The sequence below is a fragment of the Pectinophora gossypiella genome, chromosome 17, assembly GCF_024362695.1.
Source record: "Pectinophora gossypiella chromosome 17, ilPecGoss1.1, whole genome shotgun sequence".
In the NCBI taxonomy this organism is placed as follows: domain Eukaryota; kingdom Metazoa; phylum Arthropoda; class Insecta; order Lepidoptera; family Gelechiidae; genus Pectinophora; species Pectinophora gossypiella.
Window position 1 is genome coordinate 2,785,997 of NC_065420.1, and position 72,089 is coordinate 2,858,085.

Below are 72,089 nucleotides of genomic sequence, written 5' to 3' on the forward strand. Positions count from 1 at the left end.
TGTCTACCTAAATAATAAAAATGTTTGGTATTGAACGTGTTCCTCTAGTTATTAAATAACTTGTAATGTATACCCTCATTGGTTTTTAAAAGATGTGTTGCTGTTGCAGTTTCTTGTCATTTCTTCTCCTCAGCCATAACACCTTGCGAAATGACGTAAATTCAAAAATGTTACATTGACCTTCAACAAGTTTATCCATGATATTTACGTTGAATAAATGATTCTGATTTCTGATTTCATAAAATCTATAAAATCGAATTTAGAGGTCTTGAGACCCCCGGATTCGAATCCAAAAAAATAGAATAGATACCATCAGTGACTCTTACACGAACATTGTTCATCTACCAACAGTCGGTATAAGTAAGACGCTTATTTACTTTTTTTTATTCCTTAGTAGGACCACTGCCACGTAACATACCTCATCAAAGTCAAATCAGAGCAGACGTCATGACATAAGTTACTATCACATCTCGACTTGGTTAGTTCACTGTTTAAGTATGGTTAGAAGAAAAATACTACATAATACACACACGTACAGTCATGAGCAATATCACATTTGACATTTAACACTTTCAAGGACAGAACGTCTAATGACGTTCCGATCCCAAGGTGTCATATCACCTATTATGAACCATCAATGACCCATGATCTCGGTCCGTGAAAGGGTTAAAGAGGCTTACGGTTTAATTTGTCAAAAAGTTAATGTGACATGGTTTCAAAGTGTATTACATATTAGTACTTGTGACCGTACGTACAGTTAAGAGTAATATCATACATTAGAACCCTGTCTCAATAACATATATGACATTTAGTAAGACTTTCAATTAAATGAAGGACTTTCAAATCAAATCAAACCTTCCAGACTCAAACTCAGACTCTCAGACTTCCAGACTTTTCTGGGTTCTTTTCAGACTTTCCAGGCTACGCTCCCCAAAAACATTATAAATGGCGCTGTTCAGATTTAACGTGATAATTGCCTATTTTCTCATTACTCGGGTACATAATTATTCAAAAATACAATGTAATGGCAGAAGCATATAGCCTATTGTGCTTATTTTATTCATATGTATATGTCCTGTGTGTCAATAATTCTTTATTGCATGTCTTGTGCAATAAAGAATTATTGATTGATTGAAGCTTATATACAAATATAATTGTTGCTTGATATTTGGATTAGATACGTATAGAATTATGTTGCTACCTATAACATATAACAAATACTTTATTGCACAAAAAGGAAAATACAAAACACAAAACAAAAGAGAATTAGGAAGAGTACAATAGGCGGCCTTATGGTTAAGTAGCAATCTCTTCCAGGCAACCTATTTTATTGCTTCTCTTTATTTTAATCAGAATAATAATGGGTGGAAGATGTAATTGTGCCTGGGTGTAATAACAAGGGTCATCTTGTTTATCCAAAAATCAAAAATAAAAGATGCATATATGTCTGTTATCCATGAAATTAAAAGGTTAAACGAAGGAAAAACTGTACAGCGCCATCTATATTGATTTTGAGGAACGTAGCCTGGATAGTCATTCGTTGCTGTTGAGTGATTAACCTTTTCACGGACAGAGGTCATGGGTCATCGATGGTTCATATTAGGTAATATGACACCTTGCAATCGGACCGTCATTAGCCGTTCTGTTCTTGAAAGTGTTAAGATAATAAATTACACACAAGAAATAGTACCCCGTTTCTGCTAACCGTACAACTACACGTTGCATTCGTTTTGTTACCGGCCCGTCTGTTGCATTGAGCTCTACATTTGTTGCATCAATGTGATACGTCTGTCTTCACACATCACTTGCCCAGTATTGTATCTACTTTTGAAAACATTTATAATACTTTTTATGTTTTCGTAATTGCGTTGGTTAATGGAACATGAAGTAAAGCAACTTTCGCAAAGGCCGGTCATAGGATGGGTGAAGTTTTCATCTCGAGCTCCTCCGTGCTTCGGAAGGCACGTTAAGCCGTTGGTCCCGGCTGCATTAGCAGTCGTTAATAACCATCAATCCGCACTGGGCCCGCGTGATGGTTTATAGGTTATAGGGAAGGCCCGTGCCCCAGCAGTGGGGACTTTAATGGGCTGATGATGATGATGAATGGAACATGCACGTGCCTTTGGAAATAGTTAGGGTTACCAGTGTGACTGAGAGAATTCGGCCCAATGAGGGACTTTCCAGGCTACGATCCTCAAAAACAATATAGTAGCGCTATATATTTTTTTCTTTTTTATGGAATAAGTAATAATACTACGTATAGAACGGCAACTCTCCGCTCCCCACCAGCATCTGAGCTAGGTTTACCTCACCCCCCTTGAACATAGTTTAGACTTGAGTCGTATGGTGTCTGACGTCACACACACAGATGCGCGTATATGATAATATCAATGTGTAGTGTCTGTGTAAAACTATGGTTGTTTGTATGTAGTGTCTGGGGTGTGGTGTAACTTTCTAATTTCATGGATAACATACATATATTATTCATATTTTACCTATCTTTGGTTTTGGGTATAAATGATGACACTTTTTATTACACCCAGGCACAATTACTCCTCCCAACAATTATTATTGTAATCAAAATAAAGGGAAGCAATATAGGCAGAAACATATTTTTATTGAAATAGAGGAACCCATCAAAAGATGAACTAAGTATCTACACATTACCGAGCTCTCTGTTCTTCTATCGTGTGGGTGGTGGATTACCAACCCCATCAACGCTGGTGTCAGGGTTATTACTGAGTCGCCATAGGCCCCTGACATAACTCATGTAACGATTACGTACCTACATCAGTAAGTAATAACCGGGACCAACGGCGTAATGTGTAGTTTTCTGTTAGACCAACGTGATAGGTGGTGAGCCGTATCGCCATCCATAATGGCCGAGCGAACTGTGTTAGTGAAAACTGCACTTAAGATAAATTAATAACTCATTAGTGCAAGTCCGGTGCGGTCACGAGCATTAATATGTATACACTTTGGTACCATGTCACATTAACTTTTTTGACAAATTGGACTGTAAGTCTCACTAAATGTCAAATATGTTAGTACGACAGAGTCCTAAAGTGGGTACATTATATTGCTCATGACTGTACTGGGGTTCGAATCGACGCTCCCAGTGAGAAGCAAGCCAGTGAACCTCAGAACCACAGAGACCGATTAAGCTAATAATATGAATTAAGTATTATACTGCTATTATTAAGTTGACTATTTCATTTGCATTTTTCTTTCCTTTGTTTTTGTTTGGAAATCCAGATCTTTAGATACACGATAGTTGCGTCTTGAAAACGGAGTGAATTATATTCTCTTTGCGTCTTAACACCAATGCCAAAACTAGTTTTCTGATGATTTGTGGCTCTGCTCACCGTAAAAGGAATTGCGACCGTGAGAGTTACTCTGGATTTACGTTTCTATTCCACAGATGAGGGAACCAAATCAATCCCTGTAGCTACTAGAGGCGGAAAGCGCCTACTTAGTAGTTATTAAAAAGAAACATTTATTAGGTAAGTTGTAAATTAAACTTACATGGAACAGATTAAAGAAAAGGTTAACGTCGTGTCTTATAGGAAAGTCAAGGAATTGGCCTTTGATAGACTGGAATGGAAAATGCTAAACCGACAAGAGCGTGGCTCTTAAATTGATGATGATTAAATTAAAATAGAGTTCCATAAGTACGCATCCTAAAAAAAAGTACGCAATACTTACCGTGGCTTATTTTTTCGAAACTTGAAAATCAATACCTCAGTTTTTGCTCGACAAAATCATTGACTTGTTTTGTATTATTTAAACTAAAAACTTTAAATACGACTTTTAAAGTCGTACTGACGGAAAGAAGGGCGTGACTTTTTGTATGTTTTTAAACAGACACTGGACCACTGCCTGTACATTTGTTAAGCCTAGAGTAAAAAACGCCATCCCGCCATTCCAGACGCCCCGGGTTCGAATCCCGGTAGGGACATATCACAAAAATCTCTTTGCGATCCCTAGTTTGGTTAGGACGTTACAAGCTGATCACCATAATATCCGAAAGTAAGATGATCCATGCTTCGGAAGGCACGTTTTGCCGTTAATATAACGTTATAACTACTTACTGATGATGCAAGTATGTTATATGAACTATATAATATTATGGGCCTTTGACGGCATAATAATTCCCCTGACACCAGGCTTGATGAGGTTGGTCATTCACCTCAATACCCAAACGACAGAAGAAGATTAACGCCATACATGAAATAATAAACAAACACTGCGTGATTGTGTATACCCGTGGCGCCTTTAGTAGCTGCCATGCGTTGTTTAAAAAAATAATCAAAAATATTTATTTTTCAAAATTTACTTACAAAGTTAGCGCATTTTTAACGTCAAAAAATTAAATTACATATTTATGTAACTAGCTGTAAAACTACAACCACATCATCGGAATCTGTAACGCTGAGGGAAAGACGTGGCCAGAAAACCTCCCAGCTCAGGGCCCTAGTCCTACTGTTTCATGTTTTCCTTTCTTTTCTTTTTTTTTTAAATCCAGTTTGTATTACATAATTTATCGACTTTAATAACTGACTTAAAAATTAATTCCGTGCTCTGTGGCTCAAGTGGTCAAGCGCATTGCATGTAACTGGTGTAGTTTTAAAATTATCTCAGGACAGGTAACCAATTGGTCTGCGCGTAGAGTTGAGAGGTTACATCAGATGCCTTTCATACTGACTGACTAACGCCGAGGTCACGATACACCTCATTCGACTTGTTAAAGATCTCTTTTTTATATGGAAATACGTAACTAATTAGGATTAAAAATACTTACGGAATGGATTGGTAACTATGTACGCATGTAATTGGCAAGCATACTTCTTCTATCGTGTGGGTTGTGAGGTGGAGTACTAACCTCATCAACCCTGGCGTCAGGGTTACTATTGAGCCGCCATAGGCCCCTGACATGGCTCATGTAGCGACTACTTACTTACATCAGCAAGTAGTAACCGGGACCAACGGCTTAACGCGCCTTCCGAACCACGAATCATCTTACTTTCGGACAAATGATCAGACTGTAATGTCCTAACCAACCTAAGGACCACAAAGTAATTTTTGTGATATTTCCCCACCGGGAATCGAACCCAAGACTTCCGGATCGTGAGCCCAACGCTCAACCACTGGACTACGGAGGTCGTTAAGCAAGCATATATACCAAGTCTTTCTGTCTGTAAAAGTTTCATACGAGTATGTTGCTGTATGTGTACCTAAATAAATAACGTACTAAGTAACGTAATAAGTCACGAGTACTAATAAGTATGTAAGTATACACTTTGAAACCATGTCTCATTAACTTTTCTGACAAATTAAACCGCAAGTCTCATTAAATGTCAAATACGATAGTGCGATAGGGTTCTAAAGTGTGTACATGATATTGCTCATGACTATGTACATGTAAAAGTTTTGTTTCTCTAAATATAGATCAAATGCTAGATTACAAAATTTCCGCCCTTTTTTAATCAGGAACTTTAAAACCAATCTTGGATTTTTTAGCGTTGTACCTAGAATTTGTCGTGAACATAATAACTTTTATAAGGAATCCAAAGTCGATTTGCTATCCTGTTCCTTACCTAAATTTAAAAAAATATTAAATAATTTTGTGAATGTTCGTTTGGCCGAGTGATCGTAACCATTTAAGTTTATTAAGTGTTGTTTTATTCTTTTTAAGATTTATTTCTCTGTTGTTTCTTTATTTTATGTAGATTGTCGTCCTTTGTAGCGTTAATAAAGTAGCATGTTGTGTTTGCCTATAATTGGACGAGCACTAGTCCAGTATTTGTAAATAGGTTAAGTTACATGTAAAAGTGTTTTTTGTCTGTTGGCAAACCTAATAAAATAAATAAATAGATACAGATCCATTCTTAAAATGCACTAACTTAACATAAGCTCACGTACATCCATCGTAAGATGAACTAAGTATCCGAGCTTTCTGTTAAAAAGTACAGTCATGAGTAATATCATATTTAGAACCCTGTGGAACTATCATTTGACATTTAATGAGACTTACTAATATATATGATATGATATGATCCGGTCACGAGTACTAATATATATATATATATATATGGTTCTTAGAACCGTGACCGTTCGTAAAGTAGCATGGAAAATGCGTCACCGACAAGAGCGTGGCTTTTAAATTGATGATGATGACCGTACTTACTCCTGTTGGATATCACAACATTTCCGGGAAGATACTGGGCACCCTTACGTCTGTTGACTTTTTCTATCAGGAGAGAATCATCAGCTCTTCCTATTTGCCTGCAGGCCTAACATGCGCAACGCTATAAAATTATCAATCTATTCAATTTTATCGAAATGGATGAGTTTGATTTTTTCCTTAACATGTGTGCCATGTGATTTTGTTCGTATTTTGACAAAACGACAAGACTTATTTAGGTACACATAAAACGACATAATTACCTATATCATCAGAATCGATAAAATGACCGTGAACACTGGTCAAGTTAGCTAAGAAAGCAAACCACGGAATATAAGAAAGGGGTTCCAAGGCCTGAACGCGCATTTTGTATGAGAATCGCTGTCCCTGGTTCAAACCCACTCTCTTTTACTTCTACTCCTGCAAAAAGATAACTACGATAGCTCTACTGCTTCTTAAATTCCATAGTACTTACGCTACGTATTTTAAATGATAGGCGGAAGTTTTATCAATACTTTTCGTAAAATACAAAAGTATTTTTTATAAATCGCCGAAATTTTTAATAACGTTTTTAACTTTCCTGCGAGAAGAAGGGATATCCTTGCATGATAGTCAATATTAGACTTATTGTCCTGCAAGTTATAATAGACAAAACGACCTTTTAATATATTTTCACGTAGCTCGGTGGGTCGTAAAGTTTGCGGACGAATGGAGTGCAAAGTTGAAGTATGAACTATTCGCCTATACTTGAAGGCCAGACGCGCACTACGAGTTTTTCGCCGCGCGGCATAAAAGAGCAGCGGCATAATGTCGCACTGTAATACTGCACCGCTGCGGTGGCTCTGCCGTCAAGTGCGCGCAATACAATTTAAAACTGTTTGGTACAGTATTACAGTGCGACAATGGTGCTAATTCCTGTAAATACCATCTAATTTTATTTTAGGTTATATCTGTCATTTTCTTATCCGCCGAAAAGGAAAGGGACGGGTAATCGACAAGCATAAAATTTATGGAACACACGTCAATTTTAAGCACAAATCTAAAACAACCGTCTAAAAATTCGCCCGGGTTATTCATTTATTTACGCATTCTTCCTAAAATTAAGAGCTGTCAATCATCCGTCCCTTTCCTTTTCGGCGGATAAGAAAATGACAGGTATAACTTAAAGTAAAATTAAGAGATGTCTGCAGGAATCGGGGCCATTATGCCGCTGTTTTTTTTTGCCGCGCGGCGAAATACTCGTAGTGTGCGCCTGGCCGAATGGCGCCCGTTTCCCGCTCACATGGCCATTCCAACCTTATTCTTGTATTCCGTGAAGCAAACCCACAATAAGTCACGTCAAAGAAAAGGAGTTCGTGCGTTAAAAGATACCTATCTTAAAATCACAGCTCACGCCGTGATTATTGTCAATGGTCATCTAACCTTAAGTCCACGGGTAGATTTTGACTAATTATATTTAGACTATTTTGTAAGCTAATGGAAAGGCGGGGCATTGAGAATTTGGCAACAGTTTTGTGACAATCTAGAGCGTTACAAAACCCCAGGGCAGTATGTGGACGACCTTCGTGGGCTTAATGTTGCTTGTATTCAAAATTGATATGAATGAATTTAGTTTAAAAACATAATGCAAACGATCTGTGGATTTGCGACACCCTCTCACAGGTCACTGCGGTTTGAATACTTCGATGAGAATGGAATTTTCGAAATAGTGTCTTCCGAAGGGCAAATGGGTGTTATGAGTTCGTCTTGCTTTGATCGTGAGATATTTACAAAAAAGAAAAAATATTTCATTATGAACTAGATGAAGAGAAACATTGACCTCGTATATAAAGAAATAGACTACCAACTATCAATCTCTGTAAAAATGCATCCGCGGCGCATCTTGTCACTAAGCGATGGGGTGTCAAGATCGAATTTAGTCGCAATAAGCGTAATGAAGACACTGCACTGTACATCCGATATTGTTCTTTATTTTAACAAACATAACATCTTGATTGGATCCCTCCACGAGCTTATACTTACTATATACGTATTTAAAACAAGGGTCGGACGCTGTTTTAGAAATAATCCTTAGCGACTGTGAGTCTATTGTTTATAGGATGTCAGCGAAGAGAAAGCAAAATAAAAAAATATGTGACGGTCCATATGACCCGACCAAACCGAGAATATTCGTTCTACACATAAGTATCTATGTTTAATACTATTACTCTACTATTTAATAAACTTGACCATATAATAAGGAATATTACTACGTACAGAACGGCAACTCTTCGCTCCCCGCCAGCGTCTGAGCTAGGTTTACCTCACCCCCCTTCGAACGACTTGAATCGTATGGTGTCAGACGTCACACAAACAAATGCACGTGTACGATAATGTCAATGTGTAGTGTCTGTGTAAAACGAGGTTGTTTGTATGAAGTGTCCGGAGTGTGACATAACTTATGTAGCAGAAGTGAAGTGAAGTGAGAGTGAAGTGAACTGTGTGTGAGTTGTTAGTGTGAGTGTGATATTGCGTATGTAAACAAAAAAAAAACATTTTCACGTAAAACGTATTTTTGAATACGTCAAGATGGAGAGACCATCGGTCATGTTCGATCTTTCGCAAATTATAAAATTAGGAGCAATCGAGTTTAAGGTTGGTATTTATAGAATGGATATCGGAATACACTTTTATCGTGTAACAAAAGTATTATAGGTAATAATGTATAAATATAGGATTTACGGAAGTTCACATATTGTGTAGAAATATGTACAAAAACACGAACTGTATTTCAATCTACTTAGCTTCCCGTATGCTAGATACAATGTAAATGTTAGATCATAAATCGACCGATACATATCTCTGCTAGCCATCTAGGAAGAGACGGACCGCTCTGCTAATATGCACATTATATATAAACAGTGACACAGCTTCGAATGGCTGCTCGAGACATTAGAACTTCGACTATCTTTTAAAAGTTCCAAAACATAAATATAACTAGCGTAACTAATCGACATAATACTTCCTTCTTAAAATGTGTATTTTGTTGTTAGCGATTAAGTATCTAATTCCAGAAATGTAGGAAGAATAATATTTCGTAACGCCGGTATTTTCAATTCATGGTATAAAAAGAAGTTTGTCGTAATGTACGTTCAAGCTAATCTCCAGAACCTCTGAATACAACATAGAAGTATTCCGAAATATTACTAAAGTATTTTATTTACGTACAAAAACTATAGTCTACAGAAAAACGAAACGATTTCTCAATAGCCGGATAGCGTTCCTAGAATAAAGTCTTCCAAATTTGAATTTCTTTATACATAATTACTTATGACATTCCATTGAAAAATTATCAGTTTATTGTAATATCAGTCCTAAAGTGCTGTAATATAAATAGCTGTTACACTGCTAAAGTATATCCATTCTAGTTGTTCAGAGTTATGTAAGCTACTAGAAATACAGTCACCATTGTATGTTGTGCTTGTATGTCTCTTCCGTTACCTACTTGTCTTAATTAGTGACTAAGACAATCCAAACTGACCCAGAAAATATTAATTGTTACCGTTTTTAGAGTAGTATTTAGATTGTGAAGTATTATAAAGCACTGAACTGCGAAGATCGGGATCGGATTAGGGGATCCTAACTTTACGACGTACGGAGCTCCGCCATAGCTTATTAAAAGGTCTTATGCATTATAACCTGCAGAGTGATAAATCTATCAACTATCATGTAAGGAGGGGATTTGATTTGATTTGAGATCCCGCCTTCACAGGAAAGCTAAACACCTATGGTCGGCTATTTACCAAAAAAATACTTTTGTATGCAGTATTTTACTAAAATTAATGATAAAGTTGCAGGCTATCATGTAAAATAGCTATGGAATTTGAGAAGCAGTAGAAATTTCGTAGTTATCTGTTTGCAGGAGTAGTAAAAGAGAGCGGGGTTGAAGGCGACAGCGGTTCTCATACAAAATGCGCGTTAGGGCCTTTCCAACTTCTTTTTTCTACTCCGTGGTTTGCATATGTCGTGGCCAGATCGTAAAATTGATCATTTCATTTGATGTGTTGGACCATTTCATGAAAAGGTCATATTTCATGAAATAGAATATCATTCGTTGGCCACATCATGATGTAGTTTGGCCAGATCAATGAACACAAAACGTTTAACGATATGAGCAACTAAATGCATGATTACTTCATGATATGGCCAAACGTTGGCAATCATATCGTAAAATTAGTAACATTATCCACCGATATTGGCGCTGGTGTCGATTATATTTAAAACTTGATTATCGAGCGCATCATGAAATGATCAATTATGATCTGGCCACGACACATATAACATGGCCCCTGTCTCATCTCACGCTATGTCACTCACGTTCATACCTTCTATAGAACAGAATAAACATTGCAGATCACTTATCACAACACTATACAATGTTGCAAGGTGATCGAGGGCCGTGGAGATGTTCTGTCGAAACTTATTGTGTAGGTGTGCAAACGACATCGTAGGACAGTCTTAGTTCTCTAAGATCGCCGATAAAACGATAAACGTGCCTAAATCATAAAATAACAAGCAACACGTCTTTATTTTATACACCCAGGCACAACACATCATCACTAGCCCATTAACGTCCCCACTGCTGGGGCACGGGCCTTCCCTATGGATGGATAGGAAGATCGGGCCTTAAACCACCACGCGGGCCCAGTGCGGATTGGTGGTTATTAACGACTGCTAATGCAGCCGGGACCAACGGCTTAACGTGCCTTCCGAAGCACGGAGGAGCTCGAGATGAAAACTTTTTTTTTGTGGTCACCAATCCTATGACCAGCCATTGCGAAAGTTGCTTAACTTCAACAATCGCAGATCGAGCGCGTTAACCGCTGCGCCACCGAGCTCCTGAAACATGGCACAACACATCTTCCACTCATTATTATTCTGATCAAAATAAAGAGAAACAATGTAGGTAGCAACACAGTTCTATACATATTCTTATCCAAATATCAAGTAAAAATATTTATATGCTTCTGCCATTACGTTATATTTTTGTATAATTATATACCCCAGTAATAAGAAAATAGGTAATTATGACGTTAAATCTGAACAGCGCCATCTACATTATTTTTAGGGAACGTAGCCTGGAAAATTCCTGGTACCCAGAGGTGTCTACAGAAACAAGCAAACGCATTTTCATATAGGTAGATATACTACTTATTCTGAATCCATCTCTGTATTTGTTTGATAGAAAATAAACATACCACTAACACTTTAAGCACCACATTCCGTTGATAAGGCTCCTCCTACGCGTGTTGCTCGAAATTCACGACTTTATACATACTTATAAATTAAGAATGCACTTTTTATTACTTCAAGTCATAGCAGTATTTACCTTTACGTTTTGGCAACATTACTCGGGTACATAATTATTCCAAAATACAAAATGGCTGAAGCGTATACAAAATAATTATTGCTTGATATTTGGATCAGATACGTGTGTTTCTTTATTTTGATCAAAATAATACATACAGAATTTGCCTTTCAACTGTTCTAAGACAGTAGTTAAACAAAAACTTTACAAAAAAGGTTATTATAAAGTTAGTGATTATTTAGAAGATATGAATGCATGGGATTAACAGTCTGAGAACTGATATTAGGCAGCTAAATTACTTACTTGTATACCGCAATTTTATTATGTTTATTTTTATTTTTTTAAAGAACGTCTAGGGCCCTGTGCCGAGGTTTTTCTTGCAGCTTCTTTTCCCCTGCTATACAGGTTGTGAGAAGCTGCAGTAGTTTTAGGCGGATGAGACGTTCATTATGTAAAAATTGACGATTCAAAGTGTAACTATGTTACCTACTGAATAAAGATATTTTTGAATTTGAATTTGAATAATGGGTAGAATAAGTGTTGTGCCTGGATGTAATAACAAGGGTCATCATTTATACCCAAAAAGGATAAAAGATGCATGTGTCTGTTACCCATGAAATTAGAATGTTAAACGAAGGGAAATCTGTACAGCGCCATCTGTATTCTTACTGGGGAATTTCACCTGGAAAGACCCTCATTAAGTAATAAAACGACAAAAATCCTGTAATAATAATATAAATCAATTTATAATTTGCTTTTTATTGAATTAAATTAATAAATACAGATTAAAAAAATACTGTTGCCTACTTCGAGAGATTATAAGACTCTTTTAGGCATGATTAAAGATGGCTCATATATTCAGCGATTAAAAAAATCTTGCAAATCCCTTTAAATCCTTCACTTTACGGTTCAGAGAAAATCACAGTTTGTTAATCAATTGCGTTTGCTCTGAAACCAGCTTAATATATAGATATCTAAAAGTTTTTTAAACAAAGACACAAAGATCCTATCATCATAAGTCACTCCTCTTGTTTCGATTGATGGGAAGTTAAAGACGCACGTGTCGAGTCTAATGACAAAATCTTCTTCGAAATTACGTGTTTCGAGCCACTTCTATGTAATATGTAATCTATTGTACTTAATACTTCATCTATAGTTGTTTCGCTCAGTGTGTAGTCTTCAACCACGTCGTGTTTATGTCTCAAATTCTCCAGTTTCCTGAACATTTCACTGTAGAGAAGTTCGCGGTTTGGGTCTCTAATGTGAAAGTAGAGCATGCTCTGAAAAGGTTTTAACCTTCAAACAATCTGACAATTATAAAAAAAAAAAAAAAAAAAAAATAGAGATGCGCCAAATATTCATTTAACCGAATACCGAACATTAAACCGCTTGAATATTATATTACCACCAATGGTCTCTGTGGTCCAGTGGTCGAGCGTTGGTCTCACGATCCGGAGGCCCGGGGTTCGAAGTCCGGTGGGGACATATCATAAAAATCACTTTGTTGTCCCTAGTTTGGTTACGACATTACAGGCTGATCACCTGATTGTCCGAAAGTAAGATGATCCGTGCTTCGGAAGGCACGATTAGCTGTTGGTCCCGGTTACTATTTACTGATGTAAGTGAGTAATCGTTACGTGAGCCATGTCAGGGGCCTTTGGCGGCTCAATCATAACCCTGACACCAAGGTTGATGAGGCTGGAATTCTGCCTCACAACCCACACGATAAGAGTACCTAAGATTATATTACCAAACCGAACGGAATATTCGTCCGAAGTATTCGGTCTCGAACTACGTCTTTGGTAAATCCAGAGTGCTTAGTTTTTCAGAAACTATCTGAGGAAGAAAGTAACAAAACTAACTAGTTCTATGTATTCATATGTCATGGTTTGTTTATTTTATTAAATCATAGGTTTGCGTTTGACCACAATCCAATGTGATGTGCTGTTCCCGATAGTAAAAAGGCGCAAAACTTATGTAAAATGCTGTATTACCTAAACCTTTAGACAGATATTATGACCAGAGTACAAAAAAAAACAATTTGAAAAAGAAAAGCAGCCAGTGTCCTTACTAAGAGTGCTTACTAAGAGTGCTTACTAAGAGTGCTTACTAAGAGTGCTTACTAAGAGTGCTTACAAAGGGAACATTCCCAGGAACGGCACATCACTAGTGAAGATGTACAAGCTACACCTATTAAATGCCTATGCACTCTAGTTTTTAAGATACCAACATTGTAATGTTTCCGCATTTATTATTTACGGACACCACAGACACAGAAAGACAGGTAAGTACATAACATTTATACAGAACAGAATCCACACAAAAAAACAAACAAACCAAAATCATAAGAAAATATATATGCGCAGCTTATTACAAATCAAAAAAAGTATCCTGAAGTATGTTACTTTTATTATAAATATTATAATTTTCTTTTATATACTTATATAAAAATCAATTGCTGTTCGATAGTCTCGCTAAAACTCGAGAACAGCTCAGCCGATTTGGCTGATTTTGGTTTTGAAATGTTTGTCGTAGCCCACGGAAAGATTAAATGAAATGAAAAGTGTGATATAAAGTTCACTGAGAGATCTATTTTAAAATAATTATATTCATATGCGACGCCGAAACCGAATAGGTAATTACCGAATAGCCGGTTTCAGTGCCGAATACTAAAACCCAAACAGAATATTCGGCGCATCTCTATTAAATAAACAAAATTGTTCAGAGACAGTAATATTATTACTACAGCGCTAACTTTGTTCAGCATTCACTACGTAACGAAATAAATTATGTACTTACTATATGCTCATCGATCAATATACTTGTTTCGAACATTTCTAAGAACTCTCTCTTTAATAAGGAGACTTTATAAGTAGGCATCAGGCCTTTACTGCCCATCGAACAAAGTCTTTCTAAGCTCTCTGTAATTATGAATAAAATATTAGTTTTCTACTACGTTTCTACTGTATTCGTTTCACATGGCTAACTACTGCGCTAGGTTACTTGACAACCTAGTCAAATGCGATACTTTTACAAAACGTCAAAACGAATGTTTTTTTTCGAGTTTGTATGTATGTATGGAAATACTGTCATGTGATGTCATCAATAAAAGCGGATTATGTGAACATTCCGGGAATTCCACTTACTAAGATCCTAATCCTAATAAACCTTCGGTCCCTCCATTCATATCAAAGATTTTATGCATTATTAATGCCATCTGCGGCAAATCGACAATAAGTAAAGTAAAAAAAAAACACAGACACTACACATTGACGTTATCGTACACGCGCATCTGTGTGTAACGTCTGACGTCCATACGATTGAAGACTAAAGTAAGACCGAGGGGGTGAGGTAAACATAGCTTAGCCGCTGCAGCCGGTGGGGAGCGGAGAGTTGCCGTTATGTACGTAGTATTATTATTATGCTTCGGCTTCCAACTCTACCACTGGGTGTAAGTCATGTCTTCAAATGCATATAGTCTCAAAAAAGCATACCAGTAATAGGACGATACGCCTCATCGACTTTTAGCTTCAGAGTGGCAGTGTACCCAGAGGTTAGCTCCCGTCTGATTTCCTCCACCGACCCTATTGCAACTATTTCGCCCTTATCAATAATCGCCAATCTGTCACATATGTAATCTATCTGCGTCCAATCCATGCTATAATTAAAAAAACGAATGGTATATATATTTCCTAAATAATTCGAAAGTTATAAAAATATTTACTTAAATAAATAAGTGTATTATGAAATGCAAAAAATAAAATCACGTCATAAACTTAGATAAAGCATATACAATACATACAAGGGCAAGCTAATCATTATTATGGCTAATGTCGAATATATTGTGCCAACGAAGGAATGAATTAGTTTGTGTAATTGACCAGATTTACTTGACCATCGAAAAGATAGATGCTTCCCTGATCGCCAAACTCCAGTAATGGAGAGGCACAACAAGAAGAAGGCTTCGTCTGTCGGTCAGATGCTCCGTAATTCGAGCCTGACCGTAATATCCACTGGGTGTCTCAAGGCGGGTACAGACTAAAGATGTGTATGACGAACTCATCGCTTAAATACGAGATTGGCTGGAATTCGTGCAGAATCGCAAAGAGTGAAAGAATCATGGGCTGGCCAGTCTCAAGCAGATAAGATAGATTACCTTTCTTCAGCAATGAGGCAGGCGGCACCTTGGTCACGCAGCAGTCGTATAGCTCTCACTATCAGGGGCCTCGTATGTGGGTCCACACTCCCACAGGGCTCGTCTAGCAGCACCGCGCTCGCTTCGCTTATCAGAGACTTAGCTACAGCCAGACGGTGCGAACAACCTGAACTGTATGAGCTGAACAGCTGATGCGCATGTGTGGTTAGACCTGAGGAAAGATAATTAATTATACCTTTGTGCATACATGCTTTAATGCTGGACTGGGAATAAATAAAAACATAGAACGTCTGCGTCTTATGTTTCTGGAGATATGGTATAAACTGACAGATGTGTAGTGTTCCCTCTAACATTAGGACAGATCGGGATGGACTGATCACATCATGCTTCTCATCGTTTTATTTATTTATTTTATTTTATTTCCATAATTCTTAAACAATATCTTTACAGGTATACCCAATGCGATATCGATACATAAATGCGATTAAATATTTTATAAAACAAAGTATGAACACACACACAACATAACATCTAGTACCCACTGAAATAATTTCCACCACGTATCCACTTTAGAACTTCATACATATGAGGTTGCAAGTTATCTTCTTGCTTGGAGCTCCACTCTCTAAGGGATTACTTGCATGAGAGTATGTAATCTGTACTTATGTATTTATGACAAACATCATAGAAGGAAAAATTTAAGGGGAGAGAGGAAGGGGTAAACTAAGAAACATTTATGAAACAAATAAAAGAGAAGGTGCAGGTCGTGTCGTATCAGGAGGTCAAGGATTTCGCGGGAAGAAGAGAGGAATGGCGATTACTCCACCGACAAGAGCGCAGCTTAAGAGACGCTTATGCTAAGAGAGGTTTCTTTTTTAATTCGTCCGAACTTTCGTCGAGATTGGACGTGTGTAATTTTTTAATGGAATATTTTGAAAATTCGTAATTATAAATTCGTGATTGGTGGATTTCTTAGAATTCAATTTCTTGTCTCTCTTGTGGACATCTTACGGGAGGTTACCGCCCACTGGGAGTGTCTAGAAAGGGACAAGTGTTAGAAAGAATTTCTTTTCTCAAAAAGTGTTTGTGTTTCGGAGTGGCCGGCAGCGCGAGGTTTCGAACCCGAACACACAGGTGTGACGCAGCGACGGCGTTGAGGCAGACTGCTACACCACTCGACCATATCAGTGTGTGGCGGCGCGGCGAAATAGGCGTTCACTACGTGCAACGGACGACGTCATATGCAGTATGGCAGCGCCGGGTTATTGTTCGGCATGCAATACGCAGTTTTCAAGAAGAAAGGAGTATATGCAATGTTGCCGTTGCAATTTACAATTCGATCTTATATGTGCCGGAATAAATGAGAATATTTTTTACAAGGTGATGAGTTTTGAGAAGAAAGCGGAATGGAAATGTCCTAAGTGCAGAGGTAAACAGCCACGGGATTATGGATGCGGATCCCTAGATACCCCTACCCGTCAAGTACTTAATCCGGCGATTATAGTGAATGAGTCACTTATTGACCTCGAAGATGAGGCAGTCAGCAATGTTACGCTGAGAAATAATCGTCGTCGTTTTGAAGAGAGGAGGGAGGAACAGGAGACAGAAGTACAGCATGAGCCAGAGGTACAGCAGGAGCCAGAAGGGGTGAATCCAGTAACGAAGGCTTGTATTTGCGGAGGATTGAATGGAGAGAATATAAAAAATATAATTAGACAGGAGATGAATTCGGTATTGCAATACTATCTGGAAACATTTCTTAAAGATAAGTTTAGCAAAATGGAGTCCAAAATAGACAGCTTAAAAGAGAACATTGTTTCATCGTGCCTCGAAAAAACGAATAGAAAATTGAGTGAAAAGGCGACTAAACCATTAGTTTCTACTGTTATGCCACCAGCTGATAAATTGAATAAGAACTGCCCAACAAAAAAAGGGCCAATTACTAAGATTACTAGGACACCGGAGCCTACTGTAACGACTACTAATAGGAAGGACAAAAGCCCCGCTCTTACATACGCCGAGAAGGTGTCCGTCGATAAACCCACAGCATCTATACAAAGCGCCCCCGGCCATCGGGAGAAGCAGGACGATGACTGGGTGACGGTTAAAAACAGGAAAAGACCGAAAGTAATGAAGGGCGGCAATGTGACTATTAACAGTCTAAAGGCAGTAGAGAACAAAAAATATCTGCATGTTTGGTCTCTTCATCCAGACACAACTGTTGAGGCAGTTCGGAGCCACGTGGCAAGCGTTGTGGGAGAAGGCCAAGATATTTTTAAAGTTGAGAAGATTACACCTAAAACAAAGAGGGAGTACTCATCATTTCGTATCGGAATTGCTGAAAGTTTATTTGAGAAGATAAATAATTCGGAAGTGTGGCCAGCTCATGCTCGCTTTAGCGAATGGCTGTGGTTTCGTACCTCACAAAAGGCCTCGGAACATAATTAACAACAACGTATCGGAGTTGAGTGTCTACTACCAGAACGTGAGAGGGCTTCGCACAAAGCTAAAGCAAGTGTATACGAATATATTGGAGGCCGATTATGATTTAATTGTTATGACTGAGAGTGGTCTTAACAAGTCAGTGCACGATGGGGAATTAATACCACAAGGATATACGATTATACGATGTGATCGAGACGATGGCCGCAAATTGGGAGGCGTCCTTGCTATTGCTAAGCCGGGTCTTGACATAGATGTGGTCCCCCTACCCACTGGGACTGATTTACATAGTAGACAATTTGAATTACTTTGTATAACTGTACACCGCTCGAACCATTTATTATTTTTGTGTTGCATTGGATATATCCCCCCTGGGGCAGATAATAGTGAGTACATGTATATGTTCCACTTACTGGAAACTTGCTGTGTTAAATATAAAAATATACTGTTACTTGCTGATTTGAACTTGTATTCGGCTCACATAGACACTCAATGCTACTATGAGTACTTCGTTACTTTTTGCGAATTCAGTCAATATAACTATGTAAATAATTGTAACAATAGGACTCTTGACGTTGTTCTTTCGACATTTAAAGAAGATAAAATTACTGTTACAGAGGAATCGGAATGCTTAAGCAAAAAAGATCCCCAGCATCCGGCTTTAAACATAACAGTCTGCTGTAACTTCAATAGTTCGCATAGGCCGTGTCAATTGAAGGGTGGGAAAATTGTACCTAGCTTATACCCGCGATGGAATTTTTACAAAGCCGATTTTGAGTCTTTGTACTCGGTTATCGCGAACACGAATTGGGACATGGTGTATGAAGCCACTGAGGTTGACAAAGCGTGCTCATTAGTTTATCGTATTTTTTATGAAATTCTAGATACGCATGTACCTCGGAAATTAAATTCGACACTTATTTCGGAATATAGCTATCCAGAGTGGTATACACGGGATATAGTAGAAATGTTAAAGAGTAAGGCAGAATGGCACAGGATTTACAAAATTACCCACTCGGACTTAGCGTATGATGAGTTTGCATATTATCGATCTGTCGTTAAAACTAAGATTAAGGAGGCGTTTAATTTGTATCAAAGTCGTAAGAATGCACAATTTACAGAAGATCCGAGGTCTTTTTGGGGCTTCATCTCAAATAAACGCTCGGATCGATTCAAACCGAAACTCATGAAGGACGGAACTACTTTACCTATTGAGCAACATGCCCAGGAATACGCCGATTATTTCCAGTCTATTTATGGGGAGATTCCCCCGCGACTGGATCCAGCCGCGGCAGCCCAAAATTCAACAGACAGGGGCACAAGGGTGCATATTGGGCAGCTCACCCTAGGTGAGGTCAAAACTGCTCTTAAGAAGCTAAAGCCTAAGCGTTCAGTAGGGCCAGACGGCATACCTCCCTTTATAGTTAAAGATGCATGGATGGTGCTGGCCAAACCATTGTGTCATCTATACAATCTGTGTTTATCAAGTGGTACATATCCTGAAGGCTGGAAACTGTCAAAAGTGACTCCAATACCTAAGGGCTCTGCCAAGTCAAACGTAAGCGGGTATCGTCCTGTCGCAGTTCTGTCTACGTTTGCGAAGGTCATGGAATCCATTCTTTGTGCAGCTATTTTTCCACAAATAAGTGCTCACCTTAGTGAAGCGCAGCATGGGTTTAGGCCTGGTCGTAGCACAGACTCCAACTTACAGGAGTTTCTAAACTACGCTATTGAAGAGCTGGATAGTGAAGCGGGAGCCCAAGTAGACGTGGCCTATCTAGACTTTATGAAAGCCTTCGATAGCGTGGACAATGACATCCTGTTGCAGAAGTTTGCGATGTATGGCTTTACCCCGCGATTGCTGAAATTTTTCTCAAATTATCTGAGTGGGCGTAAGCAATACGTGGAGTATAGTGGGTTCACTTCGGATCCCTATAATACATATACGGGAGTAAGCCAAGGAAGCAACCTGGGTCCATTAGAATTTATCATTATGATAAATGACCTGCCTGACGTAGTTGGTAATGCAAAATGCTTACTGTTTGCAGACGATTTAAAATTATATCTGGCAATAAGACAAAGAGAGGACGGTGAACGTTTGCAGGAGGACATTGGCAGGGTTGTTCAATGGAGTAATCATAATAAGTTACCCTTCAATGTGGAAAAGTGCGTCGTAATGTCTTGTACAAAAGCAAAAGTACCTGTAATACATAACTATGATATCGATGGTAAACTAATAGTGCGAGTGACATCGATCTGTGATTTAGGCATTAAAATGGCTCATGACCTTAGTTTTAAAGATCACATTGTAGATGTTTGCGCCAAGGCATTTCGTAACCTAGGATTTGTACTCCGAGAATCCAAAGACTTCGAAGGTACGGCTACAGTGCGTGCTTTATATAATGCGCTGGTCAGAAGCAGATTGGAAAGCGGTAGTATGAATTGGTCTCCCTATGAGGCTAAATATAAGTCAATGCTCGAAAAATTACAAAATAAATTTCTGAGGTACTTATATTTAAGGGAGTTTGGAGTATACCCGTACTTTCCTCTCATGTATCCTACATTATTTGTAATGGGTATGGTAGGTTACTATAAATTAGAGGTACGACGGGATGTTGCTCTGGGGAAGTACGTGTTTAAAGTCTTTCGAGGAAAACTCACTAATATCACCATGTTAGAATCATTAAAGATAGTGGTACCGAGCAGCAGACTTCGACGGGGCCCTAGAGCAGATTTGTTTAAGGTACCGGTAGCTAGGACTAACATGCTTAAGTTTAGTTCATTAACAAGGGCCATTGAAATACTAAATGAAATATCACATAATCTAGATTTGTTCACATGCTCATTGACTGAGTTCCAGAGAGTAGCGTTTGAACTACTATGTCGCAAGTAAGATTGTTGTGATTGATTGTTGTTGTTGTGATTGTTTTTTATGATAATTGTTCTTTCTTTATAATATCGCTATCATTATCGCATTAGGTTAAGTGAAACCTGTAATGATGATGTTTTTAGCTAATAGTAAATAAATAAATAAATAAATAAAAATAAAATTTTGGATGCCCTCCACCCATTAATGTACACAATCAATACACACAATTACACTCAGTTATTTGTGTTTCTCGTGTATGTTGTTTTTACTATGTGTTTTGTTTGATTGTAAGTTGTGTGTTACTCCGTGTTTTATATTATATATTTGTTATTTGTTTTGTATTTGTTACTGTGGTGTCCCTTTATAATAAACGTTTCTTTCTTTCTTTCTTTCTTTCTAATGTTCAGTGTTTGAGTATTGCTGAATTTTGTATCTCGTTTTGTATCTCGTTTTTGTGTTAGATAAAAAGTTTGTATTGTGGCGTGCGTCATAGAAATAAAACATTTCCTTTCTTCCTATCTTCCATAACAAGGACTTACCCATGTAGTTCAGGTTGCTCATAGCCATTTTGCTGGACATGCTTCTACTGTGCCCATGCAAGGCTGCGAGTATTTTCAAGTTCTTATACCCGGAGAGAAACTCGTCCATCCCATCTGCTGCACACGACGACACCCTTTTAATATACTGTAGAATGAAGGTATAGCAGTGCATCACGGACCAAGCATAGAGAGAATGGTGAAGGCGACAGTTCATTTTGTTCCTTAATTTCGCTAAAACTCGAGAACAGCTGAACCGATTTGGCTAATTGTAGTCTTGAAATACTGGTGAATGTCCAGGGAAGGTTTAAACAATGAGCAAATATGGAAAAGGGTGATACGAAGTTCAGAACACATAAATGAACCATGGTAGCCCATTCGGAAGAACGCTTTACTCTGTAAAGGAAAACATCGTAGGGAAACCCACAAATCCAGGAAATGTGCGCTTGGAGGTATGTGACCTAATCTGTAATTTGGCTGGTTCTGCCTTCGGGTTCAAAGGACGGACAGGCAGAAGTTACTCTTCTGTAACAAACCGAAACTGTCAAATCTTAAAAAATCTAAAGAATATCGAATTTGTTACAAAGGAAAATCCCTCTATGTATCCGTTTTTACGTGATGCAATCGGCATACCTAATAGTAGGGAGTTAGAAAGAGACAAAAACTAGCCTAAGTCACTCCCCAACCCTTCAACTGTATTCACTTAAAAAATAACGTCAATTCGTCGCTCCGTTTTGCCGTTAAGGCGGACTAACAAATAGACTCACACACACTTTCCCATTTATAATATTAGTATGGATATAATAATGGTCATTTCAGAGTTAGGTCGCAGGCTCAGGGAAAAAACGGGTGACTCTCGCTCCGGTTCGTTCTTGGAGCAAAAGTTGGCCATTGCTATTCAGCGCGGTAATGCGGCGAGCGTTATGGGCACCTTTGCACCCGGAACGGTCAGGGGCGGGTTATGTATGGACTAAGTTTTTTAAATAATTTTATTGATAAATTGTATATTTAGTATTAAGATTTGACTAATAATTAAATATATATATATATATATATATATAGATTTATTTATTACCTGCCGCCTTTGCTTCTTCAGATAGAAGCCATTGATACAACTGCGTCCTCGAGTGATCACGAGAAACCCTGATACCATTCCTAGTGTAGTGCTCTTGCCAGCTCCATTTCTACCAAATATACCTAGGCATTGCCCTGAAATCAACACAAAGAAATTAAGTTACATCACTTATCTCATCTGAGGTCCGGGTTCGGTTCCCGACGGGGAAATCATTATTTTCATATATATGTAGAAAGTGGTGTGGGGCAAACAATTACAGTTCTCATATGTATAGATATTTTTCTTTATATTAAGCTAAGGGCAAGTCGTTAAGCCGTTGGTTCTGGCTATTAGCCGTAAAAACACCTCCACCAACCCGCAGTGGAGCAGCGTGGTGAGTATGCTCCATACCCCCTCCGGTTGATTGAGGGGAGGCCTGTGCCCAGCAGTGGGACGTATATAGGCTGTTTATGATGTTGATATGATGAAGAACAAGTCGTGGAGGACTTACTAATAATATCAATATATAGGTAAGTAAGTACGTTTTGTTGTTGTGATTGTGAATGCCGTAAATTATGTACCTGTAGTTGGGTCAAATATATACGAAAATTAAGACTTGAATTTTATAACTTTTGTTGATATACCTATTTACTTAAATAAATAAAATAAATAAAAATTATAGATAAGATATATGTAAATTTTATAAAAGTAGTATAATATAATAGATAAGCAGACAGTCGCTTCTGTAAAAAACAGATCTGTCATTTGACAGATCTGTTTTTATAGGGTCCCGGGTAAGTGGACCCTGTAAGTAATTAAACGGGACCCTATAAGTAATTAACCATTAAACGGGATAATGATAGGGAGATGATGATACATACATACATAAACTCACCCCTATTTCCCACCGGGGTAAGCAGAGACTATAGAATTCTATTTGCTTCGATCTTGACACACTTCTCGTCCTTCCTCCAGATTCATCAATCGCTTCATACACACGCCAGTTCAGAGGAGATGATGATGATATAATATTTTTTTTTCTTTATTTTTTTTTTAAATTAAAAAAAAATAGATGAGATAAATAATAGATCTTACCTTTTTGGACGGCCAGACTTATACCTCGCACAGCATGTATTGGCTTCCCGAATCCTAAGCGAAAAACTCTATGCAGATCGTCAGCCAGTATCACTGTAGGGTCCCTCTGCCGCACTGAAATAATATTACATACATACATACATAAACTCCTATATCCCATCGGGGTAAGTGGAGAAAATGTAATAGCAAATAAACAAAAATTAAAAATTATAATAGGTTATATTGGTTCCTTACCTTCTCGTTGTAGAATATCATCTGTAACAAAAAAAATATTCATGTAGCATTCTAATTTTTTTTTGACGTGACTTATTGTAGATTTGCCGCAGATGGCATTAACTACTTGGCCGGACAAATGGGGAGGGCTGAAGGCTCTCACCCTATACAACGTTTAAGACAACAGGCCTGAGGGTGCCCAGTTGGGCGCGAACCTCGGCTCAGGGCGTCGTCTGAGAGGAAAAATATTTGAAAGAATTAATCGACCCTAGTGGGTCGATAGCGATAAGCGCTGAATGAGGGAATAAGCGCTGAATGAGGGAGGTAGCATTCCAAAGCCACCTCACCACATACATGCGAGCAAGATGGACTGATCGTGCGCGCTCCCTTTTCCCTTAACGTCTTAAATAGACTACTAGAGAGGGAGAGGGGTGAGGGGATCAAGCTCGCACTAAACTCGTATTGGTGTAGGGCGGAGTGTCCCTTCTATTAAACATTTTTATGACGAGACTCATTTATTAATTATTATAGATTTGTCGCATTATGGATTCTATATTATGAGCTATGCTCGGTATTTCTCTGCTGGATCGAATCAGAAATGAGGAGATCCGCAGGAGAACTAAAGTCATCGACATAGCTCGGAGAATTGCAAAGCTGAAGTGGCAATGGGCAGGACACATAGCGAGGAGAACCGATGGCCGCTGGGGCGGAAGGGTTCTGGAATGGCGACCACGTGTCGGACGACGCTCAGTGGGTAGGCCCGCTACAAGGTGGACCGACGATCTGGTGAAGGTCGCGGGAAGCCGTTGGATGCGGGCAGCGCGGGACCGATCGTCGTGGAGATCCTTGGGGGAGGCCTATGCCCAGCAGTGGGCGTCGTACGGCTGATGATGATGAACGTCACAACACTAGTCTATGCATTTTGACAGTTTTAACTCGTACGGTCACGAGTACTAATATGTATGCACTTTGAAACACGTCACATTAACTTTTTTGACAAATTAAACCGTAAGTCTCATTAAATGTCAAATATAATAGTTCGACAGGGTTGTAAAGTTGGTACATGATATTGCTCATGACTGTACCTACCGCGCATTAAAATTATTGTAAAACGTTATGGATACAGAGTGTTAGTGATACCGTATCGAATACACGGGGTGATATTGTGGAAATGAAGTACAACGCAATTACTTTGTAAAAAAACGGTTTCCAAAAGAGGAGCGTGTGCTCGCGCAGATGAATTTGAATAACTGACGTTTTGACAGCCGATGACGACCTCGCACGTCACTAGAAAACACCCCTCTCGTCGCAAACGCACGAAGCCGCGCAGGCTGCTCTTTTGAACGCCATTACTTTATTTATAAATAAAAAAAAACAATACAAAATGTTAAGCTACCCTCCACATGGGGAATGATTCAGCTAATTATTCTGATATCAAGTGGAATTTTCCGTCGCATTTTTTTTTAATTATTATTTTCAATCCCATACTTTTGCGATGGAAAATTCCACTTGATATTACCTAAATCAGAAACATCCCCCTCAGTATTCGGTACAGTGCCAATTACATACAACCTGTAACCACTAAGTAATTATATCATCTCGGCCTCCGTGGTCCAGTAGTTGAGCGTTGAGCTCACGATCCGGAGGTCCCGGGTTCAAATCCCCTTGGGGACACCTCACGAAAATCACTTTGTAATCCATAATTTGGTTACAGGAAATTACATGCTGATCACCTGTTTGTCCGAAAGAAAGATGATCCATGCTTCGGAAGGTACTACTTACTGATGTAAGTTTTGTAGTCGTTACATTAGCCATGTCAGGGGCCTTAGGCGGCTCAATAGTAATCCTGACACCAGGGTTGATGGGGTTGGTATTCCACCTCACAACCCACACGATAGAAGAAGCAGACTCAATTATTGTACGGAACTAGGCGTTACGTTTTGTACTAAGTACCTACTTACTGTGCTACTTAAACGAATAGGCAGTATGAATCCTTTGAAATGTGATACAAAAAATAAGACAAATAGTTAACAATCGATGATACTAACACTCTTTGAATTTATTTCTTACAAACTCTTCCTCCGCCTTTACCCTCGCATTAGTGCATCTCTTCGCTGGAGCTTTGTACATGTAATTGACTATACGAGACCATACATTCTGTATAATTCGTCGTTGTAATAACATTAGAATTATCTGCAATAAATTATTTAGTACCTAGCAGGTTAAAATGGTCACAATGGAATAATCCCTCTAAAAAGGAATAGTGCAATTTGACCTTTGCGAGCATATAAAAGTACCTAAGCGTGCCGCGTTTAATAGCAATACTGCTTCCTTAGACGAATTGCTACCTACCCTAGTCATAATACAAATTATGGTATCCCGTTTCATAAGACACACACAGACCATGATATAAAAAAAAATAAGAATTTAAAAAACCCCCGACCAGAAGAAATTACTCTAACAGCAGACCAGCTCAGTGGTTCCAGAAGACATTAGTGTTACAAATGTCAGATCCCACATAAGCTTGCAAGCAAACTGAGCGTGTAACATTCCTATCACACCTAACAAACGACCTGATGACCTTCAAGACCTAAACCGATTTCCACCAAACATAGCTAAGAACACTCTCGACTGATATACCTTTCAAAGAAAAAAAACACATTAAAATCGGATCATCCGTTTGGGAGCTTCGATGCCACAGACAGACACATACACACAGACACGTCAAACTTCCAGGCAACCAAGTATTTTTTTAAACTAGTAAAAAAAATATAGAAACGAAGGGTTAACTCACCCAATAAAATATACAATCTGCTATGAGCATTACGATAACAAACAACCCGACTGACCATATATTATCAGCTATAAAATAATAAGAATACGCGGTACCGTCCTTTGACTCTGAAATCACAAAATCAGGATTGAGAATATCAAGAGTGAAAAGGCACTTGCCTCGTGGTTCAAGCGAGCATCCAAAAATAGTGGTTAGCCACCAACTAATTTTATTTTAATTATATCTATCATTTTCTTATCCGCCGAAACGGAAAGGGACGGGTAATCGACAAGTATAAAATTTATAGAACACACGTAAATTTTAATTAATAATTTACAGGAATTTGTATAAAAAGCACACTGTAACATCACATAAAAACGTGATAAAATATCGGACTTATTACCTGGTTGATTGAGGGGAGGCACACACACGCGTGTGTGTGTGTGTGTGTGTGTGTGTGTGTGTGTGAGTGAGTGATTCAGACCAGTGGAATTTTCCGTCGCAAAATCCATATTTTTGTGATTTTTTAAATTAAGTATTTTAAATTTTATTTTTGCAATGGAAAATTCCACTTTATATTAACTCAAAATAATGAGCTGAATATTCCCCCTTAGTTTCGTTACGATGTCGCTTACACCCCGTACTTCCTGTCGAAAAATTCATGAAAACTTTAGCGTTTTTTTAAATTATTTTCATTTCCATACTTTTGCGACGGAAAATTCCACTTGGTAACTTCTCAGTATCATGGTCTGAACCATCCCTGTTTTCGTTACGATGTCACTAACACTCTATATAGGTTGTTTATTAATGTTATTTATGCACGAAATATACTTATTAAAAGAAATACTCACCACAACACTTAGTTTTAGTTAATATAAAGTCATCGGGGAAGTTAGGGCATAAATGAAAGTTTGCCCTACAAAAGGCGTTATTTCTTGCTACATAAGCCGCGTAATACATTCCATTAGCAAAACCGAAGATAGGGTTTAAATAGCCCAAAAACTGAACCGCATAAATGGCTATAGTAATGACGTTAGCATTGCTTAACTCGTGTAGTGTAGTAAGAAGTAGCGGTAAAACAAACCCTGAAAAAAAAACAAGTCATGTGTGTATTATGTCATCATACATATCGCTTTTTCATAGGGTGCGTCTACCTAACCTGGAGATTTGTTAGCACGGTATGTGTGGTGCTCCCTGGCCGGACATCATCAGATCTAGTGGGTTAATATGGCCACATCTAAGAAAGCAATATTGCTATTTGACATTTGTTTGCATTGCGCACTTACTTTTATATGCGCAAATGTCAAATTGCAACATTTCTTTCTTAGATGAATTGTTTTAAGTTTACGCGGTTAGACTCCTGGGGAGTCTCATATCCCCATTTAAACGCGGTAAGAACCCGTTATTATGTGTTTTAATTAGATGAATTGCTTTGATATGGCCATTTTAACCCCCCTATTATCTACACAATGGTGTTAATTCCTGCAGATGCCATCTAATTTTATTCTAAGTTATACCTGACATTTTTTATACGTTGAAAAAGAAAGGGACGGGTAATCGACAGGCATAAAATTGATAGAATACACGTTAATTTTAAGCAGAAATCTAAAACAACCGTTTAAAATTTTTACATCGGCCAATAACCCGACAGAATTTAGTAGACAACACGTCAAACGGATTGCATATTAGCGAGATGCCTATTTTATTCACACGGGTTATTTATTCATTTTAAAATTAACCTATTAACAACCATCCGTTCCTTTCTTTTTCAACGGATAAGATAATGACAGGTATAACTTAAAATAAAATTAAATGGAATCTATAGGAATTAGCACCAATATCTATTTATATGCATAAACGCGGTGATTCCTGTAGACACCATCTAATTTTATTTTAAGCTATACCTGTCATTTTCTTATCCTCCGAAAAGGAAAGATAAGTAATGTATTCTATTTCGGATTTTGAATTTTTAGTTTATGCGGTTTAAGTATAAAATAAAAATAAAAACAAATATTACCATAACCTATGGAATGCATGTATATATTCGTGATGACATGCTTTTCATTCATAGTGAAACTGATAACATACGAAAATATAAGGAACGTTGGTCCAAATATAATCATAAGTATGAAAATGAATACTGCAACAAATGAAAATAAATTATTATTGAACCATAGACCTAATTATAATATATATAACAAGTAAACAACTAATCTCTGTAAAAAAGTGTCCGCGGCGTAAAGACACTGAACAACCGATATTGCACTTTATTTAAACAGTCATAAACATCCTCATAATTTGACGAAACGAACTTATACTATCTACATAACTTAATGTATACGTATTTACAACACGGTTCCAACGCTATTTTAGAAAGAATTTTAGCGAATGTATTTGTTTATAGTAAGTTAGTGTGGCCAAGGGATCTAAGGGACATTACCAAAATAGAAGCACTGTACTTACTAAGGAAATCACTGTGGTCGAAAGTATTGTCAGTATCTAAAAGACTAGCTGACAATATGACCGAAGTGGGAACTATAGCTGTGTATAGACACATGTGAGGTATTAGTTTGCCCAGCCAAATTATATAGGGAGGCACACTTAAATGTAAGTGTGTGAATCTAACACCTTTGTAATACTCTTCTATGCATAGCAGGATGAATGGAGCGACAGGTACCACAGATACTAGAAAAAAATATACAGGGTGTTAGTGACATCGTAACGAAAACTTTGAGGGATGATTCAGACCATTATTATGCGGAATTTTCCGTCGCAAAAATATGGAACTGAATATAATTTACAAAATTAATAAAATTTTCATGAATTTTCCGACAAGAAATTCCACTTTATATCAACTCAGAATCATGGTCTGAATCATCCCCCTCAGTATTTGTTACGGTGTCACTAACACCCGTACGCACTTGTATGGCTACCTGTCAAAACCTATGTCCAAAGGAGCCACGGGGCTATGGATTAAAGAGGCATTCAGACGAATAAGAAGACATCAGTAGATAAAACCTGTGCGAATCAAATTCCACTTTCTTATAAAGTAAAGTAAGGCCAACCAGACGAGATAAAAAACGTAAACAAGCGGACCGTTACTGAGTTACATTGCGATAGCCAGGGATTATTATCTCTGTCCTTATCACTCGTACGCGCACTTATGGCATCAGTTGGTCAACGACAGCTGTCGTTGTGTGTTTTGTGGTACAGGAAAGCAGTCAGCACCGTCAACATTTGGTCCGCCATTTTATGAACAAAAGTTCCGTGACGCTCATGTGACGACTACTTACCTACTTAAGGGCATGCATAGTCGCAATATTAAATAAACTATACTTACGAAACACAACCCACATGGCCCAACCAAAGCAAAGGTATAAGTTTTTGAACCCTTGACTAGATTTAAATTGCAAGGGTTCGATAGACGTCGTAATATGATGGTCCTTACTCGCGTATGGCATATGCAAGGACATAAACATGTTGCTAAATATATTAACAGCGGTTGATGCTGTGTTTTTCTTATACAACGGATCGGATGTGTAATAAATATCCGTGCGATTGCCAGCCATCTTGTAGCCGAATTTGGTTTTCTGTTTAATTTTCTGGAAATCTGAAAAAGTATATCAGTATTTGAATTTAGAACTAAGTAAGAACTTTATTGTTTCTTTTTCTTTTTTGACATCACTTATTGTAGATTTTGGATAAAATTTAAAACAAGAAGCCTGGGGGGTGATATTTGAATATACCCTCGATACCCTCGTGGGCGATAGCGACAAGCGCTGAATGAAGAAACAATTAAATATTGCTTTTATTTTTTATTTTATTTTTGACGTGACTTATTGTAAATTTGCCGCAAATGGCATTAACTACTTGGCTGGAGTTTGTTTTTGATTCTCGCGTGAAGTATGAAAGAAATACCTTCGTGTAGGTTGTTAGAAGAAGCAAATTTGACGTGCGGGTAATGTGTTATTAAAGGATTGAAAACGTCAAGTCGCCTGTATCCAACTGGATGGTATAATACTGTCGCGTTGGGAATGTCATTAGATGTCAGCATTGTGGTCTTCGCCCGCACACCATACGTATTTGATGATAATGTTACTAATATGAACGCTATAAAAGGTACAAGGACTTGCTGAAAGAGAAAATAAAAGGGGGGTTAAAATGGCCACATCGAAGCAATTTTGCTTCCTGACTGAGGTTCTGAATTCTTTGCCTGCGAACTTGGGTTTTCTTATGGTAAGGAAAGGCTGTTACATTCTCAACCACATCGTCACTTACCATCAGGTGAGATTTTGGGTCTAATGCTTGCCCAAATGTACCAATTATGACAAACAAATTTGTGATAAACGAGATGATAAATTGGGTGTCTAAAAAGACCGAACAGAGTGGTTAAAATGGCCACATCGAAGTAATTCATCTAAGAAAGCAATATTGCAATTTGACATTTGCGCATATAAAAGTAAGTGCGCAATGCAAACAAAGAAACAAATCGTCTCAGCCCGTCGTCTGAGAAGAAGAATATTTGAAAGAATTAATCGAGTGGGTCGATAGCTAGTACAGACCTACAATTAATGCAGAAGCACTATGTCTCATGCAACTGTTACCATCTATCAACGCGTAATATCAATTAGTGAAATATCTACTCACCAACAATATGAACTGGTATTTATGAAACCATACGAAAGTAAAAACTCTTTTCATAAGCACAGTAAGTTGGTACATATGCAGTCTAAATCCTTTAATGAGGTCTTCCATTTGATCTGTAAATATTTCAAGCGAGTAGCAGTTACTTTGAGGAGTATAACTTTAATTAATACTCGTATAAGACACCAGTAGCGCTAAAATGCGCAACGTGATACAATTTTGTCACGGTCATTTTATCGATTCTAACGATTTAATTATGTCGTTTTGTCGATTAGTGCTAATATGTGAACTGAAATAAGTCATGTCGTTCTGTCAAAATACTGTGTTGTTCGAAATAAATAAACTTATCGATTTCGACAAAATGTATTGAATCACTTGTCGAAATCACTTTGTGAGACTGTCCTTTGTTTGGTAAGGACTTTTCAGGCTTGAATCACCTGATTGTCCGAAAAAGTAAGATGATTCCGTGCTTCGGAGGGTACGTTAAGCCGTTGGTCCCGGCTATTAGCCGTAAAAACACCTCCACCAACCCGCAGTGGAGCAGCGTGGTGGAGTATGCTCCATACCCCCTCCGGTTGATTGAGGGGAGGCCTGTGCCCAGCAGTGGGACGTATATAGGCTGTTTATGTATGTATGTATTGAATCAATCGATAATTTTATCACGTCGCGCATGTTAGCCCTGCCGAAAGTGTTTTCTTTAAAAAGTGCTTATGTACTGGACTGCAAGCATTAAAATCAAAGAACACGTTCAGCTGCTTATTCTTTAGTAATTGTTGGGTTGATCAGCTCTTATCATATAGTCAATCATACCCATCACAGCCTTTGGGGCACGGGATCGAGGCGAAGAAAGCATTCGCTACGTTTATTGGTAGAAACCCTCAATAAAATTCGTGGCACAGTTGGTATGTAGAGCCAGCTGGCCTTTATATCAAAAGTAGCTGCAAATCTTCTGAGTATCTGTGGCTGCCCATTAAGGATTACTGGCTTGAGTTTATGCATGTATTATGTTGAATTGATAAATGTTCAACTCTCCGAAAGAATTATTGACACAAAAACTTACACAGCAATTCGCCATCATAATAAAACAAGTCATCATCTTCTTCAATAAAACTAGAAATAAATTAATTTATTGCTTAAAAAAATATGTATTTAGTCGTGAGTCGTTGGAATGGTCCAAATGGTCTAAATACCACATGGGGTAGTTAGAGGTACATCCATCATCAAACTAAATATCCGCACCTCACCGAGCTTTCTGTTAGACAATGTGATATGTGGTGAGCCAATATGATGAATCAGAATAATGGGGGATCAGGAGACTATCTGACCACCACCATGTTGGGACTTGACCCTGATCACTTATGGCTCTTCCTCCTCAAAAATGGTTTGGAAACATAAGTCTTTATATTGTTATCCTGCCCTGCGTACCTAATTTGAAGATGTATAGAAAACTCCAAGGAAAAGCAGGGGGGTTAAAATGCCACATTGAAACAATTCATCTAAAAAGCAAAATTGCAATTTGACATTTGCGCATATAAAAGTAACTGCGCAATGTTAACAAATGCCGAAAAGCAATATTGTCGTCTTCGATGAATTGCTCCGATGTAGCCTTTTTAACCCCCCCTGCCTCTGGTTCAATTGAATAGACTGTTTTCGTATTATTCTAAGAGCCAGCGGTCTTCAGACCTTGGTTACTTTATAAAAGCAACAATCAGCCCTAAATGATTGTCATAATCTTATTATTTATAGTAGCGACTGTCAAAAAGTCCAATTTACAGTACCTCAAGAAAACTTGCTCCATAGATATCCCTACATCCATCATAGTAATTCCTAGTTCCCTCATCTTTGCTTCTAGAACATCAAACACCTTCGGAAACTGTTCTCGATCATTCGAAGGCAGGGCTAGCGATATTCGGGATTTCAGTGGGAGATGCCTGTCACTATTCAGAGTCACTTCCATGTTTGATAAGTTCTCATTAATGACTTGTTGGATTTCTTTTTTGTCTGCCGACCCTTCGGCTGTTCTTAACGACAGCTTGAAATCAGCACCTATGGATACATTATCTTTACTATATAATGATGAGAACTGGTGCTACGATTTAAAGATAACGCTAAGAGAGATATGAGCTCTTGGTATTGACCACGTGGCGTGGGAGAATTCGCTGATGATCGAGATTTGTAGAGAAAGCGTGTGATCGACGGGCATCATGCTCACGACAACACCTGATTCCAGACTGTGACGAGTAGGTGAATAAAACGACTTCAAGCCAGATATTCCACCTGCCGAAGGCTTCTCCTGCAGAATGTGCTTGAACAACCATGAAAAGTGTACAATTTCAAGACAACGATGTCATATAATAATATAGTCTAAAATAGGCATGCGAAGCCTATGATTACAGTAAGGAGAGGCTAACTCATTAGCGTCTGCATCAGTGTGGGTACACTTAATGGGAATCCATGCCTCAGAATGATGTACCCTTAACAGTACCTAGATTTTTCAAAGTGTAACTTTAACAGAGTAAGATTACATCACACTACCAATGGTGATGACCAACATCAAAATGACATGCGATAAATAAAACAGACAATAATGCAAAATAACAGAATTGCTGAGCATCGAAATCCAGGCGATAGTAGAAGATAAAGGATGAAATTACCAATAGCACTCTTCAAGAATGCAGGAGATCCGTGACACTTCAGACTTCCTTTGTTGATTATTGCTATTCTATCACCTATAGCATCTGCTTCCCGCATTACAGTGGTGGCCACAAGCAGTGTTTTATATTTACGAAGTGCCTGGAAATAAAAGAAACTGGCAAATCCAAAATTACTATTAACGTTGTCAACTTGGGCGAAGATCTGAGATCCGACAAAAATATATTGATTCAGCCACCTTACCTAATTCATAGAGATAAACATGTCGAAAGTCAAGATTACAACAAGAAGCGATGCAAATTTATTTTTCATCCACGTAAATTGTCATAAGTCACAAAACAGGTAGGCCTACTCAAGATAGGTATTGTAAGGTCCGTTCAGTGGCAGCCCTAGGTCTGAACGGTGCGACCGCACCGGGCGCCTAAATAGGGGAGGGCGCCAAAATCAACAAGTCCATGGTCCACCCTGCAGCCCCTGCGGGTTTTGTATTTTGATGAACTGAGGGGCGCCACTTTCAGGTCTCGTACCACCTACATATTTTGCTAGGGCCATCACTGGGTCCGTTTCTGAAGGTATTGATGAAAAAACCCAATTATTACTTCTTTGTTCACATTTCTGCAGCATTGATATTCCTGTCGATGTTTTCCTTTACAGTGGAACGTGTCATTAATATTTATGATTCAAACAATCTTGAATTCAGTGATTTAGAGTACGTTTGTAGAAAATAACTTGCCAGTAACAAGTCCCAAACTCTATGCCTCATCTTTGAGTCCATGCCAGCAGTGGGTTCATCTAACACCAACACATCAGCATCTCCTATCAAGGCACATACTATCTGAAACATGAAATGAAAAGACATTGCTGCCGATTCCGGCAAACAGCACCTAATTTTATTTTACGTTATACTTGATTATATTCATCACAATGTCTTGTTTTTGTGTGTGTCCTTTTAAACTATGTGTGTCTATTCTATTCATCTTTATTCATCCGAGAAGAAAGGAACGGATGATGTAGAGCTGTTAGTTTTAAAACGTATACATATAACCCGAACGAATCAACTAGTTTTCCATCACGATAATACGCCACTAGTTTGACTTACGACAGTTATCAACTTTATTCGGTAACGGCCTCCATGGTCCAGTGGTTTGAGCGTTGCGCTCACGATCTGCAGGTCCCGTGTTCAAATCCAAAAATCATTGGGGACATATCACAAAAATCATTTTGTGAGCCCTATTTTGGTTAGGACATTACAGTCTGATCACTTGATTGTCCGAAAGTAAGATGATCTGTGCTTCGGACCCGATTACTACTTACTGATGTATGTCGTCGTTACATGAGTCATGTCAGGGGCCATGGCGGCTCAATGGTAACCCTGACACCAGGGTTGATGGGGTTGGTATTCCACCTCACCACCCACACGACCGAAGAACTTTATTTGGTCTGTGTTAATAGCTGATACGAGTATGATACGTGAACATGTTTGTGCAAAAATACAATTTTGAAGAGTTTATTTATGTATATAAGTATGTAAAAAAATGACCTGCAAGGCTCTTCTTATGCCAGTTGGAAGTCCTTTAGTATAGAAGTCACCAACACTGACCAAGTCAAGGGCTCGCATTAGATGGTCTTTATTTCCACTGGCAATGGTATCGCCCTTTAGCTGGAACATAACGTAAGAAGCAAAAATAAATCAGCATTACTAGGTTAGCTCCAATTTAGGACCGACTGTCGTGAGTTTTGAGTTTCCCTAAGCACGGGTTATATAAAGACAAAATCCAATGTTATAGCTGGTGGTAGGCATTAGAATTATAGACATAAGTTTAATAAGGGCACAGAAAATAAAAACTTCATTATATTTCATTGTTACCTCACCTGTTGAAAGAAGTAAATATTTTCCATAACAGTAAGGTATTCGAAGGTCATTTCGCGTTGTGGACAATATCCCAAATCTTTTCGCGAGTCATTGAATCGCGTCGAGTTATCCAGACCATTAATGTACACCTTTCCATGAGTAGCACCAAACATTCCTTAAAAAAAACGTCATTGACATAATATTATTTTAACATAAAAACTTTATTGCACAAACAGGAAAAAACAAAATACAAAACAAAAGAGAAATTAAAACACATAACGGGATCTTACCGCGTTTAAATCAGGGATATGAGACTCCCGATTTTTCGGCACTATTGCAAGTGCCATGATCACGGGATGACATCATATCCCTGATTTAAACGCGGTAAGAATCCGTTATTATGTGTTTTAATAATGATAATAACCGCGTAAACTTAAAACAAACTTAAAGCAATAGTATTTGTTTGTGGGCCCAGTTTAAACAGTTTATCAGTGTACCTACTAGGCACACAGGCTGAAACAGTGTGATAGGTAATTATTTATTTTATTTTCATCAAAGAGCTGACAGCTTCAATTACAAATAAATACAAAAGTAGTTAGCAGAAGGCCAATTACAGGCTTCCATATATAAAAGTGAAAAACGTATAAAAGTATAAGAGAAATGTGGTGTAAAAGACGTATAGGGATTAGTAGTATAATGATTGATTGAGAAGGGAATGTTAAGGTTGGTTTGGACACGCAGATAGGATGAAGGAGGAGCGAAACGGATTACAAAAACAGTACATAAAGCGAAGGTTGATGGTAGGGCTGGCAAAGGACAACCTAGAAGGACGTATATTGACCAAATTGGAGATGTTCTTCGAAAAGGTTTAGTACGATCTACTCTGAACCGGCGTGCGTGTATGAAACGATTGATGAATGTGGAGGAAGCAAGTCTTGCTTACTTCTCTTAGAGAAGTGTGTCAGGATCGAAGCAAATGGAATTCCATAGTCTCTGCTTATCCCGCTGGGGAATAGGCGTGCGTTTATGTATGTATGTATGTATGTGTACTAGGCTTCTGCACAAATCGTTGGATCCTGGGGCCTTAGCAATCGACACTGACAGGGTCTTATTTTATTTCTTTCTTCTCATGTAACGTGCATTGTACCTGTGTTTCAATCCTCAGAAACAGGGGTTTCAGAATTATTATTTTTTACCTTTGATAGGTTTGCTCTTGGCCCCACACTTACCCAAAGGCATTGATGAGGCCTAAGATGGAGCGTGCTCGCCTAGAAGGACGAAGACGGACGGACGGAGTAGTAGACGTAACGTCTTCTACAAAATTCATACACACCATTTCACATACGCTACAATATATCTCGCAAAGAACCACGGGTCCCATCTTTCATATAGCATAATCAGTGCCACGCGCTTCAGAACAAAACACCTTTAAAGCGCTTGCCCACTGTGGGTTAACGAAGAAATTATACACCCTTGAAGATCCCGGATATCTTCTTGAGCACGCAGGAAGGTCTGCACCCTTTAAACATCTAATCCTTGCCAGGATATAAACCAACCTGTAACAATGGACAGAAGAGTAGACTTCCCAGCACCGTTGACTCCCAACAACACAGTGATCTCTCCTTTATGGATTTCCAGATCTACGTTTTCTACAGCATGACAATCGGGCTCGTTGAAGTTTCGGAATATCTGCAACCAACCCAACAACTACTGGTCTTTATTCTCGCATTCAGGGTTGTTGATCCAAGAGGATTAGAACACGGAGCCAAACAAGAGTTTGCTGGTAAAAGCCTCCTTACTAAATATCCGGTCTTTGTATTGACGTGACTCAAAAGGCCGGAGGCGGAGTCGCTTAGTTGGCATTAATTACTTGACCAGGCAAAAGGGGAGCGCCGGAGGCTGACTCACTTCACGTACCAATAACGCAGCATTACTCCGTGGCTATATATCTTCACGTTATTGGTAAATGACATTGTAGTGCCACGAGATCGAATCTCGGTTATGTCTTTAAACCACTGAACTCGACTTTATGGATTTGAATTCATTGTTGCATCATAGATGATTGATATCACGTGGTTTTCAGAGTCAGTAGGCTCGTCCCCTATTACCTACATACATGGAACTTCGACACAGCTGGCGAGGAGCTGTACTTATATTATAATCCTGGGGTTTATGAGGCTTGAGGATACAGGCATGAAGTTATGTAGATTATTATACTCACTTTAATAAGTGTTTATGTAACATCCGGTTCCTGTGAGCCACGTTTTACCTTTGTAACTCCGGCAATTTTTATTGCGATCCGCGTACCCGCTGGTTGTGCTTCGAAAAATCTATTGTCCTTTTGTACATTCTGTCCTTCGGCCGTTACGTGGAAGTTCACGCCTTTAACTTGTTTCTTACGAATCTTCTTCTTTACAACGAACCAATATTTTCGCTGAAAGAAGGAAGTAACACTTTCAACTCCCACATTAATGTAAGTAACCCCTTAAAACGTAGAATGATTTTAGTGACATATCTCTCTTCTCTTTCGTACTAAGCTGAATATCTGTAGGCCGAAAGATACATATTATAATGTTGTCTCTTTCACGCTAGGCAATGAACTTACTGTATCTTTATCCTGCTGGCATTCTAATCATACTATACAGGGTGTTAGTGACATCGTAACGAATACTAAGGGGGATGATTCAGACCATGATTCTGAGTTAATATCAAGTAAAATTTTCCGTCGCAAAAGTATGGAACTAAAAATAATTTAAAAAACAAAAACTTTTATGAATTTTCCGACAGGAGATTCCACTTGATACCATCTGAAACTGTATATATTAAGGGGTTTATAATACTTCTGTGTGGTGTGGAATTTAATAAGTAATCTACTCTCTCTCTCTATTCAGTCTGTATCCACCCACTGTTGGATATAGGCCTCCTCTCTTAATAAGTAAAATAGATATTAAACTTACTTGACATAAGAAGTTCCAGGGATGAGCAATGCCATACATGCCCGGTTTAACAGCCTCGAGATACCAGGACAGGCACAGTATCAGGAAGAGGTGGATCGTAAAGAAAACCCAAACCATAAAAACTGAAGCTATCTTTTTTGAGCCATGCGACGTCCACATATTTGAGAATTGGATACCTATACCTGAAGAATAATCCATAACAAGTGAGATGTGCTGACTACGGGTTGAGCAGATTAGCCGACTGGCTGATTAGCCAACTGGTTGATTAGCCGACTGGCTGATTAGCCAAGTAGCTGATTAGCCGACCCCAGAAAGCCGACTAGGCCTATTTTTCTTTGCCGTGACTTATCGAAGATTTGCTGCAGATGGCATTAACTACTTGACCGGACAAATGTGGAGCCCTGAGGGCTCTCACCAGATACAAAATATAAAACAACAGGCCTGAGGGTTTCCATTTGTGAACGAACCTCGGCTCAGGGCGTCGTCTGAGGAGATCATATTTGAAGAATTCATCGACCCTAGTGGGTTGATAGTGGTTAGTGGGTTGGTAGCGATAAGGCCCAATATCCAGCTATAACTGTGTCGGAAAAAACTGTTTCTAATCTTGAAAATATACACAGAACCATGAAACATAAAACAATGTCAAAATGGTTATAAAAAAAATGCAGATGTGAAATTCATGGCAATTAATTTTAAATACGAAAAATACACCATTTCTTATTCGATGTTCTTTCGTGTGTGCGTGCAGCTATTAATCGAAATAATATTGATTTCTGGGATTTCCTAAAAATCTTTGTAGATACCTGCGAAACGAATATATTTCGCAAAAAAATAAATAAAAAAAAAGTATCCTTACGCTTTCGTTGAAGAGTAGTGATTTCATCCCAAAACACGAAAAGGGGAGCGTGAGGTATGATGGCACACGCTATATAATCCGCAAAGGACTTTTTTCGATACAATAAAGTGTTAATGATAAAAGTTATCATGTATATCAATAGAGCTAGACTGTCGCAGTGTTGATCTAAAATCGAAATAAAAACTTGAGTAGCATATTACCTACTATTTTCGTTGGTAGAACGTGTATTAGACAACCCTGGGCTTCTTCAAGGCAAGAGTGAATAGGCACTTTGTAGGTAAGCATGTCCCAACTTCGGCCACATAGTCACTTACCATCAGGTGAGATAGTGGTCACAATGCTTGTCTATCTTCCATAAAAAGACTGTTTATGTTAAAATGTTTAATAAAGCGAGACATTAGCCGGGTCTGTATGACAACCGCGCCGTACGCGGCGCGAATTATATCGAGCGCTTCGACCAATAAACATTACGAATGGTATCTACGTAGATGGATGTCAAACGCCTATTGGTCGAAGGCCTCGATATAAGTCTCGCCACGCGCTGTTACCGTGCAGAGCCTACAGGAGTCCATAAAACGATATATTATGTTAGATTAGAAAGAATGCAATCTCTTTGTTGGTTATCAAAACCAGCCCGGGAAGATGAGCAGCTGCCCGCGTTTTTCTTCACACTCAGCCCAGCAAAAGGAAAAAATAAAATAAAAATAACGCTTGGTAGATACTTACAGTTCTGAGCTAGTGTGCTTGTGATGAAAGCGAGTGAAACAATTGACACAAAATGAAATACAAGTGTTATTGCAACTAGGAATGAGTTGCTGTACGGCAGGATAGGGGAGTACGTGATCTGATTGCAAAAAAAAACATTATGTCGCGGGCTAATCGTTGAACTGGGCTTTTAAAAATCTGTCTGGGCAAAACGCAATATGCCGCCATTTTGTGCTTTGGCCGATTATTTCGGTTCGGCAGATCGATGGGAGCAATCTATTTGTCGATTTGCTATAATCACTTCACCACATAGAGATATAACTGGGCGCATTGTTATCTAGTTCTGTTTCTCGACACTGGTGTCGCTGTTTGTTTCTTTATTTATTTTTACACAACAAAACAGACAGAAGAAACAAAAGATTTTTACAGATTGTACTGTATCTATCATCATCATCATCATCATCATCATCAGCCCATTAACGTCCCCACTGCTGGGGCACGGGTCTTCCCTATTGATGGATAGGGAGATCGGGCCTTAAACCATCACGCGGGCCCAGTGCGGATTGATGGTTATTAACGACTGCTAATGCAGCCGGGACCAACGACTTAACGTGCCTTCCGAAGCACGGAGGAGCTCGAGATGAAAAAGTTTTTTTTTGTTTTTGTGGTCACCCATCCTATGACCGGCCTTTGCGAAAGTTGTTTAACTTCAACAATCGCACACCGAGCGCGTTAACCGCTGCGCCATCGAGCTCCTCATCTCTATCATCCATTTGTGTAAATTTGTTTTGTATGTTGTGTGCAATATAGTATATTTGATTTGATTTTCGAACGCATCTGGGTAAATCTTTATCATCTAAAGGTCGTTTTATCTATTAACACGTTCACTGTGTATAAACTACATATGGGGCAATACATTTTTGATCAACTTAGACTGGTTTAAATTTCCAGATTAGCATTTTATAATTTATCTTAGACACAGGCAATATCAATATACCTTCAATAGTATAGTTGCAAATATGGAATATATTGCTCCAAAAAACGTAGTAGTCAAAATGTTGGAATTACGAATTGTATTGTGGGATACGCCATATAACTTCAAAAATTCCTGAAAAAAAAAAACTAACCGTTATTTATATACTATGATGTAGAAATAAGCGTTCCAAATTCTGGTTTGGACGGGACTTGAACCCTGAGCTCTTGTCAAGCCGAGACTGGCGTATTAAAAGGCTGGCATTAAAAGGGTTATGAACCCGATTCCTATAAAAACAATAAATCCTTTAATGAAGTCTGTGTGCAAATTTCTATCGAAATCGGTCCAGTTGTTTCGGCATGAAAGATTACAACAAGAGTTAGGTACCTACCGACTTACGTTATTATATCAAAAGGATTTAATGATGCTGATTCCTGGTTACACCGTCTAATTTTAAGTTATATCTTGTCAATTTCTTATCCGCTGAAAAACAAAGGGACGGGTAATCGACAGGCATAAAATTTATGAAACACGAACATTTTAGGCAGAAATTTAAAAACCCGTAATTGTATATTGGCCAATAACCCGACAGAATAAAGTTGACAGCACACGTGAAACGGGTTGCATAACAGCGAGATGCCTATATACTTCGTCCGGGTAATTCCTTAATTTTAAAATTAACAGTTGTCAATTTCCCGTCCTTTTCCTTTTCGGCGGATAAGATAATGACAGGTATAACTTAAAATAAAATTAGGTGTCTGCAGAAATCGGGGCGATTTTTATTACAAAGCAAAGACTAAAGATAAACTAGGTCTAAAATAATAATCAGCACCATGAAAGAAATCCGAAAAATCGGACCTGTCAAATTTTCAGGTCAGGTAAGCGGACCCAGTGAAAAACGGAATAATGATAGGTAGATGATGACCACGAAAGAAACGGACATAATATTTTAATCGAACTATGATTAAATGCGTGTATTTTTCTTGGCCCCTTAAGCCTAATGAACGCAGAGACGGTGCCGAATGGGTATAAAAACGTGGCGGATTGCTATGTGAACGGGTGCTTAAAAATGTGAACAATAAAAAACCGGAAACTCGAATCGCTATTGTTACCTATGTATGTTTTGTTAATTTTTAAAGTGAACTTACTTTCATTCCAGACCTTTTCTTCATAACCGTCTTTGAATTTTCGTACATGAAATACGGCAAAGGACCCAGTAACATGCACACTTTAAGAAAACTACTTATTAAATACACTGGAATATTATGGCTTTCTGAGACTGCATGTAATTGCATACGCTGAAATAACATAATAATTACAGGATATACCTAAGTGACGTAACGAATACTGAGGGGGCTGATCCAGTTCATTATTCTGAGTTAATATCAAGTGGAATTTCCTGTCGGAAAGTTCATGAAAATGTTTGCTTTGTTTTAATTATTTTCCATTCCATACTTTTGCGACGGAAAATTCCACTTGATATCAACTCAGAATCATGGCCTGAATCATCCCTCAAAGTTTTCTTTACGAAGTCACTAACATCCTGTATACACTCTTCTCACTAGGTAAGCGTGTACTAGCTTAGCACATTTTCATTTACCATCTGGTGAGTATACTTATGGTCAGATGCAAACCGACTTTTTATTAAAAAGAAAAAATAGAAAGATCTGAAAAGTAACGGAAAATTCTTTTATCGATGTTCCCGTCCTCCGTCGTTCAGCCGTCGTCCCGGATTCGAATCCCGGTGGGAACATATCACAAAAATCACTTTGTGACCCTTAGCTTGGCTAGGACATTACAGGCTGAACACGAGATTTTCCGAAAGTAATATGCCCGTTAAGCCTTTGGTGCTAGTTACTCCAGTCGCTGCAAGAGACACGTCAGGGGCCTTTGGCGCCTCAATAGTAACTTTGACACCAGGGTCCGTGAGATTGGCTATCCACTTCACAACCCACACGATAGAAGAAGAATTTTCCCGTTTGTTTTATTTTCCAGAAAAAGTTATACGTTACATGGTCTATTCGTTCCCCGGACAGCTTTTGCAGGTAAGCCTTGTCTAACTGCCATTGTAAATTGGTTAAGAGCGCTACATTTTCATCTGGAAACGGTATAATATCATAAATATGATTAGTTCTCAAAGATAAATTTAAACTGAAAAAAAAAAAAAATCTGACTCGGACGGGACATGAACCCAGCTCTTGTCAAGCCGGGACGAACTTAACCATTACACCACCGGGTCCTCCTATCCATGCGAAATTCTTCAATCTATGTATTGTCATCATGCCGACGCAAATAGTGCTGATGTAAGTACAGTCATGAACAATATCATGTACCCATTTTAGAACCCTGTCGCACTATCATATTTGACAATTAATGAGACTTATGGTATAATTTGTCAAAACAGTTAATGTGACATGGTTTCAAAGAGTATACATATTAGTACTTGCGACCGTACGTAGTCGTTACTTGAATCACGTCAGGGGCCTTTGACGGCTTAATAATAACCCTGATACCAGGGTTGATGAGGTTGGTCATCTACCTCACAACCCACACGATAGAAGAGACACCGACGCCGGCGCCATCAACCAGGGGTCGGCTTAATGACGATTACAATTTCTCTTTGTGACTTTCCCTAAGCACGAGTGAAGGCTATGAACAAAAATCCTTCAAAAAAATGATTAGTTCTTCCGAGATCAGGCACATTCGTTTTTTTGTAACTACTTGGGAGAGCCTTCAGCGCTCCCCATTTGTCCGACCGCTGCGCTGAAGGCGCCCGGCACAAAAATTTAATACAACAGGCCTGAAGGCGCCCAGTTAGACGTGAACCTCGATTCAGGGCGTCACCTGAAAGGGTTATATTTTAAAGAATTAATCGACCCAAGTGGGCCGATAGCGATAAGTTCTGAGTGAGGGTAATTGTCAACCACCCTGGTCCGGTCGGTATCGGGGTCTTGAAGAAGGTAAGCATAAAAACGAAAACCTAAAATCATTTAAAAGAAAATCAAGAATTATATCTCACTCGTGTACGGATTGTCATAATCATCATCATACAATCGGTACAAATCCGCTAACATCGAAACTTGTTTTTCTTTCGTTTGTACATCCCACAGTCTAATGTTATATTTAAGTGTATCTGGTAACTTAGTGCCGTCTAAATTCTGTAAAATAAAGAATAAAAAACAGTTGTTCCTAGGTAACCATTTTATCCATATAATTAAAGGTCTTATTACGCTACCCAATCTATCAGCCTCGATGAATAGGGATCGGGCAGGGTAATAGCATATTGGGTGGGCAACCGATGTACGGTCACGAGCATTAATATGCATACACTTTGGTACCATGTCACATTAACTTTTATGACAAATTGAACTGTAAGTCTCACTAAATGTCAAATATGTTAGTGCGACAGAGTCCTAAAGTGGGTACATTATATTGCTCATGACTGTACCAGACTCGGTCGCGTAATATACCTACCTAATAAGGTCATTCCTCAACGGATGCAGAGGCGAAGTACAGCATTGCAGGACGGAAGGGGCAAGTCACCAAGACTATAACCTGGAACCTGGCAGAGGGCAGCAGTAACTGTCAGTACTGTCAGAGGCGGAGGACAGGAGTCCTAGTACGACTTTGAAATAGACTACTCTGGGCGCCATCCCACTCGCGTCAGACAGAAACCACTGCCCTATTTTTTCCTAAAAAGTAGTATGGAGAATGCTACACCAACCAAAGCATGGTTCTGAAATTAGTAATGATGAATAAGGTCTTTAGGATCTACGCTTCCATTCCGAAAGCGACCGCAGGCGACAAACGCGACAAATCGCAACGTCTGCAGCATGCTATAATGAGCCAGTAGAATTGTATTATTTATCGCGTATTCAATAGCATTGGTTGATATAAGGTCTCACGCGCGCGCGATATACCTATACCTAAGTACGGGTCATCACCAGCCCATTAACGTCCCCACTGCTGGGGCACGGGCCTTCCAAGGATGGATAGGGAGATCGAGCCTTAAACCACCACGCGGGCCCAGTGCGGATTGGTGGTTATTAACGACTGCTAATGCAGCCGGGACCAACGGCTTAACGTGCCTTCCAAAGCACGGAGGAGCTCGAAATGAAAACTGTTTTTTTTTTGTGGTCACCCATCCTATGACCGGCCTTTGCGAAAGTTGCTTAACTTCAACAATCGCAGACCGAGCGCGTTAACCGCTGCGCCACCGAGCTCTTCAAGTACTTCATACAAAAATCTCATTCTTAGCGCGGCTCAGTGCGAGAGAGACACATTCGGCGCGCTCTCCCTTTTACAAGATTAAAAAAAGACCTACAGGGGGTGAGGTCGCGGATACATATTAGTGCGGGGCGAAGAGAAAACATTCAATTCGGAAGGCTATTCAATCAGAATGGACCGAGTCATTATCAGTATGAGATTACTCGTGGTAGATATACCTACCTAACTAAGTAGCTACCTAACTAAGTAGCTAACTAATATATACCTACCTAACTAAGTAGCTAACGAAGTAGTATCTAACATAGGGAAGGGTTGCCACTTACCTCAAAGTCAATGATGGCGGTATTATGGGATGTGTTGTGTCCGAGGATATTGTCCACGTCACTCTCGTTCTGTGCACCGTAGCAGCGTATTCTGGTACCTGATAAACGAAATAATTACTATTTTTCTATCGTGTGGATTGTGAGGTGGATTACCAATCCCATCAACCCTGGTGTCAGGGTTATTATTGAGTCGCCAAAGGCCCTTGACATGGCTCATGTAACGCCTACTTACTTACAGCAAGTAGTAACCGGGACCAACGGCTTAACGTGCCTTCCGAGGCACGGATCATCTTAATTTTTGGACAATCAGGTGATCAGCCTGTAATGTCCTAACCAAACTAGGGATCACGAAGTGATTTTTGTGATTTGTCCCCACTGGGATTCGAATCCGGGACTTCCTGATCGTGAGCACAACGCTCAACCACTGTACCACGGAGGCCGTTATTTATAGGTAATTACCTAATATTAAAGCGATTGGGTCTTTATTTATCACCATGTTGTTTGAGATACAAACAATTCTGGGCACAGGCATAAATCATTATTCTATCTTATGGCTTTAACTCATCAGTAGCTGCAAGTTGTCTTTGATCACTTGTGGCTCTGCCCACCCCATTAGGGATGGCGGGCGTGAGTCTATGTGTGGCTGCAAGTTCCCATTGTTAAAATTTGTCATTGCGCCTTTCTCATCAGGGATCTAATAAATAACATAAATGAGCACCTACTTATTACGTATACATAGCTACCTAATTAAGAATTAATTATGCTTACTTATAACGGCACTTCCTTTCGGCTTTTCATTACAAACTCCTGACATAAGTGTCCGAGAAAAGCTATTATTTGGCTTATAGAGCACTTTTAGTGCCCCACCTTCCTAAAATATAATAAAACAGTTATAATATTGGACTTTATCAACGGGAATTATTATAATGAACTAACACAAAATAATGTGTTTAATCTTACTAGGAAGGATTAACTATTATTTTGTACCTAATTTGATTTTATGAACAACTAGTTTTTTCCCGCGCCTTCCGATTTTTAGCTTCCTACCTTGAAAACTCTTGAAGAGGTTGGGGGTTAGATTAAAAAAAAATGTTGGTCACAAATAGTCCGCATACCTAGGTACCAAATTTTAATGCGAAATGCTCCATACAAACTTCCACCCCACGTTTTAGAGCAGTGGGGGGTTAGAAAGAGACAAAAATAGCTTATGTCACTCTCCATCATTTCAATTACCTATATCCACTTAAAGTAGCATCTCTACTTGGACTGTGAAAAAGACGGATAAACAAACAGACAGACACACTTCACTTTCGCATTTAGGTCTAATATTAGTATAGTATGAATGATTCGCAAAAAAATAATCAAAGCTTACTGGCTCCTCAAAATGCTTCTTATGAATCTCTAGCACATGTTTTATAGCTAATAAAATAATAAACAACGAGGCACCACTTAAAGTCTCCCATACTGTATGGAAGGGTCGACGCATTCTTTCTCGTTTGTGTTTCCACATCATAACCCAAAGTGGATTCATTTTGTGATTTCGTTATAATGTTTAAAATAATATAAACTGATTAGCAACACAAAATAATGTCATCGCCGATAAACAATTAACAACAAAACGATAAAAATTTAATTTTCGTGCATTTTCTTTCCCGAACTTATAAAATTTGACAAACGGATGTCAACATTACCATAACAAAAAAAAAAACTGTTTTACAAAATCGATTACAATTTTAGAATCGAATTGGCATTTAGTTCCGATCCGATTTTATATCGTCATTCATTCATTCATTTATTTTAATTGGCAACACCAGCGGGCGGCCATATTGAATTTTTTAGTGATTTCGGAAATTATCGTCGGCAATGGAGTCATATTTTTGCTTATCAAATTTTGATTATATTTTTGTTGGAAATTCGCCAAAATTATGTCGTTTGTTTATCGTTTCTCATTCTGGTCGCAGTCATTGCAGAAAAGCCTCGGTCGTTTGACAAAATTCGCCTGAGAATATTATTGTTTGCAAATTCTTTGTCGCCGACCCTGGAGACATCTTGTGATAAAAAGGCATCATTGCAGCAAGACTCGCTGTCCGATTTTGTCTTCACGTGAAACGTTAGGAGAAATAAATTGCTGGTGCTACGTAACGGTCCGCAATCATGGATGTGTCGTGGGGTACGTGTGCGTTGTAACGTGGAAATAATCGATTTTTGTGAGAGAATGACATCATTGTGTGAATTTTCCAGACGCAGATAATTTTGAGCCTAAACTTCCGACCACGTTGACTTCGTCGAACAAATGGGAGGGCGAAGACGAGGAAGAGATCGTCAAGGTAACGTGTCTGCTGCCAAATTATGTTTTTGTGACGTTGTAATATTGCTAAATTACGTTCGAAGAGTGTTCTGTAACTTGGCGAACATAACCTCCAAAATACTTGCCTACGTGTTGACGTGAACTTTGTTATTCAGGAAAGCTGGGAAGATGAAGAGGAAGAAAAGAAAGATGAGGAGAAAAAAGAACTCCCTGCTCCCCCTACAAAGCCTAAAAAGAAAATAGCTGAAAAAATAGCAGAGAAAGAGGTAAAATTAACTTGAACATGTCATTTTGCGGTACAAGGCCATCTAATCCAGTGTGCATATGTCGTATAATTATATTTCTAGGTCGACTTACTCCTAGAAAAGAAAAAGTGAAGATCTCTAGATCTTATCTTTAAGAGCTAAAGAACCTTCTAGAATGTTCTAAAATACCTACAACATATTGTGTGGTATATTATGTCCATATATTAGGTAATTCCCAGCAGATTAATAAAATGTACAATAATTATCCATGTAGGTATTTAATTATAGGTATTTATATGTCAGACCACAAACAGGTGTCAAGTTAATAGCTATAGCTCCCATGAAAGCTTTCACTTTATAACTAATAGTAATAGTAGGACAAATAGTAATAGTGTCCTAATGGTCAAGAGATGTTACAAAAGCTTACTCCACAGTACCTGGTACTTGGCTGCAGGTTAGTGGACAAACATCTACCGTAGTTAATGTAGAAAATTTGAGTTCCAAAGTTGACTGAGGTTTTAAACCCAGTCTTATTATATGGGGCTTTACTGCCAACTGTTACCATAAATTGTCTTTCAATGATCATTATAGACGGTGATATTGCTCACCTCCTATCATTTTGGTCTAACAGAAAGCTTTGTGAGGTGTAGGTACTTAGTTTATGACTACCCCAATTGGGGTATGGTCATGAGCTATGTTTATGGTATTCTAATAATTGTTTGATGTGATAGCAACACAGTTTGAGTCTATAACTATCTGATGAATGTCTGAAATAAATACGTCTTTTATATTTCCAGCGTCTAGAGCGTGAGAAGGCAGAACGCTTGGCATCAGAGAAGGCCGAGGCTGAGATGACACCAGAGCAGAGGGCAGCTGAGAAACTCCGTCAGCAAAAACTTCAGGAGGAATCTGATCTCCGACTGGCCCTGGAAACATTTGGTAAGATGCAATTTTAACATAACATAAGCTATATCTCAATCAGTCTAGTCAGGGGTACATTCATCGCAAGATGAACTAAGTACCCACACCTTACCGAGCTTTCTGTGAGACCAACATGATAGGCGGTGAGCCGTATCACCGTCTATAATGGTGGAAGCAACTGTGTTAGTGAAAACTGCACTTAAGATAAGTGATACTTATCATTAGTTATGAATTATGGACTCTGAAAGTAAACTAAATGCTTATTTTACTACTTACACTGTCCAGGCAGTCAGTGTACATTGTGATAAGATAAATACAATAGTTAAATGAGTTACATAATAGAATAAAATGCAACTAATAATGTTTGATAAATAAGTTATGATATTGGGTTACTTTAATTACTTTCATATTACTTAAATCACTTTCTGATACTATTTATCAGAAAGTGATTTAAGTCTACACTTTACAACAAAACAGTAAAATACATGAATAATTGTCATGTTAACATAACCCTTTAATAAAATTCATCAAGAAAACTAAAATGGAATTCCTTTTTGACTATTCGAGACTGCTCCTATTTGAAAATTTGAAACACTAAGACCTGTACCAGATTAGTGCACAACAAAGAAGAATGGAGAAAAATGGGAGAGGCATTTGCCCGAAGACACTGATTGGTTATCATAGATTGAGGAAAAACTTTAAAATGTAACTTCTATGTCTGATAAAAGGCTATAAATAAAAAATATATGTGTTACCCAGGCAACTACTATAGTATTTACTTGCTCCTTTCATCAGGTATCACGGACGGTGCAGTTGGAAAAATAGATACATTTGTACCGACAACAAAAGCAGAGTTCACCGAGTTTGCGGACATGCTCAGCAAAAAGATCTGCATGTTCAAAGCAAGGGAGGAGTTTCCCGGCTTTGTAGAAGACCTCTTTAGGAATATTGTTGCTCATAGTAAGTCGAATTTTTTCATATACAAAATTAATATAAATAGCCTATACATTACATAAGCATTAGCCCAGTTGGTAGAATGCTTGACTCTTATTTTGAGGTTGCAGGTTCGAATCCCAGCATAGGCTTAAACTAATGATTTTCGAATTTTTCTTTTCGAATTCATGTTTGAATCATAAATGATTAAATCAGATGCTCAGAAGTGAAAGAAAACATCGTGAGGAAACCCACATTCCCGAGAAATGCATTTCTCGGGAATGTATTGGGCTGGTCTGGCCTATATTGGGCTGGTTTTCCCTTCGCGGGTTGGAAGGTCAGATAGGTCGCTTCTGTAAAAAAACTGGCCCTGCCAATTTTTAGGTTTGATAAGTAGACCCTGTGAAAGAGATGACGCTAGAGAGATGATGATTACATGGCGTTAGTGTTGCCGAATTATCAATAGAACTATCGATCGTCTATCGACTAATTATCGATAGTGACTTATCGATGCCCAACAATAATAGGCGTATCTAGATACGGCAGAGGACGGAAGAGGAAGCGATTCGGAACGCGGATCGACAAGTGCTCTTTATGAATGGCCCACGCGCCTCACCGAGCTTTCTGTTAGACCAACATGATTAATAAGTTTTTGTCCCCGCGGCATAGCAGCCGCGCCTTTTATCGACATTGGGCTTCGACATTGGTTGGTTTTTTCGTCTATTGAGACGCAAAGAATGCTATCTATGTAGATAGAATTTCGTACAACTATTTGTCAATGCCTCTGCTGCACTGCGGGGGCAGGTTAACTTTATTGATGATATCAATCAATAAAAAATTATACATTTTTCTTACTTATTATGTTTGTACTGTGTTGTTGTATGGTAATCAAGTGTTAGGTAAACAGACCCTGTGAATAACGAGATGACTTTATGGAGATAATGAGGCATGCTGAGTTAATTCCTATGTGGTTCCTAGATGTTTCAAGATAATTTGTTGCAACTCTTATCAAAGTAAATTGCGCTTTCATCACGTTTATCAGAAATCATTGTTACAGAAAAGTTGCTAGATAAGATTTTGATAGATAGGTATAACTTTATCGTTTCTTTTATCTTATCCAATAACTATTATACAATATTCATAGTCCACTAGATTTTTTCTCAAGAATTTAATATCAGAATTAGATTACGAAAAAGATTTTTTTGTCTATAAATTACTAAATATGCATCAGATTTCTAAAATATATACCTACATGTTTATAGATGACACTGTACGTAGGTGTACATTAAAATATCAAAGGCTTCTAATTCTAGACCTTTTCTAAATAGATTTTTATGATTGGTTATTTTTATGATAGGACATTTTTATGATTGGACATTTTTATGATTGAATATTTTTATGATAGGACGTTTATATAATAGGTCATTTCTGTGATACGATATTTTTATGATACGACATTTTTATGATTAGACATTTTTATGATTGGAATTTTTTATGATTAGACATTTTTACGATTGAACATTTTTTGATGGACGTTTCTAGACTGTCGTTTTTCATAATTGTACATAAGTCATGCAGTCTATTTATAGCACGTCTTTTTTTTCTCTCCAGTGCAATCGGCCGACATAAAGAGGATAAAGCTGTCAGTAGACAATTTGTACATCGAGAAACAAAAAGCAGAGAAGAATGACAAAGCGAAGAAGCCTACGAAGGGCAAAGGGAAGGCCAAGTTAAAACTCGACAGCGACAACGTAAGTATACACACAAGCATATATACAGGGAGTTAGTGACATCGTAACGAAAACTTTGGGGTATGATTCAGCCCATGAGGTGAGTACATTTTCATGAATTTTGCGACAGGAAATTCCACTTGATATCATCTCAAACTCAAGGTCTGAATCATCTCCCAAAGTTTTCGTTACGATGTCACTAATACCCTGTATACATTATATACATACCTATACATGTTCTTATGTATATACATATCAGTGACGTGCCGTCCCCGCTAACGTCAAAACCGCGCAAATGCAACGAACGAATGGCGTAACGAAACGCAATGAACGAATGATAAAAAGGCGCCAAAGATGTGTAAAAAGAGCTTTACTACTTAGCCTTAAGGCAAATAGGATCAGAGTACAAGAAAGGACAATTTGAAAATGGAATAGCTGCCAGTGTCCTTACTATTAAAGAGATTTACAATGGGAACATTTCCACTTTAAAAACATTCCTGGGAACGGTACCTCACTGATACAATGTTCATGCCTTTATAAAGGGGTGCGCAGAGCTACGGCAAGTCATCAACACAACTTTAATTTGCAACAAATATTGGACTTGCAGTACATAATTTAAATTATCTTGGATTACAATGTCAAAGCGAATTGTCACGGTCGCTTGTGGCTCTGCCCTACCTCATAGGATTATGGCGTGTATTATGTCTTTCTGTAAATAAACTCATCAAAAAAAAAAAAAACAAACACTTCGCAATTTTTGTTCAACAAAACAAGAGCTAATGAATTTTTAAATTTGAATTTCGAACATTAAAATTTAAATCCTTATAACGAGGTACTCACTGTAAAATGACATTTATTTTTACCCGACTGCCAAATGAGTGTAATTATATTTTTATTCCTATTACTCGTATTCATTATTGTTCTGATAATCCTTCCTTACGAAACATAAACTTGCGAGGTGTTCCGATTTTTTTGACGAGAAGTGTAATATGCAAATAAACTGGTCCCTTTTATTACGGTCGTGCATATTTTGTGATTATAACATGTCCCATTACTTGGCACGCATCATTTCAAGCATATTGGCAAATCGCATCACTTGCGAGTTAATAGGGTATAGAAATCCTTAATAGGATACTAAACTACAGCAAGCAATGGCACAAAGCAATCGGCACACACTTCGCGTCATCTTTACACTTCCGTGCGGAAGAAAGCATTCTGTTCCGTTGTACGATTAACATAACTAGAAGCCCAGCTGGGCTAACATGCGAAAATAGGTAGTTATCACGTTACATCTGTACAACGCAATCTATATTATTTTTGAGAGCATTACGTAATAATAATAATATATTATATTGTCCTCGTAAATCCGAGGTTTCCAGACACAATAGTATAACAATGGAGTTTGGATTTTAAAAGGACTGCCGGCGTTACGACTTTAAATCGCCATATTGGTGCTAATTCCTGTAAACACCATCTTTATTTCAAGTTATCTGTCATTTTCTCATCCGCCGAAACTTTAACAATAACCTATCAAAGGTAGGCCTATGCCCAGCAGTGGGCTTATAGGATAACACGATGCTGATTTCATGTTGTATTCCATGCTACCCATTATTACCTCTGCAGCCAGAGAAGGATTGTCAAGTATGTACAGTTACATTGTATTGCATTTTTGGTTCGATTTGAGGATACAAACTGCCTATTTCTCCCGTCAGGTGTCGCTAATGTTGAGTGTTCTTAAATGTTGACAGTTCCCCATACCATTTGAGTAAACATACATATTATTGTTTTGGTTATATTTTTACATTAAAACCCATTGCGCAGCTTTATCTGAGAAATCATTATGTTAGATTTATTCCCTAAAAGATCGGAAAGTAGAAAACTTTGAAAAACTTATTTTAGAACAAAACTGTCTTTTTAACAGATGGCTTTTTTTTTCTTAATTCATCCTTCATACAGGATACACGTTGTTGCTCCACATTTTATAGCAATTTATCAAGAATTTTAGCTGTAAATTATGGAGAACTGTCAAAATTTAGGAACACTCAACAGTGCTGCCTACATTTGAGCTTCTAGTTTTTTCCCCATTCGCAGTTTCAGTACCCTTTGGTTTGTTCTTTTTTATTGCAACCAACCCTCGCGACACGACAACCGCGCCGCGAATTATATCGAGGGCTTCGACCAATAGCCGTTCGACGTCTATCCACGTAGATAACATTCGCTGCGTCTATTGGTTGAAACCTTCGATATAAATTGATGCACGCGCGGCGTCGTTGCCGCGCGGACCTTCTGGCTAGAAGGAAAACAAGGTGTCTTCTTCTATCGTGTGAGTTGTGAGGTGGATGACCAACTTTTTTCTGACTTATTTTCGAATTTACATTACGAATTACGAAACAATGAGTATATATAATAATGAGTACGATCTTCTTCTTATCGTGTGGGTCGTGAGGTAGAATACCAACCTCATCAACCCTGGTGTCAGGGTTATAATTGAGCCGCCAAAGGCCCCTGACATGGCTCATGTAACGATTACTCACTTACATCAGTAAATAGTAACCGGGACCAACGGCTTAACGTGCCTACCGAAGCACGGATCATCTTACTTTCGGACAATCAGGTGATCAGCCTGTAATGTCCTAACCAAACTAGGGATCACAAAGTGATTTTTGTGATATGCCCCTACCGGGATTCGAACCCGGGGCCTCCGGATCGTGAGTCCAACGCTCAACCACTGGACCACAGAGGCCGTTATGAGTACGATGGTCGTTGACGGACGTGACTCGGACAGTATTTCCGTAAGTTGTAAAATAGCCTATTGCTTAGGTACTGGCATTATATAGCACAGGTCTATAATTTATTATGGTTTTGAAGTCACGGCGATAGACGGGTACCTTGTTGTTTTTCTATTTCCAATTTTAAATAAAACAGTTTTGAAATATGTTACACCGCCATAATGATATCCATTTTAAGTGCCCTAAATATCATGTGTTATTAATTTATTTTTATCTTCACGTGTTCATCATAAAAATAATTGTTCAAGTATTTTATTTTTCATGCATTGTACATATACATATGCTAATATAAGCCTAGAGGCGTCCACTATAATGCATATATATCCTTATGTACGATAAGGTGCAAAAGTCCAATCAGTTTCTTGCAAAGTAATAAATTAACTGGTTGCACTTAAGACCTGCTTACATGTCATATAATATGTTTATAATACGGTTCGGACGCATATTTTTAGAAAAAAACTTAGTGAATGTAAGTCTATATACAAAGAGAAAAATTAAATCGAAATAGTTTCTGACTCGGACGGGACTTGAAATCGCAGCTTTTGTCAAGCCGGGACGAGCGTCTTAACCATTACACCACCGGGTCCTCCTCCTGTCCATGCGAAATTATTTCCATATGTACTGTCATTAGGCCGACGCCTAAGTCTATTTGTTTATAATATGTCAGTGGTATTTAGCCAGAAATACCCAACAAGACTCTCTAACCATATCAATCCATTAGCGACACAGCTAGAAATGACTGGCAGCCTACTCCACTCCAGACTAAAACGACATAGTGTCCCTAATCTAGTAAATAGATTCGACAACATGTAATGGAAGTGGCATTGATGAATGCCCTTCTAAATAAAGTAAACCATATCAGACTACAAGTCAGACCTAAAATTGGCTCATTGTTGAACAACATATCGCCAAGTAGCAGAATACAAAAGAGAAAAAAAAGTGGTATTTAGCATTATTTTTTTATTTTTCACAGGCTCATCTGAATCCCGAAGTATACGGCAACTTCGATGACGACTACGACGATTTCATGTAAAAATCACGCGTTTACTCTACCACTCTCGAACTGTCTTCACTCGCTTATGACACCTTTATAACACTTGTAACGTTATAAGAGACAATTTGTACTGTTCTTTAGACATTTTCTGTGTATAATATACCCAGAGATAACAGAGTTATAGGAACAGAATCTTATTGCAATTTCGAAATGTAATTATAAGCGCGAAATATCCATTCTAAGTCGTGTTATCTGTAATATTCAGTAAGAACAGTGATAAGGTTAAAGAGTTGTAGAGTAACCCGGTACTTGGTTTCCGAACGAAATTTCTTAAAAGGCCTTTTTATTTGAGCAATATGTTTATTTAAGTCTTAAATTTTATACTTAATGACCACATATTTTAAATTTATGCTCACCCCTAATCGTATATGCTTCCTTATTGACTAAACTATTTATTGCTCCTAATAAAAAGGCTCGTATGTTTAAATTATTTGTGTATTTTTTTAATTTGTGCAGTCTAATGTTTTGTATATCGCGCGAGATATCATTTTTTTTTGTACTAACTAGGTCTTTGCGTCTTACTAGGGATCCCATTTATTGTCATGAGTGAGTGAATGAGTTAAATCGTTTGTAATTCGTATACTAATTATTCGCCTTTTATCTAAATGTGATGAATGAAAAGTGAGTACTAAATCCAAATGATTGTACGCCTCTGTCTAATGCGTCGCTTTTTCTCATTCGTTCATGAGTGAATGGTAATGAATGAAGATTTTGGAAAATCACAATGGCCGAGTACTAGTGTATGTTCGGAAACCATTTACCTCCCTGCCATGTAAAGTATAATATATACATACTTATTATGCAACAATGTAATATAAAGTCGTTTCATTCTACGGTTACGGTCCGATGTTATGTTATATAGAATAATAAATTTTTTATTGTGATATTTTTTTGTTTGATTTCCGCGAAACCTATCTGCTTCAACCCTATACATTCACTACCCAATCTATCTGGTTCGATGGGTCAAGCATTCGGTTACCTCATTGGGTTTAGGTAAAAAGTAGTGCAAAGTCGTGCCGATTCCGATGTCTTGACGCATCAGGCCCCCGATGGCGAGAGTAGTGCAATGAGCTAGGAGTAAAATAATGCTAGAATGACACATTGGTGCTGGTGGTAGTAAGCGGACCCTGTGGAAAACGGGATAATGCTAGGGAGATCTATCGTGTGGGTTGTGAGGTGAATTACCAAACTCATCAACTATTATCGGGCCGCCGAAGGGCCCTGACATAGCTCATGTAACGACTACTTACATCAGTAAGTAGTAACCGGGACCAACGGCTTAACGTGCCTTCCGAAGCACGGATCATCTTACTTTTTTGGAGAATCAGGTGATCAGCCTGTAATGTCTTAACTAGGGATCACAAAGTGATTTTTGTGATACGCCCCCACCGGGATTCGAACCTGGGACCGCCGGATCATGAGCTCAACGGTCAACCATTGGACCACAGAGGCTGCTAGGGAGATGATGATGATACACATTGGTGTGCACCTCATTTTGAACAAGACTGCCCTCCGAAGCCGCGAACGAATTATTGTACACCCCGATAATCGGCAGTCATCAAATAATGTAGCCGCAATTAGGCTGCGCATTATCATAGCCGTACTTTTTATCATTGTTGTGTCCTGTCCTGTCATTGTCATAGCGCGAAAATGCAAGTATCCTAGGTCATTGTCAGCTAAGACAATTTTTAAATTATTTTGCGCGAATTAACTAGAAAAACGCCGTTTAAATTATCATTTTGTGTTGCACTTTCTATATATTATAAACAAATCACAAAATGAATCCACTATGGGTTCTAGTGTGGAAACACAAACGAGAAAGGTTGCGTCGACCCTTCCATACAATATGGGAGACTTTTAGTGGTGCCTCGTTGTTTGTTATTTTAATAGCACTAAATCATTATATAGTAATAGGAGAGAAGTATATTCCCCCAGTAAGTTTTTCATTGTTGTTTTCTGAGATAGGGGTAGGGACGACCCAAGAAAGTGTGGATGGACTTTATAAAAAAGGATACAATACAATACAAATACACTTTATTGCACCAAAATAAAAAGAAATAATTACAAAAAGACTCTTAATTAAGTACATGGCAAATGGCGGCCTTATCGCTTAAAGCGATTTCTTCTCTGTCTCTCTCCTTGGCATTTATTATTCCCATCTGATGGTGGGGTCTGTCTTCGTACTTCTCTTCCACTTCGCTCTATCAGACGTGTCATTCTCGGAGACATTATTGCACATGTACAGGTCCTCTTTGACCACATCCGCCCATCTTGTTTTTGGTCGTCCTCTTGCTCTAAGCCCTGGTATGTTTAGATTGGCTGACAACCATAATATATAACAATATATAACCATAAGCACCACCATACCACCTTATATGTTTATAGGATATGTGTGAGAAAGGTGTGGGTGGGTAGGGGGCGACCCAAGAAAGTGTGGATGGATGGTATAAAAAAGGATAATGTGTGTGAAAGGTGTGAGTGCCGAGATGACGATGTATGTTGTGCCGACCCCACTTGGAGTGGGATAAGGGTAGTACAAAATCTGGTGAGTAGCGAATCTGGTGAATTGAGAATCTGGTAAACTGCTCCGAAAGGGATGTTTTTTGAGATAGTCACTGTGATCCTGTGGTACTCCGGCTTGCTTCTCTAACGGGGAGCGCCGGTACTGGACTTGCACTTACGAGTTATTAATTTATCTTAAGAGCAGTTTACACTGACACAGTTGGCTCAACCCTTATAGACAGCGACACGGTCACCACCTATCATGTTGGTCTAACAGAAAGCTCGGTGAGGTGTGGGTACTTAGTTCATCTTACGATGGATAAGCACCACACTATAACTATTTACACACACATTTGTTATTCCCCTTGCCATAACTTGAGAAAGACAACCAATTTAGTTCATCTTTTTTTCTAATTCAAAAGTTCTTGTCTTGGTTTTTATATAATATTTTTAGGGAGACGATTATGATGATGTGGTGGAGGAGTCGATAGACGTGGTTTATTCGCCAAATAACAACTTAACTCGGACACTCATGTTAGGAATTTGTAAAAAAAAGCTGTATGGAATTGGTAACACAAGTAAGTTTAATTATAATAGGTAAGTAAGTAAAGCCTATGTGAGTCATGTCAGGGGCCTTTGGCGGCTCAGTAATGACCCTGACATCAGGGTTGATGAGGTTGGTTATCCACCTCACAACCCACACGACAGAAGACCCATTACTTTTTTTATGTAACAGGTACCATTCATATACGGTGTTACGGTGCACAAGACGAGCTCGATGTAAACTATATCCTTAGAAAGTATGAGAATGCTTTCCAAAATGTAATCATTAATATTGAATTTAAGGTAAGTGCAAACCGATATCTGTAATATTAAAAAAATAAAAGAAATTCCGGTTGGAACTGGATATTAGAATGATTTATTTTTTTTGGTTTTCCCCGAAGGGTAAGGCAAAGGGTACTATGCCCATACAGCCATGTCTGACGTATTTTTTTTCTTGATGATTAATGAAATGATGAAAGGTGATGATGATGAAACCTAAGCCCCCACCCTCGGAGTAGACTCCTACTCCGAACCCCAAACGAATTAACTCAAAAGTCCGCATAAACTTTTGAGTTATGAAGCGGCTTCCCGGCACGATGCGAAAATAGGCAGATACACTTTGTTTATTGAATACTCCAATATAATAACACTCGCGAATGTCTTCCGACTAACTTAATGCGATCATTAACCACAAAACACCACTTCGTATTAATTATTTAGATTACTCAATGAAGAAAGCAACTGTCCCGTTCCCGTTTCCCGCCGAAAAGCCGATATTAGAATGAACAAGTTCTAACTGGATTATCGCACAGAGATTTATAACGCGTTGGTTTCATTGTCGTTGCCACCATCGGCGCCCCGCTCTGACCGCTGTCACTCAAAAAAGATTTTACTCTTTCTTTTCTACTGTCTTTTTTAGACGTGACTTATTGTAGGCTTGCCTCAGATGGAATTATCTACTTGGCTGGATAAATTGAGAGAGCTGAGGCTGTTACTCAGTCAGTACACATTCATTTCGACAGGCCTGAGTGTGCCCAGTTAGGCGCCAAACTCAGCTCAAGGCATCGTCTGAGAGCCTCACAAATACGAATATACTTTATTGCACCAAAATAAAAGGAAATAATTACAAAAAGTCTCTTAACTAGGTACATGGCAAATACTAGGCTCACCAGGTATTTGAAAGAATAAGTCGACCTTAGCGCTAGGAAAGCGTCCACCACGTTGGGATCGGTGTCGGGGTTGTAAAGTGTTTGTAGTCGCGAGCTGATTGGCCGCCTCTATAGCTAATAGGTACGGTCACCAGTAGGTACTAATAATAATATGTAAGTATACACTTTGAAACCATGTCACATTCACTTTTTGACAAATTAAACCGTGAGTCTCGTTAAATGTCAAATTGATAGTGCGACAGGGTTCTAAAGTGGAGACATAATATTGCTCATGACTGTACCTATTATCCGCCTCTATGGCTAGTATAAACCGCTTCTAGGCTTAGTATTAGCTGCCTCTATGGCTAGTATAAACCGCTTCTAGGCTTAGTATTAGCCGCCTCTATGGCTAGTAAGCCGCTTCTAGGCTTAGTATTAGCCGCCTCTATGGCTAGTATAGGCCCCTTCTAGGCTTAGTATTAGCCGCCTCTATGGCAGTATAAGCTGCTTCTAGGGCTGGACCGCGAATATACCTACGTAGACTGAAGTGCAACGCAATTAATTAACTTATAAAGAACATCTGTTTTTATTGTTTGTTTTACAGAATTTAAATGATACAGGATTACCAGATACACTTAAATATAACATTAGACTATGGGATGCACAAACGAAAGCAAAACAAGTTTCTATATTAGCGGATTTGTACCGATTGTATGATGATGATTATGACGATGTGTACATGAGTGAGATATTTTTTAATTTTATTTCTTGTTTATTAATTCAAAATCCTTGTCTTGCTGCTGGGTACTCTACTAGTAGCTTAAAAAAAAACTCTGTAAGTATATTTTTCTTTCGGTGTTAGGTATGTGGCCTATCGCGTTGAGAGGTCATAATTTTCTACGACCACCTAGGTACCACCTACTTTTGGATCTACCTACTCCACTCCAATCTTATCAGTCATCCCGTGATCATGGCACTTGCAACAGTGTAGAAATATCGGGAGTCTCGTATCCCTATTTTGAACGCGGTAAGAACCCGTTATTATGTGTTTTAATTAGTATAGGTTACTGTTAGGTACCAGCAACTTGGTGCAGATGCTTAACAGAATGGACGTTCTTAGGTATTCAATAATATGGAAGATAGATTTTGGTTGCTTTTCTTCTGACTAATCAATACTCTTCTTCTATCGTGTGGGTTGTGAGGAACCCCACCAACCCTGATGTCAGGGATATTATTGAAACGCCGTAGACCCCTTACATGACTCATGTAACGACTACGTACTTACACCAGTAAGTAAGTAGTAGCCGGGACCAACGGCTTAACGTGCCTTACGAAGCACGGATCATCTTACGTTTTGAACAACAAATCTGATTAACGTTTTGCAACTGATTCTCTCATTATTTAGAAGCTGCGCTCTTATCGGTGGAGTAATCGCCATTTTCACAATTTCAGCTCCACACATAACACTTTTAGCTAATTTACAATGGCAATTGGACAAAGCTTACCTGGAAAGGCTTTCTGGAAATGAAATACACCATGTAATGTACTATATTTTTAGTTATTCTACTTTCCAAAGCTAGAAATTAAAAATAGAAAAGTAGATACCTACCTAAGATAGTGCTGTACCTATGAATCCTAACATCTTACTAACAGAAACTTTGTAAAACAGGTTATTATAAGGTTAGTGATTATTTAGAAGATCTGGGGACTAATATAAAGCAGACAAATTACTAAATTGTACTTATAATAATATTTTGATTTCAAAAAAAGAATGTCTAGGGTCCTATGGCGAGGTTTTTCTTGCAGCTCCTTTTCCCGGATATACAGGTTGTGAGAAGCTGCAGTGGTTTTAGGCGGATGAGACGTTCCTTATTTAAAAAAACGACGATTCAAAGTGTAACTATGTTAACTACATAAAGTTAGTTTTTAATTTGAATTTGAATATATTTTGGTGAATAATCCGGATTACTAATTCTGTGTTAGCTGTAGAGCCTCTGTGGTCTAGAAGTTAGAGCATTGTGTTCACGTTCTCTAGGTCTGGGTTCGATTTCCCATGGGGATACTATCGAAAGTCACTTTAAGATATTGTCCTTCGTTTGACTTGGTAATTTTACAAAAAATGAGTAATGTATGGAAATGCTGCACACTACCCCCATCCTAATAATATCGTCGAGGTGCTAAACGATTATTTTGAAGCAATGGAGAATACTAGATAGTATTTTAATTTTTAAATTTTTCAGTATGTGAAATTACACGCTAATTCGACAGAGCCACATTCTATTCGAATTAAATTAATAAATAGTTTTCTCAAAGTTTGCATGATTCTGGGCCCTTTGCCGTATTTTATGTATAAAAACTCGAAGTTGGTTCGCAAGAAAAGGACTGGAATGAAAGTAAGTTTGTGAATACTAATTAGTAGGTATTCTTATTTGTTTTTGTTACTTACTTCTGTTATTGTAAATTGTACAGTAATATGTTATAATTTTACTACTATGAAAAACTAGCTCGAAGGTGTATTAAAAAAAGTGTTTGTTCACAACAAATGTTCAGGATCTCCGCGATACAGGGTATCCCTAGTGCGGGGTCCGTCAGTAATGTATAAATATATTCTATCCTACTTCATGGTGATAGGTATGGCTTTACTTATGTCATCATCATTAATTTTAGAGCCTAGCTCTTGTCGGTGTAGCATTTCCCATGCTACTACCCCGCATACACAATTACGCCCATCACCGCACCGCACCGCATCGCTGCATTTATGTACCTTATCATTAATTAAGAGCCAAGCTCTTGTCGGTGTAGTATTCTCCATGCTACTTTTTAGGGAAAATAGGGCAGTCGATTCTCTCTCTCCGTCTGACTCCAGTGTGATGGCGCCCAGAGTACTTTTATTTCAAAGCGCACCTGAATAGTACTGACAGTTACTGCTGCGTACCTACTTAGTTTTTTTTTTATTTACAGGGAATGTTGACGTTGTTTGGAGTACCAAACAATACAATGCGTAATTCTTACCTTATGACAACCACATTTTTTGGAACATTGTATTCTATAGTTGTAACTTTACTATTGAAGGTATATTTACTCTTTCTATTTACTTACAGTAAGTACGCATTTGACCGCACTCTCATTGCTTTTAAGTCATGAGAAAACAAGATGGGATATGCTTACCCACTATATGCCTGTTAAGCTTGAAAACTTTTAAAACTTAGAATTATAAATTTGAAAATCAGTCGGGATCGAAGCAAATGGAATTTCATAGTCTCTGCTTAACCCTGTGGGAAATAAGCGTGAGTTTGTGTATGTATCTACGACTTTATTACTCTTAGCTTCAGAAGCGGTCTATCAGTTCGCGACAGTAAACACTTAACCCCGATACGTCGCTATCGGCCCGCCGGCCTGGCTGTCAATTTCCCTTTCAGTGCTTATTTCCATCACCTCACAACGAGTTTTTTTAGACAACCAGGGGGTCTTGAAGACCATATTGTTGCAATGCATTAAAAAAATCAGTTTTGCAATTTGACACAGCAATATTGCTTAAATGAATTGATTCATTGTGGCCTTTTTTGACCCCCCAGATCACAACCTCACCTATCCTGCCGTACAGCAACGGGTTCCTAATAGCAGTGACATTTTTATTTCACTTCGTGTCGATTATGTCACTCACTTTCATAACAAGTACATTAGCTCAGAATTGTAAGTACCTACCAAGTATTCTAAAGATTTTACTTCACAATAGAGTACAGATAAAGTACAGCACTAGAGTGTGAGTCATACGAATTTCAGTTTAAGTATTAAGTAAAGGATTTTTGTTTTAACAGTACTCACCCGTGCCTAAAGAAAATTTCAAAGAAAAAAAATAATCGAATAAATCTGTCTCTGATGGGACTTGAACCTTCAACCCTCAGCTCTTGTCAAGCCAGGGGCCTGTTTAATAAAACTTACAATTGTAAATTACAACGACTATTTGATGTTCATTACGTAGCTAATATGAAACTGCATAATATTCGTGATCACACACTCCGCAGTGTACATCAAATTGTCATTGGAATTTACAATTGTAAGTTTTATTAAACAGGCCCCAGGGCGAGCATGTTACCATTACACCACCGGGTCGGGTATATCGTCATTGTAATTATTGGTTTAGCAGACAACGAACTTATTCGCAAAACGCCTTACCCCTAAAAAAGGACTTATTCGTACAATGACTTATTCTTAAAACGACTTATATGAATATACTATGCCGACGCCGGAGCCATCTATCTAAAATAGTAATAAGTATTTCTAATAGCACCGATACGTCGACAGGTACAGTCATGAGCAATGTAATGTACCCACTTTAGGACTCTGTCGTACTAACATATTTGACATTTAGTGAGACTTACAGTTCAATTTGTCAAAAAAGCTAATGTGACATGGTAGTACCAAAGTGTATACATATTAATGCTCGTGACCGTACATGTAGGTAGATCTATTTATGCGATTACAACGTGTGGCGTAGCACTGTTGGGTGGAACAACAGTTGTAGCATACCTCCTTTTACACAGACACTACACATTGACGTTATCGTACACGCGCATCTCTGTGTGTCACGTTTGACGCCCATACGATAGAAGACTAAAGTAAGACCGAGGGGGTGAGGTAAATTTAGATTTACCTCCGGTGGGGAGCGGAGAGTGGCCCTTCGAAAAACAGAGGCAATACGGGTCGACTTACTACTAAGAGCAGATAGTCGACTTGAGAACAAGGAACTACAAGGACAAAAAATGCTCAGTAGTTCCTTTTTTCGTCGGTTAAAAAAAACGTTACCTACTTTATGGTTTGGTAGTCTCAGTAGTTCCTTTAGCTCCTTTGAAGGAACTACAAGGACAAAAAATGCTCAGTAGTTCCTTTTTTCGTCGGTTAAAAAAAACGTTACCTACTTTATGGTTTGGTAGTCTCAGTAGTTCCTTTAGCTCCTTTGAAGGAACTACAAGGACAAAAAATGCTCAGTAGTTCCTTCAGAGGAACTGAAAGGCACTACTGAGAATAGTTGGTATTATTCCTTATCCTATGCCATTACATCACCGGGACCTCATCTATCCTGCCCATGCAAAATGTTCCATCTATATCATCATTATGCCGACTCCAGCGCCATCTATCCGAAGCAGCGAGTACCTACTAACATTTCTTGGACCGATAAATCCGATTAGTCAGAATTACTTAAGAGTTGTCTTCCGATTACAACGACACATGTATTGGCACTGCTTAAAATAGGTAGTTACGAAGCAATTGTCGGTTACTCATCTGTTTTAGTTCAATTTCAGATCAACACTCGGACAGTCTAGCTCTGTTGATGTACATCATGACATTCATAATTAACATTCTATTGTTCCGAACAAATTTCATTGCGGATTACTTAGTATGTCTCACCATACCGCATGCTCCCGTTTTCGTGTTTTGGGATGAAGTTACAACTCTTCAACGAAATGGTAAGGCCATAAGAATTTTCTGCCTAACGTTCGGCCAGTCCTGGCACAGGCCTAAACCAATGATTGTCGAATTCATGTTTGGATCATAAATGATTATCACCTGCTCAACGGTGAAAGAAAACATCGTGAGGAAATTCACGTTCCCGAGAAATTCATTTTCGGAGTTATATGACCTATACCTGTATTGGGCTGGTTTTTCCTTTGCGGATTGGAAGGTCAGACAGGCAGTCGCTTCTGTAAAAAACCGGACCTGTCAAATCTTCAGTTTAGGTAAGCGGGCCCAGTGAAAACCGGGACAATGCTTGGGAGATGATGACTTGATAGCTATACAGTACCTATAGACTCACACACACAACTAATTATTATTACTGTACAATAGGTATGGGCACACAATTCTCAAATATGTGGACGTCACATGGCTCAAAAAACACAGCTTCAGTTTTTATGGTTTGGGTGTTCTTCATAATCCATCTCTTCCTGATACTATGCCTGTCCTGGTATCTCGAGGCTGTTAAACCGGGCATGTATGGTATTGCTCATCCCTGGAACTTCTTATGTCAAGTAAGTTATAATTAAGAGATTAAACGAACTTAGGTACCTGTATGTGAAGTTCTATTTCAATTATACGAAGCTCCTTGTTCGAGACGCGACTCCCTCTCTTCAATTTTAATATCCCGCCCTGAAGTCTCTACAGGTGATGGAGTTGTCCATGAAACATGCTTTAAATATAATGACATTAGTTGCCAGGTGCGTTCAGGATGCGGGAAAATAATCTTTTTTAGCTATAGATAAGAGCTTTGAATTTTGACGACGCTGGAGCATAAGACGTAGACTATACTTAAAACCGTCTCGAACAAGGAGCGAGTATAATAAATCTTTATTACTTATTAAGTTCCAATGCACGCAGAACGCAGGGGTTTGTATACATAAACCCCTTAAAATATAGCGTAATTACAATGCCCGCAGCACAAAGATATAGTAAATACATCGCCTAGTGTGAAAGAGATAAAAGATAATAATGTCTCTATCGCACTATAGGTGTACAGCTTAGTACGAAAGAGACTAGAGATATGTCACTGTAATCATGCTACGTTCTAGTAAGTAAGTTAAAGTGTAACTTCCTTCTTTCAGCGAAAATATTGGTTCGTTGTAAAGAAGAAGATTCGTAAGAAACAAGTTAAAGGCGTGAACTTCCACGTAACGGCTGAAGGACAAAATGTACAAAAGGACAATAGATTTTTCGAAGCACAACCAGAAGATACTCCGATTGCCATAAAAATTGTCGGAGTTACAAAGGTAAAATAGTACATTATGCTATAAGTGTGATAAATTGGTCATAACAGTCGAGGTTAAATTTCAGCCCGAGCCACAGGCGTCAATTATCAATATTTTTTTTATTAAAATCATTTTTAAATATTTTATTTTTACAAAATAGGAATGCGTTTTTTAATCTATGTATTACAATACCCGAAACATGGGCGGCCATGATTGAACTTCGTGTGACGTCACATTTCACAAAATAAACAAAAACTATCTGTTAACTTTCAAGTGATACCTCATCATCAGCCGTATGACGCCCACTGCTGGGCATAGGCCTCCCCCAAGGATCTCCACGACGATCGGTCCTGCGCTGCCCGCATCCAGCGGCTTCCCACGACCTTCACCAGATCGTCGGTCCACCTTGTAGCGGGCCTACCCACTGAGCGTCGTCCGACGCGTGGTCGCCATTCCAGAACCTTTCCGCCCCATCGGCCATCGGTTCTCCTCGCTATGTGTCCTGCCCATTGCCACTTCAGCTTTGCAATTCTCCGAGCTATGTCGGTGACTTTAGTTTTCCTGCGGATCTCCTCATTTCTGATTCGATCGAGCAGGGAAATACCGAGCATAGCTCTCTCCATTTCCCGCTGAGCGACACCGAGCCTCCTCACGAGACCCATAGTAAGCGGCCACGTCTCACTGCCATAGGTCATCACTGGCAACACGCACTGGTCAAAGACTTTCATCTTGAGACACTGAGGTATTTTGGACGAGAAGATATTCCGCAGCTTCCCGAACGCTGCCCATCCGAGTTGGATCCGACGAGAGATCTCTTTCTCGAAGTTGGACTTACCTAACTGGATTATTTGTCCTAGGTATATGTACTGGTCTACAACTTCAAGTGTAACGTTCCCAACCTGAACTGGAGTGGGTGCGACATGGTAGTTGGACATAATTTTTGTCTTTGCCATGTTCATGCTAAGACCCACTCGTTGGGATGCGTTACTGAGATGCTCGAGCATGGTGTTCAGGTCTTCCAGGGTCTCAGCCATTAGGACTATATCATCGGCAAATCGAAGGTGCGTCAGGTACTCGCCGTTGATGTTGATGCCAAATCCTTTCCAGTCCAGAAGCTTAAAAATATCCTCCAATGCAGCAGTGAACAGTTTCGGAGAGATGACATCTCCCTGTCTCACTCCTCGCTGCAGTTGGATCGGATTAGAGCTCTGGTTCTGTACTCGAACTGACATAGTGGCGTTTTGGTAGAGGTCCCTTAGCACTTCGATGTACCTATGGTCCACTTGGCACCTCTGAAGAGACTGTAACACCGCCCAGGTCTCGATCGAATCGAATCAAAGGCTTTCTCATTTCTCAAGTGATACCTACTGTTTGACAATTTCTTTGTTGAACTGTGACGTCACTGGGCAAAAACAAAAACTGTAAATACTTATTTGACATATTTGAGGAAAAAGCGATGGCGAGCGAATTTATTTTTCTATTATCTTTTGTCGCATTAACAATGTGCGCGCAGATAGAGTCGATGCATTTCTGGATGTAAAAACTCTATGGTGGAATTAAAATAAAACTAATAAAAAGCTCGTAAAGGTACATTATTAAAGGTATTGGATGTTTTATAAGGGTGCTTTATGCACCTAAAAGCGGTGCAATAAAAGTTACTTTACGAGCAAGTGTGTTGAAAAAGGAGTAAGAAAGATATAAACAACCCTGAATGCGAGAATAAAGACCAGTAGTTGTTGGGTTGGTTGCAGATATTCCGAAACTTCAACGAGCCTGATTGTCATGCTGTAGAAAACGTAGATCTGGAAGTTCATAAAGGAGAGATCACTGTGTTGTTGGGAGTCAACGGTGCTGGGAAGTCTACTCTTCTATCCATTGTTACAGGTTGGTTTCTCATCCTGGCAAGGATCAGACGCTTGAGGGGTCAGATTTTAAAGTATTTATTGTTAGGGTTCGTACTGTTTATTTGTTTATTATTAGATTATATAACTTAATAACAGACGGAATAAAGTCGTGAATCTGTGTCACGACTGCATTATTTTTTTAATCTGAAACTGGCATATTATTTCTTTCGTTTTTACTTTTGATTTCTTCTTTTTCGAACGCGAACGTTTTCCCGCCTTTTTGAAAGGCGGTGGCGGGAATTTTGTTTGGTTGCGGTAATCTACTAGAAAGAGTTGGAGAGTTAATATTGTTTTTGAAAATATAACATTATTCAAGAGAATTGCCGCGTGGTAGCCCAGTTGGTAGAACGCTTGCCTCTCACTTTGAGGTCGCATGTTCGAATCCAGCACAGGCCTAAACCAATGATTGTCAAATTTGTTTTCGAATTCATGTTCGGATCATAAAAGATTATCACGTGCTGACCGGTGAAGGAAAACATTTGTGAGGACCCACATTCCCGGAATACATTTTAGGAGGTATCTGACCTAAGCTGTATTGGGCTGGTTTTCCCTTCGCGGGTTGGTAGGTCAGACGACTGCTACCTCTGATCTACCAGCTTTCGTAAAAAAAACCGGACCTATCAAATCTTCAAGTTAGGTAAGCGGACCCCGCGAAAAACAGGATAATGCTAGGAAGATGATGATGATTCAAGAGAATTGCTGACTTGTTTGATTACGACGAGCACCTCCACATCTGAGAGCAGTAGTATTATCACATTATGAATTGATTTTACCTTCCTGTAAGCCTGAAAGTGCGAGGGATATCTTCAAACGCGTATAAAAGATTCTTCTCTAACAATTAACAAACATAAGTGATTTCGTTTTTCAAGGAATGTTTAGTGCTACTCATGGAAAGGTGTACATCAACGGTTATGATAACTCAGCGCGACTTCGTGACTTGCGAAAAGACTTGGGATATTGTCCTCAACGCGAAATGACCTTCGAATACCTTACTGTTATGGAGAATATCTACTTCTTTCAACAGGTATGACAAATTATTTCATTATTGAGGTTCGGTTCAGAGTAAGTTCATCCACTAAAAAGAACTATTATTGTTTGTCATAATTACTTTTAGAGGGTTTAAAAAGGCCACATAGAACAAATTCGGGAACGCTTAGATGAATTGGTTTGATGTGGTCCTTTAAAATCCGCGTTTGAGCTTATATAGGTATGTATGTATTTTGACCACAGGCATAGAATAAGGGATCCAAAGGGTTCAGTAGGGGTAAAATAGACCTAAGGAGGTTTATCTAGTAATGCCCAATTATTTTGGCTTCGTGTTCCGTTGTTTCAGCTAAGGGGCGATTCAATTGCCAGTGCGAATAAACACCACCTAATTCGAGCCCTAGATCTGGTCGATGTTGGCGATTACTATACTAAACAACTTCCTACTGGCATGAGAAGAGCTGTACAGGTTAGCAAAATTATGTATTAGTTTAGAGAATTTTTGTGTGTGTCTGTCTACTTTAACGGGAAATACGCGTGATCTTAATATACACGTCTAATTTATTTTAATCTACCCTATAAGATCCCACTGCTGGGCAAGGGCCTCCCCTTCCTCTTTTCCATTTTTCGCGGTCCTGTGCGTACTCCGGCCAGCTATTTTTTTTGACGTGACTTATTGTAGATTTGCCGCAGCTGGCATTAACTACTTGGCCGGACAAATGGGGAGCGCTGAAGGCTATCACCCGGTACAACATTTAAGACAACAGGCCTGAGGGTGCCCAGTTGGGCGCGAACCTCGGCTCAGGGCGTCGTCTGAGAGGAAAAATATTTGAAAGAATTAATCGACCCTAGCAGGTCGATAGCGATAAGCGCTGATTGAGGGAAGTCATCGACCACGCTGGCGGGGTCGGTATCGGGGTCCTAACACTCCGGCCAGTACACACGTAACGTATGTAGAATTTATTGTCATATAGTTGTGATACTTCATACATAAGATCACGCCTATTTCCCGATGTAGGGTAGACAGCGACCACGGAATTCCACTTACTACGATCCTGATTCCAATACACCACCTTCGCTTCCACCACTCTCATCAAAGACTTCACGCATGCGCGCCGGTATAGAGCTTCGCCAATCTTGACCGTGATACTACCACTGTGATATGACCCTGTTCGGAGAATGGCTAAGTTGTAAACCCAACAATGGGTTTACAACTTAGCCATTTCTTGAGGCGGGCAGTAATTAATAATTGTATGCCGGGTGCCTCCTATTTAGACATTTTAAAAAGAATAATTTCTTATAAATTCTCGAAAAATAGTACAATCATAATCTTGGCCGGTAGGAGAGGTAACGCGAACAAAGAACTACTTTCCCATTATATTTCCTTACTTAACAGCCTACCGAATGTAGAACAAGTGATTTTGTTTGCATTGCCTTTCAGCCAAAGTCAGCTTAATTCCGAAAATAAGTTTAGGCATGATCTAAACCTGACATTGCATACTTTAGTATGCGATTATTATAATAAATTTCAGTTCATTGATACGAATTCCTATGTTAGGAATTTTTATTTGACCAAAGGTAGATATTACTATCTATCTAACTTTTACAAAAGACAAATAGCGAAGTCGCTATCCTTTTTTTTTACATTAGAATCAGCCAATTCGTTGGCTTTTAACGCGTCTGCTCCTATTGAGCAGCCTATTTTTATTTCTGACATTTGTAATTTAAATTAAATTTAATGACAACAGAGAAAAACTTTGGCTGTAGTAAGTTAAATGACGACATATTAAATATAAAATGCAATAAGAAAAATACAAATGTAATCAACCTGGTACACCAAAACATACAAGGAATATTGGGCAAGGAACTTGAAATTGAACTTTTTTTAAACAGTAATTGTGTTGATATTATGTGCGTAACTGAACATTGGCTAAAAAAACATGAGTTCGTTTGCTTCAATAATCACCAGGTTGCCAGCTCGTACAGCAGGGAGACGGCTATCCGTGGCGGTTCATTAATATTAGTACGAAATTGTTTAAAATATAAGGAACGAACGGATATTGTAAGTCTCTCAGTTGAGCGAACTGTTGAGCTAGCCTGTATTGAACTCAGCCGGCTTATTGTATTGAGCGTATACAGACCCCCCGCTTCATCTTATGATCTATTTGAGAAAGTTATTGATGAAGCTTTATGCAAATTATGTAATAAAAGCAAACATGTTATCGTCTGCGGTGATTTTAATATTGATATTCTGGAAAATTGCTCATTAAGTACTACATTCAAATCCTTATTTCTGTGTTATAATCTTGTAAATCTTTTTTCAGAACCAACCCGAATCACGTCACAGTCCGCGAAATGTATCGATAATATTTTTAGTAACTTAGAACCTTGTGATAAATTAATAATTAATAAATTAAAGTCAGATCA

General features: G+C 38.6%; 3 protein-coding genes and 1 non-coding gene across 4 annotated transcripts; 1 reads left to right on the forward strand and 3 right to left on the reverse strand.

The window, feature by feature from the left end:
- Positions 1 to 13,322: 13,322 nt before the first annotated feature.
- LOC126374605 (linearmycin resistance ATP-binding protein LnrL-like) lies at positions 13,323 to 25,143 on the reverse strand. The gene is made up of 9 exons (XM_050021295.1): positions 25,021 to 25,143; positions 23,918 to 23,938; positions 23,684 to 23,797; positions 22,610 to 22,743; positions 21,538 to 21,682; positions 15,688 to 15,898; positions 15,026 to 15,189; positions 14,331 to 14,452; positions 13,323 to 13,367 (listed from the first exon to the last, which is right to left on the reverse strand). Exons 4-9 carry the CDS (start codon positions 22,685 to 22,687, stop codon positions 13,323 to 13,325), a joined length of 765 nt encoding a protein of 254 aa, XP_049877252.1. The 5' UTR covers positions 22,688 to 22,743; positions 23,684 to 23,797; positions 23,918 to 23,938; positions 25,021 to 25,143.
- An 851-nt stretch (positions 25,144 to 25,994) lies between these two features.
- On the reverse strand, positions 25,995 to 38,813 carry LOC126374606 (uncharacterized). The gene is made up of 12 exons (XM_050021296.1): positions 38,775 to 38,813; positions 38,186 to 38,251; positions 37,374 to 37,506; positions 35,833 to 35,837; positions 35,566 to 35,625; positions 34,699 to 34,800; positions 33,968 to 34,106; positions 31,317 to 31,429; positions 30,588 to 30,801; positions 30,010 to 30,279; positions 27,521 to 27,754; positions 25,995 to 26,089 (listed from the first exon to the last, which is right to left on the reverse strand). The coding sequence occupies exons 1-12, from the start codon at positions 38,811 to 38,813 to the stop codon at positions 25,995 to 25,997; spliced, it is 1,470 nt and encodes a 489-aa protein (XP_049877253.1).
- An 8,881-nt stretch (positions 38,814 to 47,694) lies between these two features.
- LOC126374444 (eukaryotic translation initiation factor 3 subunit J) lies at positions 47,695 to 56,724 on the forward strand. Its single transcript, XM_050021095.1, has 7 exons — positions 47,695 to 48,028; positions 48,100 to 48,185; positions 48,322 to 48,432; positions 49,209 to 49,350; positions 50,128 to 50,292; positions 51,877 to 52,016; positions 55,758 to 56,724. The coding sequence occupies exons 1-7, from the start codon at positions 48,013 to 48,015 to the stop codon at positions 55,815 to 55,817; spliced, it is 720 nt and encodes a 239-aa protein (XP_049877052.1). The 5' UTR covers positions 47,695 to 48,012; the 3' UTR covers positions 55,818 to 56,724.
- Trnav-cac (transfer RNA valine (anticodon CAC)) lies at positions 54,667 to 54,738 on the reverse strand. The gene has a single exon. It is a non-coding gene; the product is annotated as a tRNA-Val (tRNA).
- Positions 56,725 to 72,089: the final 15,365 nt, after the last annotated feature.

What these genes read in the sequence shown, in the direction of transcription:
- LOC126374605 (XM_050021295.1), bottom strand. Translation starts at nt 22,687, where the DNA reads ATGGTATCAGGGTTTCTCGTGATCACTCGAGGACGCAGTTGTATCAAT. An exon ending in TGAAGAAGCAAAGGCGGCAG is followed by an intron (nt 21,683 to 22,609) that starts GTAATAAATAAA and finishes TTCATTCTACAG; the next exon opens with TATATTAAAAGGGTGTCGTC. An exon ending in GGCGTATCGTCCTATTACTG is followed by an intron (nt 14,453 to 15,025) that starts GTATGCTTTTTT and finishes TCATAATTACAG; the next exon opens with AGAGCTTAGAAAGACTTTGT.
- LOC126374606 (XM_050021296.1), bottom strand. Translation starts at nt 38,813, where the DNA reads ATGTATGGCATTGCTCATCCCTGGAACTTCTTATGTCAA. An exon ending in TAATGCGAGCCCTTGACTTG is followed by an intron (nt 34,801 to 35,565) that starts GTCAGTGTTGGT and finishes TTCATGTTTCAG; the next exon opens with ATAGTATGTGCCTTGATAGG. An exon ending in AATACCAGTTCATATTGTTG is followed by an intron (nt 30,802 to 31,316) that starts GTGAGTAGATAT and finishes TTTCTCTTTCAG; the next exon opens with CAAGTCCTTGTACCTTTTAT.
- LOC126374444 (XM_050021095.1), top strand. An exon ending in TAGGAATATTGTTGCTCATA is followed by an intron (nt 50,293 to 51,876) that starts GTAAGTCGAATT and finishes TTTTCTCTCCAG; the next exon opens with TGCAATCGGCCGACATAAAG. An exon ending in TAAAACTCGACAGCGACAAC is followed by an intron (nt 52,017 to 55,757) that starts GTAAGTATACAC and finishes TATTTTTCACAG; the next exon opens with GCTCATCTGAATCCCGAAGT.